The 72,089-nt window shown below is 41.2% G+C and overlaps 2 pseudogenes; both read right to left on the bottom strand.

The window, feature by feature from the left end:
* Positions 1–21,254: 21,254 nt before the first annotated feature.
* On the bottom strand, positions 21,255–49,288 carry LOC142433799 (uncharacterized; annotated as a pseudogene).
* Positions 49,289–54,855: 5,567 nt separating this feature from the next.
* Positions 54,856–55,532, bottom strand: LOC142433113 (microtubule-associated protein 1 light chain 3 beta-like; annotated as a pseudogene).
* Positions 55,533–72,089: the final 16,557 nt, after the last annotated feature.

Raw genomic sequence — 72,089 nt, 5'->3', positions numbered from 1 at the left:
TATATGAAGGTAGGATACGATTGGACGTAAGTACCATTGAACCACTACCCATGTTTCCGTGATGTTAAAATAGCATTTGGTTTAAGAAGCACCATTCGTTGAAAAATAGATTTTGGGAAAGAATAGAAATCTCATGGCTTTGTAAAATGATACGACAATGTAATGGTGAGGAGTGTGGACTTTCTTGACCTCTGTCATTTAATTGTGAGTGTGTGTGTGTGTGTACTTTGGCAAAATTGGTTAACCTTTCTCTGCTTCACAATATTCAATTATACAAGGGGGACTAATAATAGTATCTAACTCATAAGGTTGTAAATGAGTTAGTACAAATAGAGAGCTCGCATTAGGAGCTGGAATATATTAAGTTGTCCATGTGTTAGATATTATTATTATTATTATTATTATTATATGCTCTGATATCAGAAGCCCTGGTGGCATGGTGGCTACAAATTGGGCTGCCAACTACCAGGTCAGCAGTTCCAAACCCCCAGCTTCTCCATGGGAGAAAGACAGGGCTTTCTACTCCTGTAAAGAGTTACAGTCTTGGATACTCGTAAGGCAGTTTTACTCTGTCCTTTAAGGTTTCTATGGGTTGGTAGTGACCCTATGGCAGTGAGTGAGTGATCAGAAATGATAAAATGTGAAATAATAATCTCCTTAAAATGAATACCATTACTCATCTATCTGTTTGTCATACTGTGATGGCTTGCTTGTTGTTATGATACTGGAAGTTATTCCACTGGTATTTCCAACCCCAGCAGGATTACCTGTGGCAAACATTTCAGTGGAGCTTTCTTTCAGACTAAGACAGATGAGAGAGAAGGCCCTCTTACTCTTCATCTAGAATAATTAGCCAGTGACAATCTTATGAATAGCAACACTGTATTGTCTGTATAGTACAATGAAGATGAACTTCTTTTTATATAAATCATTTTATTGGGGGCTCTTATCACTATCCATTCATCCATCCATTGTGCCAAGCACATTTGTACATATGTTGCCATCTTCATTTTCAAAACATTTTCATTCTACTTGAGCCCTTGATATCAGCCCCTCATTTCCACCCTCCCCCACCCTCCCTCTCTCATAAACCCTTGATAATTTATAAAAAGATTTTTTTCATGTCTAACATGAACCGCTGTCTCCCTTCACCCACTTTTCTCTTGTCCATCCCCCTGAGAAGGAGTGATATGTAGATCATTGTGATCAGTTCCCCCTTTCTCTCCCCATATTTACCTTACCCACCTTGTATTCTTATTATTATTCCAGAGGGGGTTATCTGTCCTGGATTCCCTGTGGTTCCAGCTCTTATCTGTACCCGGGTACATGCTCTGGTCTAGCCAGATTTGTAAGGTAGAGTTGAGATCATGATAGTGGGGGCCGGGGGCAGGGAAGCATTAAAGAACTAGAGGAAAGTTGTATGTTTCCTTGATGCTATACTGCACTCTGACTGACTCCTCTCTTCCTTGTGACCCTTCTGTAAGGGGATATTCAATTGTCTACAGATGAGCTTTGGGTCTCCACTCTGCACTCCCCTTCATTCACATTTATAGGATTTTTTGTTCTAAGTCTTCGGTGCCTGATACCCGATCCCATGAACACCTGATGATCACACAGGCTGGTGTGTTTCTTCCATATGGGCTTTGTTGCTTCTCAGTTAGATGGCCGCTTGTTTATCTTCAAGCCTTTAAGACCCCAGACACTATTTTTTTTTTATAGCTGGGCACCATCAGCTTTCTTCACCACATTTGCTTATGCACCCATTTTGGAAGATGAAGTGATAAGGATGGGAAACAAAACATCTCTAATTGATTGATCCTGACCTTATAGAACAGAGTGGAACTGCTTCCTCGGGGTTCTGAATCTTTACATTTTTTCTGGAGCATAAATAGCAAAGACTTCTGGTAAGATGAGAGGCTAGGCCGACACAGACCCTCTACAAAAAATACATGAGGGATCAAATGAAATAGATATGGATGATAATCCTGGAACCTTGAGCTTCGGACAGAAGGTTAAAGAAGTGAATCAAGTACTGACTTAGAGATAAACCTGGACAAAAGCAACTAGAGAGAAGAGAATGATGAATTGACAGGTGGTCTGACGCTGCACAGCCATCTTGAATGTTTGTAAGCAGTATTCATTCCAGACGGTGGCTACTGTTAGAGAAAGGAGATCCTTCCTTCTTCCCCACATCCTGTCAGCCACAGTGCGGCCAGACTCCAGCCTCACCTAAGGAGTAGTCAGTGACACCCCCCACCCCCACCCCATAGGCCCTGTTCTGTCTGAAATTGGAGCTTCGCCCTTGTGGATTGGGTTCCTGGTACACTATCCCCAAGTCGGGGGTTTCTGCAGGAATCACAGAGCCAGATGTGTAGCATGGTAGGTCTGCCCCCAGGAAGTTCCAACCTGTCATCGTAGGAGCTGAAGAAAAAGAACTTCTGGATTAGGTACACTGATCACAGAAACCATCCAGGCTGCCAGGCACTACACCTGGGACAGTGTATCCTTCTTCTTCACGTCCCCCCTTTCCCCAACCCATGAACTCTTGGATTGGCAGAGGGTGGAGGTCCATACCTGGTGCCTTGTCTCCCACATATTCGTCTTGATTTCTCAATTAGTTTGTTTAACTTTTCTTTTCCTTCCTTCCTTGTTATTTATCCGTTCTTTCTCTTATTTCCTTTCCTTCTATTTCTCTTTTATTTGTCTCATTCCCTGCATTCTTTACTCCTTTTTCTCTTTTCTTCCTCCTTCATAGTGTTGTTTATTGAATTTTTATTTATTTTTCCTCTTTTCCTGTTTCTATTTTCCTTTCCTTTTTTTCTCTTTAGTTATTCAATTTCCTTTACTCCTATCATTTACCACGTATCCTACTTGATTTCTAAAAAAATATTTTATTTCATTTTGCTGTTGTTTTTGTTCTCTCTCTCTCCTTTTTATTCTTGTCTCATCTGATAGGAGGCTACAACTATGCCCACAACCCAGCCACACCAATTGTTCCTGAAGTTAGACTTACTGTGAACAAACCCATATTCTATATTATATTCAACAGGTGATAGTAAGTGACCAAGAACACACTAACATACAATCATCAATTAAGTACAAATATAACCACACCAAAAGACAATTTCAGTTCATACAAAGCAACGAAACAGAATGGCTCAAACAAGTGCTCAATATAGAGAGCCACAAGACCTTTCAGAGGAAGACATGGCATTGAAACTACCTGATAAGGAATTCAAAAGAATGATATTTAGGTCCTTTCACTTCTTCAGAATGAACAATTTAAGACCTATCTTGAAATACAACACTGTCAGCAATAGGACAATATACATATATCTACAAGGAAGATACCCACCACTTGTGTGTCAATTTGTCGTACTGTGGTGACTTGTATTTTGTTGTGATGCTGAAGGCTGTCTCACTGATATTTCAAATAACAGGAGGATCACTCAAAGTGAACAGGGTTCAGCAGAGCTTCCAGACTGAGAAGAGACTAAGAATAAAAATAGGCTGTCCACTTCAGAGGAATTAGCCTATGTAAACCATATGGTTAGCATTGCACCATTGTCAATGAAAACCTAATGAATAGAAATAGATCATTGTGAGAGACAGTGCCAGAAGATGAGTCTTTCTGATCAGAAAATACACAAAATATGGGAGAAGACAAGCTGCCTTCTCAAAGTAGAGTCTAACTTAATGACACAAATGGAGCAAAGCCTGGTAGAGTAAAGTCTTTGGGACTGTCATTTGCTGATTGGGCATGGCTCAAAATGAGAAGAAACAGTGGCAAACATCAATTAACAATCAGAACTTGGAATGTACACAGTATGAATCTAGGACAAATTGGAAGTGGTCAAAAATGAAATGGAACACTGCAAAAAAGATATTCTAGCTGTTAGTGAGCTGAAATGGATGGGTATTGGCCATTTTTATGTCAGGAAATCATATGGTTTACTATGCTGGAACTGACACAATCAAAAGGAATAGGACTGTATTCCTCATCAAAAAGGCCATCTCAAGCTCTTCTTGAAGAACAATGCTGTCTGTAGTAGGATTATATCTATCCACCTTCAAAGGAATCTAATGAATACAGCTATTATTCAAATGTATACACTAACCACAAAAGCTAGTGAGGTGTGTGTCCCGTTTCATTCTTCTGCAGATGGAAGTCCAATTTTTCCAGCACCATTGGCTGAAGAAAAAAATCTCTTCCCCAATTAATGCATTTGGACCATTTTTTGAAGATTAGTTTTGTGTAGCTGGATGGATTTATTTCTGGGTTCTCTATTCTGTTCTATTTGTATATATATATCATTGTACCAGATAATTGTAGCAGAGCCAGACACCTTTGATTAGTGTGGTTGTGCAAGTGCAATAGGTTTTGATGTTGGGAAGTGTGGTAGTCATCTAATCTGGTGTCAATTTAAGGATTAAGACTGTTGGAGTGGGGTGGAGTCTAGGATTTAAGGATTAAGACTGGGGTGGAGTCTAGGCTGTCAATCTGGAGATAGTCAATTGGACTTCTCTGTGGGCATGGCCTTCTCCTGAGAATTCTGGGAAATCTGGTACTACCTCCTTGGAGGTGGAAGACACCTCTCTCTCTCTGCTACTCCCTGGGAGACATTGCAGAAGACAAGCCACATGGACACAACCAGACCTCAGAAGCCAGAGAAACCACAGATAGACCCCTGCCAGCACTGGGATGCTTACAACGCCACTGGACCCGAAGACTTTCTAATCACTGGCTTGTGATCATCCTGCATTTGGCTTCATTGCATGTGTTTCGCAAGTCTGAAGAGGACTTTATAGATTGGTATAGGACATATGGGCTAATATCAGACTTCTGGCTTAGGACTGGACTGGGTTGGGATGTTTTCTCAATGTTCAATTCCTCTTGTATATAAATCTCTTTCTTATACACATGTGTGTGTCCATGGATTTATTTCTCCAGTCTACTCAGACTAGCACAGGAAGCGAGAGGACTCAAATTTTGTTTTTCTTAAATAGTACTTTGTTTATCCTGGGTCCCTTTTCTTTCTGTATACAGTTGGTAATTTGGTTTTCCATTTATTTAATGAATGAAATTTATATCTGAATTGGAATTGCATGACATTTATAGGTTGTTTTAGGTGGTATTGACAATAATAAGTCTTCCTGTTCATTAACATGAAACATTTTTCCATTTTTATAGGTTTCTTGGTTTCTTATAGTGACATTTTAAAAATAATTTTATTGGGGTAGTTTTTGCTGCACAAGTCTTTTGTTTGGTTTATTCCTCAGTATTTAATCTTTTTTGTTTTCTTTTCAGAGTTATCTTCCTTAGCATGCAAGAATCCCACAGGTTTTTGTATGATGATCTTGTACCCCACTACTCTGCTGAATCTCTCAATTATTTCCAATAGTTTTTTTTGGTGAAATCTTTGGAATTTTCCATGTATAGAATTATACCATCCACCAATTTGAATGTCTTTAATTTCTTTATGTTGTAGATCTCTGGCTAGGTCTCCAAGCACAGGGGTAAGGCTTTCAGTTACTTCTCACCGAGTCTGACATTGGCCATTGGTTTTTCATATTATTATGTTGAGAAATTTCCCTTCTATTTCTGTTTTCCTGAGTGTCTTTTTAAAATCAGGAATGGGCATTAGATTTTGTCAAATGCCTTTTCTGTATCAGTTGATATGATCGTATAATTCCTATTATTTATTTTACTTATATTATGGATTGCATCAATTGCTTTTCTCATGTTGATTCATCCTTATATAACTGGTATGAATCCCATTTGCTCATGATGGGGTTAAATATATTTTTGTGGGACTCTATTGACTAGAATTCTCTTGTGAACTTTTGTATCTGTGTTCATAAGAGATAGTGGTCAATAGTTTTCAACTCTGCTAATATCTTTAACTAGTTTTAGTATCAGAATTAGGGTCGTGTGATAGTTACATAATTTTATGTCAACCTGAAGATATGTGAAAGTGTATGGGTGGTATTCAACCTGTCAATCAGGTCACAGCCCTCCTTGTGGGCACAGCTTTCTCATAAGGAGGGCCTAAGGGAACATCCCTCTCTCTCTCTGCTTTCACCTACCTGCTTGCTGGACACCCTGAGAGCTTCCGGATCCCGGCCATGTTTCCACAGATATTGGATCCAGCCTGTGATCTTCCAATTATCGGACTTACAGACTTGAGTTGGACAGGGCTGAGATGTTTTCTTGATATATAATTACTTCTTGTTAAAAAGTTCTCTCTTACACATATGGGTGTCACTGGATTTGTTTCTCTAGTCAACCTGGCCTCACACAGCTCACTTCCTAAAATGAGTTTGGGCGTTTGCGTTCCTTTTGTCTAGTCTGGAATCTCTATGACAATGACTTAATTTCAACTCAGATGACCTTGTAAGCTAAGGTAGAACTGCACCTATGAGTTTCCAAAACTAACTCTTTACCAAACTAGAAAGTCTCATCTTTCTCCCACAGTGAAGTTGGCGGTTTGGAACTTACGGTTGGCAGTCCAATTCATAACCCACTACACCACCAAAGCTCATTATATTCTGCAATAGTTTCTGTAGACTTGGTGTCAGCTTTCCTCCAAATGCTTGTTAGAATTCCCTGGTGAAGCCATTTAGTTATGGAATTTTTTTTTGGCTGGGAGTTTTTTAATGACCGGATCAATTTCTTCTTCTTCATCAGTCGGTGTTACTTTAGGTAGGCAGTATGTTTCTAGAAAAATACCCTTTCTTCTAGGTTTTCAAATCCATTGGAGTGCAGTCCATCATGCTGCTGTTGTTAGGTGTCTTTGGGTCAGTTCTGCTTCGTAATGACCCCAATTCAGCAGAGCGCAAGGCCAGTCGGCCCTGTGCCATCCTCACGATTATTCTTATTGTTGCAGCACTGTTAGTTCATCTTGTTGAAGGTCTTCCCCATTTTTTGCTGTCCCACAACTTTACCAAGGATGACGTGCTACTCCAGAGACTGGTCTCTCTTGACAACATGGACAAAGTACGATAGACCAAGTCTCACCATTTCCCTCCAAGGATCATTCTGTCTGTATTCTTCCAAGATAGATTTGCTTGTTCTTTTGGCAGTCCGTGATATCAATATTCTTTGCCAAAAGCACAATTCAAATGCATAGATTCTAGTTGCTAAGCTTTCCGCTAACCTGATGCCACATTCTTCTTCATATAATCCAGACTCTCTGATTATTCTCAGCATACAGTTTGAATAAATGTGGTGAAAGGATACAGGCCTGACACTGACTGTACCTGATTTTGAAACATGCAATATGACATTGGTTTTTTTTACACAGCTGCATCTTCATCCATGGAAACATGAGCACAGTGTGGGGTTCTGGCATTCCCATTCTTCTTACGGCTATCCATAGTGTGTTATGGTGCACACAGCTGAATGCCTCAGCGTAGTGAATACAACACAAGCAAGCATTTTTCTAGTATTCTCTATCTTGAGCTACAACTCATTTAATGTTAACAATGGCATATCTTGTACCACGTCCCTTCTGAATCCAGCCTGAACCAGTCTGTCAATGGACTACTCCAAGCGTTGTTGGAAGATTTTCCGCAAAATTTTACTTGTATGTAATGTTAATGATATAATTCTATATTTTGAACATTCTTTGGGGGGACCTTTCTTTGGAATGGGCACAAATATGGATCTCTTCCGTCAGTCGGTGAAGTCGTTGTTATCCAAATCTCCTGGCATAAATGGATGAGTGCTTCGATTGCTTCTTCAACTTATTAAACATTTTGATTGCTTTCTTTTTCAATTGCTGGAGCCATGCTTTGGGCTAATGCTTTCAGTGTTGCTTGGTTGTCTTCCTGCAGTACCATTGGCTCCTGTTCATGTGCTCCCTCCTGCAATGGTAGAAGGTCGGCTAGTTCTTTGGGTACATTCTTTTCATCTTCTTTTATTGCTTCCTGCAATTTTCAATATTTCATCCATAGACTTTCAATATTGCCACTCAAGGCTTGAATCTTTTTCTCAAGTTCATTCCATTTCAGATATGCTGAACATGTTCTCCCACCCCCCCAAGCCCCCCCTTCACCATTTTATTGGGACTTATTAAGAGATCCTATCATTCCATAGTTCAATCACATCAAGCAGTATTGTACAATTGCTACCACAATCAATTTCCACACATTCTCTTCCTTCTTGAACTCCTTGATAACAGTTCCCCTTTACCCCTCTCCCCCACCCCACCCCACCCGTAACCTCCAGGAACCCTTATTCTACTTGCACTTGCTGTCTTTAGAGGTTCATCAATCATGGGTTGCATGTACCAAACAATAGAAAAACGTATAGCCAAAATTCAAGAGGGTTACCCCCAGTGACAAAATACATCTGCGAAAAACCCCAATATGAAAAACAAAACAACTCCACAGAAAATATTGAAACTTACTTTGGATCAGGTCCAACGGCATCAGAGGGGAAATCAACTGATAAGGTTTTAACCATTCAGGTCAGGTTTATAATTTTCATCTCTCCAATGCACTCTGTTTGGTAACCAGTTTCTTCCCATTCCTCTATGATGGATAGAGGGAGATCACCAGAGGCTTAATTCCTATGGAGATCCCACAAATGTATCTAGGGCCACCACTGTCATGCGTAGCCTTCCGCAAACCAGAATCTCACAATTAAGGCTCTGCTACTATTCTCTCCTTCATCTTTGTCAGCTTCAGATTGTACTCTTTATAATCCTTCGGTCACTGATGTTGGTGTTCTTCAATGTGGACTTAGTTGACATTTAGATGGCTGCTTGTTTGGAAACAAGCCTTGAAGAATTCAGATGCCATTTTGTCTGTTAGCTGGGCACCATCTAATTACTTCACCACACTTTGCCACCCATATCTTTTGTGTTCCCTTCCTGAGGGTGAGTATTGAGCAGGGCCATGATATAAGAACTGATTGTTCTTAAATTGGAGCTAGGATTTAGTGTGACCCCCAGCCCCCTTTCTGGATCTACGTTGTTGTTGTTTTATTTGCCTTTGGATCCCTTTAGAGAACTCCTTGTTATTTTATGGTAAAGAATCTTATCAATCATTTCCCAGAAGCATAAAGTTCTTCCATTGATATTTCCATTGATTAGCCCCTGGTACTAATTTTTTTAATTAAAAGATAATTTCATTGGGGACTCTTAAAGGTCTTATAAAAGCCCATACATCAATGGCATCAAACATATTTGTACATATGTCGCCAACATTCTTTTCTAAATACTTACTTTCTACTTGAACCCTTGGTATCATTTTCTCTTTTTTGCTTCCCTTCCTCCTACCCTTGCGACCCCTTGATAAAGTATAAATTATTATTATTTTCATATCTTACATTGACCACTGTCTCCTTTCCCCCACGGTTGCTGTTGTTCATCCCCTTGGAGTAGTGGTGGTGGTAGTTCTGTGTTGATCATTGCGATTGGTTTCCCCTTGCTCCCCTCCTCTCCTCACCTTCCCCTACCCGTCTGGTATCGCTACTCCAATTCCTGTTCCTAGATTCTGTGTGTTGTGAGCTCTTATCTCTTATCTGTACCTGTGTACAAGCATCGGTCTAGCCCACAGTTAAAGGCAGGGCTGGGGGTCATGATAGTGGTGTGTGTGTGTGTGTAAACCTCAAGGAACCAGAGGAATATTTTGCGTTTCATCTGTGCTATACTGCGCCCTGGTTGACTCATCCCTTCCTTGTGACCCTGCTGTGAGGGGATGGCTATTGTCTACAGATGGGTTTGGGATCTCCGCTCCAACCCCCCTCGTTCTCAGCAATATGTGTTTTTTGTTTGTTTGTTTGGGGTCTTCTGATGCCTGTTACTTGATTCCCTCGATGCCTCTTGATTGCACAGGCTGGTGTGCTTCTTCCATGTGGGCTTATTGCTTCTCTGCTAGAGGCCACTTGTTTAACTTCAAGCCTATAAGACTCCAGATGCTGTATCTTTAATAGCGGGCATGATCAGCTTTCTTCACCACATTTGGTTATGAACCTACGTTGTCCTCTGTGATAGTGCAGGGAGGGTGAGCATCACAGAATGCCCGGTTGTTAGAACAAAGTGTTCTTGCATTGAGGGAGTGCTTGAGCAGGGGCTTGAGCAGGGGTCCACTAGCTCAGTGCATTTCCATGTCCATAGACTAATACCTCTATTTTTATGAATTAATGTAATTACATATGTACACACCTATGTTTATAACTCTATCCATAGCTTTGCTTCCTAGATCTCCCCTCTGTTTCCTTTCACCTTCCTCCTGCCCCTTTGGTACTCATTTTTAAAAACACTGTTGAGAGAGGAATATTGGGCCAATGTCAGAGTGCATTCTTCTCTTTTGGTTTTCTAACTCTAAATCCTGTGCACATTTCATTGTAATATTTTACTTTGTCTTCTCAAGCTGACCTTTGACATTGTCTGCTCTCCTCGTTGACGTCATCATTTCTTCCAGTTGCTGCAGCTACTCTGTGATTAAGGGCAAGTTTCAGTCTCATCTGACACCCACTTTGATTTTTTCTTTACTTCCTGCCTTTTGATGACCCATTACTTTCTTCACACATGATGTTCTTGATGTCATGCCACAGCTCTTCAGGCTGTCTGTCTTTAGCGTTGGATACATCACATCTGTTCGTGAGATGTTTTTGAAATTTAGGTAGGATAGACTCAAGTTTGTATTTTTGCTCTGGTGGACTTGTTTTAATTTTCTTCAGCTTCAACCTGAATGTACATATGAACAATTGATGGTCTTTTTCATGGTCAGTCTCTGTGTTTTAGCTACTGTTATTGATCTTCTACATTTCCTCTCCCCACAGATGTAGTCCGTTTGACTTCTGTGTATTTCATCTGAAGAAGATGTTTTGTATTACTGAAAAATAACTATTTGCTATGAGCAAGTTATTCGTTTTTTCAAAATTCTATTATGGGATCTCCAGTTTCGTTTCTATTACCAAAGCTATATTTTCCCCAACTACAGTTTCTTTCTCTTTATTTCTAACTTCTGCATCCCAATTGCCAGTAAATATCAATGTATCTTTCTTGCATGCTTAATCAGTTTCAGACAGAAGATGTTGGTTAAAGATGTAGCTTCAGTTTGGTATATAAATTTGAATAATAGTCGTATTGATTGGATTTCCTTAAATAAGGATTAATATAATCCTATTACAGACAGCATCGTACTTCAAATTAGATCTTGCAATGTCCTTTTTGCTGATGAATTCAAAGCCATTTCTCTTGATTTATTCCCAGGAGAGTAAACCATATAATTTTCTGATTCAAAAGGGAAACTACCAGTCCATTTCAGTTCACTGATACCTAGAATGTTGGCTTTTTATGCCTTCCATTTCTTGTTTTACAGCTTCCAATTTTCCTAGATTCATACTTTGTGCATTACAAGTTCTGATTATTAATTCATGTTTGCAGTTGTTCCTTCTCATTTTGAGTCATGCCCATCAGCAAATGAAGACCGTGAAGTCTTTACTAACACAGGCTTTCCTGCATGCCATTATGATGGATTTTACCTTGAGAAAGCAGCTCTTCCTCAGTCTGGTTTTGAGTGCCTTCTGACATGAAGGGCGTTTTCTGTCACTGTCTCTGTCAATGTTCTGCTTCCTTCCATGAAGTTCTCAGTATCTAATAATGCTTTGATTTTGTCAATAAGTTTTTCTGTAGCTCATTTCTCAGAAGGGGGCAGCTTATTCCTTCTTCATATACGGTTCTTCATCTAAGCGCTCTGCTCAAATCTATTCACGTTGGGTGATGCTGTTGGCATTTGAAATATCAATGACAGCTTCCAGTATTACAGATGTACACAAGCCAGGCTAGTACAGCAGCCTATCAGATAAGTGGTGGCAGTCTATCCCACTAAACCAAAACCCAAACTCATTGCCAGGGTGTGGATTCTGACTCCTAGTGACCCTATAGGACAGAATGGAACTGCCTCCGTGGGTTTCTAAGACCGTCACTCTGTACTGGAGCTGAAGGTCACATTTTTCTCCGGGGGATAGCTGGTAGGTTCAAACTTCTGTCTTTGAGGTGAGCTGCCCAACAGGTAAGCACCATGTCACCAGGGCTTCCACAGCCCAGTATAGCGTTCTGCTATTATCTTTGTTATGTCAGTTAGTTCTGTTGTGATGTTGCCCTTTGGGCTGCTTAGTCTTGATATTTGCATCTTCTCCCTTTTTTCTTTTATGAAGTTTGCCAGTGGTTTGCCAATTTGGGTAATTCTTTCAAAGAATTGATTTTTTTCTATTTTCTGATTCATATATTTCTACTCTAGTCTTTATTATTTCTTTTCTACTGGTGACTGCAGATCTAATTTGTTGCTCTTGTTCTTATTGTTGGAATGTTGTGTTAAGATGGTGATCTGGCTCTTCATTTTTTAATGTGAGCATTTACTCTTGCAAACTGCACTCTGAGTATGGCTTTCGCTGTGTCTCAAAGGTTTTTGAATTTTGTATTTTTGTTTTCATTTGTTTCCAGAACTTTCTCAATTTCATTTCTAATGTCTTTAATTATCTAACAATTATTAAACATATTGTTGTTCAGTTACATTGTATTTAATTTTCTGCCCTTTATTTTCCTATTTTTATTTATTTTTTTGTAAACCAAATGTTTTTCAATAAATCAATGTTAAAATTTATTAAAATATCCTTTGCGGCTTAACATATGACTTCTCATAGAGAATGTTTCCTGTGCATTGGAACAGAAGGTACATTGTGCTGGTGTTGGGTAAAGTGTTCTGTATATTTCTGGATGTCTAGTTTATTAATCCACCACTGATCTGTCAGTTTGTTGACTGTGGTGGCTTGTGTGTTGCTGTGATGCTGGAAGCTATGTCACTGGTATTTCAAATACCAGCAGGGTCACCCAGAGTGAACACGTTTCAGCAGAGCTCCAGACCCAAAACAGACAATGAAGAAGTACCCAGTTCCCCCTTTCAGAGGAAAGATTTGATGTAAATCTTATGCATAACATAGAAACATGGTCAGATACTGAAGGTCTAATAAATGGAAACAGAACATTGTTGGAGATAGTGCTGGATGATGGGTTCCTCAGGTCAGAAGGTTCTCAAAATGTGACTGTGAGAATTAACAGAGATGATGAGGGGGCGGGCCCAAGCTGGGCTATGTTGACTCCCTCCCCAGCAAAAGGCAATATAGAGTTCAGCACTGAAGATATAGCCCCGGGATAGAGGCTGGTCAGTTCAGACCACATGGAGCGAACAAAGAGGGGATTGAGGGGGGGGGGGGAGAGAGAGAGAACCTCATCATGGCCGACCAATTCCAGGGGATGACATTCTTGCTTGGAGCAGCCAATGCACAGAGAGGACCATAGGGCCGGTCCCAACACGAGACACGATGTTCCCTCACTGATGCGGGACAGCACTGGGAGACACTGTGTGGAAAGTTTGCCCGGTCTGCCCCATGCATGGGGTGAAACCCAAAGGGAGTGCAACAGGGCAGCAAGGGGAGCAAAGTAACCAAGTCCCCAAGGAATCGTGAAAATAGACTTTTGACTCAGGGGACAGGGCTTGGCACCTCATCAGACTGGATCAGAAAAAATACATAAGGGTCAACAGACAGACCTGGAACTATCTATTGTTATTTTCCTTGTTTTGTTTTGTTTGTTTTTTACTTTGTTTTTCTTTCACCCTATGCCTATCTGTATAAGGTAGGCAGGATGAACAATCCCAAGGAGAAAACAACGGGACTGGCGGTTCTGGGGGGACATGGGAGAGAAGGGGACTGGAAAGGAAAGTGGGGAGCCAACAAACTCAGAAATAAGGGAACAACAAGAGATGTAAAATTGATGGCTAAGAGGGTGTATAATGCCTGGTGGGATTTAATCAAGGGCAGTGTATCTGAGAGGAATTACTGAGAGCTGAATGGAGGGTGAGCATGATAGTGGGATAGGAGGAAGGTGAAAGGAAATAGAGGAATGAAATAGGAGGCTAAAGTTATTTATAAGAGGTATAGCTATCGGTATGTGTATATGCAAATATATTAATTTATAATGAAAGGAACAGCGGCCAATGTACATATATTTATATGTTAACTATTAAGATAGCAGGTGAACCTTGCATCTCTACTCCTCCCTTAACCCAAGAATATTTTGTCTAATAATCTGGCACCCACCTTCCAGACATGATCACTGAAGACAAAATGGGTGCATAAGCAAATGTGGTGAAGAGAGTGGATGATGCCCAGGTATCTAAAAAATATAGCATCTGTGGTTTTAGAGGCTTGAGGCTAAACAAGCAGCCATCTGGCAGGGAAGCAAATGATACCATATGGAAGAAGCATAGCAGCCTGTGTGATCATGAGGTGTTGACGGGATCAGGCATCAGGTCTCAAAATATCCAAAACAACCAACTATGAGAATGAGGGGGGTTGGAGTAGGGATCGAAAGCCCATCTACAGATATCCTCCCACAGAAAGGTTATAAGGAAGTGATGATGCAACCAAAGTGCAGTATAGCATCGATTAATCACATATCATTTCTTTAGTTCCTGAATGCTCATTCCTCCCCACTACCATGACCCAGCTCTACCTTACAAATCTGGCTAGACCAGAGAATACACATTGGTACAGAGAAGGGCTCCCAACACATGGAATTCAGGACAGATAAACCCCTTGGGAACAATAGTGGGATGAGCAGGGAGGGAAGGGGGAAGGGGAAACCCATCACAAGGTTGGATATACAGCCACTCCCAACCAAAGGCGATGAACAGCAGAAGTGTGGTTGAAGGGAGTCAATGGACAGTGTAAGATATGAAATCATAATAATATATAATTAATCAAGGATTCACGAAGGTGGGAGGGTGGGGGGTGGAAAGGAAAAAAAAAGAGAAGCTTATAATAAGGGCTCAAGTAGAACATGTTTTGGAAAGGATTGTGGCAACAAATGTACAAATATGCTTGATAGAATTTATGTATGGAATGTTATGAGAGCTGTAAGCACTCCCCAATAAAATGATTTTTAAAAATGTGACTGCAGAGCTGATTTCTTAAAGTGGAATTGACCAAGGTGACGAGTTAGGTAAAGCTTGTGAGAGTGGAATTTTCCTGAATCCCAACACCAAAGGATTTACTATACAGTCTTGGGAACCCACAGGGGTCACTGTGAGTCAGCAATGACTCCATGGCAGTGAGTTTGTTTGTTTGTTTGTTGGTTGGTTGGTTGGTTGGTTGGTTGGTTGGTTGGTTTGGCTGTGTACCAGAATGGACTCAATAGAACCTAACAAGTCCCTGATAGCCAAGAGCTTCTACTGAAGTGTCTGGAGAGTAGGCATGGTAATCGGACTCTGGAGGGAATGGTGCATTTAGTTGGGGCAGCAGAAGTTCAGTAGGATGCTGGCCATCTGCCATGTAGGCAGAGGGTGAAAGAAGAGGAACCTGAAAACACAGTGTCAAAAAGGAAAATCTTCACAATATTAAATTCAGGTAATGTGAATCATGTCAAATCTACTCTGGAAATCAGACTAGAATCCTGAAGAGCATTTGCAAGGCCAAAGGATTTTTGTAAGCACAGAAATATGGAAACAAGTAATCTATATTGCTTAAATCTTGGAATGGCTGATGAGAATTTTTGAAGTAGGTAAAATTAATCCTAATTGATTAGTCTCAGTCTCCATTTTGGGGAGAGTCCATTGGTGGATTTGAGATCAGGCTCCTCAGAAGGTCAGACATTTACAGGAACTGGAAACTAGGTAGGCGCCCTGGTGACATAGTGGTTTAGCATTGGACTGTGAACCGAATGCAGCTCTATGGCACAAAGACTGAACTTTCTACCCCTGCGAACAGTTAATCTCTGAAACTCAGAGGCGGGTCACTCGGAGTGAGCATTGAGTAGAAACCAGCTAGGTTTCTTTTGCTGACATTGGCGTAGCATATGTGACTTCATCTTGGGCTTAGTGTAGTCAGTTAACAGTGGAGGCCGAGGCTTCCCATGAGTTTTCTGTCCAGAACTAAGTGGGAGAATGTGTGAGTGTACCGATGTATATATGGGTCGGTTCACAAGTGCAGGTTGGGCAGCAGGCGTGTGTGTAACTTAGAGCCAAATCTCAACCCAAAGGTAGGGTGTGCAGGTAGACCACAGAGGTCAAGGGGCAAGGGATGATCAGACTAAGCTGGCAGCACGGGCATGCCTACTCTTTCCTGCCTCCTATGTGTTGCATCTTAGTATCAGGGAAACAAAATCATTCTGTTTACAGATGCCTCTGTTGAGATCAGTTGATATAAACAGAGAAAGTAAGCTTAGAAAGATGAAAAAGGAGAAAGTATCTAATAAAGACAGTTTTCTAGATTTTCTTCTTCAAACATGTATCTGTACAGAGATAGACAGACTTTAATCCTGAATTTATGAAGGTTTTAAATCAGTAATTCCAAACTTCTCAGCTGACACCTGAAAAATTCTCAATAAATGCAAAGAGATACTGGTAACTTTGAATGCTTGGTTTATTGTTTTGAAGTTAGCTGGAGCTATTACATTCAGGCCAATGGACTAGAAAAACTAAACAAAACCCTTTGCAATGGAGTCAATTCCAACTCATGAGTATAGAGTAGAACAGTTCCAGAGGTTTTCTTGGTGGGAATCTTGTGTGTGTGTGTGTGTGTGTGTGTGTGTACAAAAGTAACATCATTGTAACAATTCAGTAACATATCAATTACAATTTTTGGCTGCTAATTAAATAATTTAATGTTAAACAAAAACAAAGTAATGGATTTTTACAAACAATACCTTATTCCTTCCGTGAAGGTTCACCTAACAGTTTAGGTTCCCAGTCAACAATTGTGACAGGTTGCTCAGTGAGTGACATTGGTGATATTCTTCACAATGTGTGACTATTCTCATTATTTCCATTCTGGTTGTTTCACTTTCATTAATTTAGTATTCCTGCCCACTTACATTCACATCTTTGTTTCTAAAGTAAGCGTTGATCATTTGGTCTCATATTGGTGAGTTTTTTAAAAGGAACACAGTACTAACTGTGAGTCAATTGTTATCTTGTGAGCCAATTTGTTACTTAGCTGCATGATGAACTCAGGAGCTAGTTTTAGTTCAAGGTTTGAAGAGAATCTTGGGACAAGAGTCTCAGAGGGTCCTTTAGTCTCAACTGGCCCTGTAGGTGTTTTTTTTTTTCTTTTTGCATGTCTTCTTTTGCATGTGAGTTTTGAGGTCTGCTCCACATCTTTCTCCCATTCTATGATAGTTCATCTATGGTGGCCAAATTAATGAATTTTCAATCTATCCTTTAAATTTATATATATATATATATATATATATATATATATATATATATATATATATATATATATATATACACATACTTACAGACAACATAATTCAGTGGTTTATATTAAAAAGAGTTGCACAATCATCAGAATCAATCTTGGAACTATATATTTTTCTTTATTTTTTAAAAAATTCTTTATATTGTTTTATTAGGAGCTCATACAACTCTTAATACAATCCATACATACATCAATTGTAGAAAGCACATTTGTACATTCATTGCTCTCATCATTCACAAAACATTTGCTCTCCACCTAAGCCCCTGGCATCAGCTCCTCATTTTCCCCTCCCTCCCCACTCCCCACTCCCTCATGAACCATTGATAATTTAGAAATTATTATTTTTGTCATATCTTTCCATGTCCAACATCTATCTTCACCCACTTTTCTGTTGTCCATCCCCGAGGAAGTAGGCCACATGTAGATCCTTGTAATCAGTTCCCCCTTTCCAACCCACCCTGCCTCCACCCTCCCTGTATCGCCATTGACACCACTGGTCCTGAGGAGGTCATCTGCCCTGGATTCCCTGTGTTTTCAGTTTCAATCTGTACCAGTGTATATCCTCTGGTCTAGCCATATTTGTAAGGTAGAATTGGGATCATGATAAAGGGGGCGTAGGAAGCATTTAGGAACTGGAATGTTGTATATTTCATCATTTCTACATTACACCCTGGCTGGCTTGTCTCCTCCCCGAGACCCTTCTGTAAGGGGATGTCCAGTGGCCTACAAATGGGCTTTGGGTCTCCACTCCGCACTCCCCCCATCATTCACAGTGATATGAGTTTTCGTTCTTTGATGCCTGATAACTGATCCCTTCGGCACCTCGTGATCACCCAGGCTGGTGTGCTTCTTGCATGTGGGCTTTGTTGCTTCTGAGCTAGATGGCCGCTTATTTACCTTCAAGCTTTGAAGACCCCAGATGCTATATCTTTTGATAGCTGGGTAACATCAGCTTTCTTCACCACATTTGCTTATTCACCCGCTTTGTCTTCAGCGATTGTGTCAGGAAGGTGAGCATCATAGAATGGCCATTTAATAAAAGAAAGTATTCTTACATTAAGGAAGTTCTTGAGTGGACGCTCAATGTCCCTCTGCTACCTTAGTACTAAACCTATAAATAGATGCACATAGATCTATTTCCCCATCCTCATATATAAATATATTTGCATATACACATGTCTTTATCTAGACCTCTATAAATGCCCTTTGCCTCCCAGCTCTTTCTTCTGTTTCCCTTGACTTTCCTCTTGTCCCACTATCATGCTCAGTCTTCATTTGGGTTTCATTAATTCCTCTTTGTTACATTACCCTTGATCACACCCTACCAGGCCTCCTACACCCTCCTCACCATTGATTTGGATCACTTGTGTTTTGCCCTTGTCCCTGGGTTTGTTAACACCACTACCTTTCCCCCCACCTCTCACTCTCCCATGTTCCCCCAGCACTGTCAGTCCCCTTGTTTTCTCCTCCAGAGTGTTCATCCACTCTATCTTATTTAGACAGACCTGTGGAGATGATAATATGCACAAAAACAAGACAGAGCAACCAAGCAACAATATACAACAAAACAACAGCAACAACAACAAAAACAAAACACCACAAAAGAGAAAAGCTTGTAGCTACTTCAAGGATAGTTTGTTGGCCTTTAGGAGTGTTTTCCAGTCTAGTCTGTTGGGGCACTACACCCTGGCCCCAAAGTCCACCTTCAGCATTCCCTGGGGATGTCGCCGCTCCGTTCACTTGCTGTTCTGTTGCACGCCCTTAGTGTTTTCCCTCGGGGTGGTGGAATCAGATCGGGCGCAAATCCACGCACTGTTTCTCGGGTGTTGTCCCCTGTAGAGCTAAGGGTCAGTGAGGGACGTTATGTCTCATAGTGGGGCCGACCATGTGGTCCTCTCTGTGGACTGGCTGCTCTAATCAGGAACATCATTCTCAAGGCCTCCTCCCCCTTCATCTGCTCCCATGTCCTCTGATCAGTTATGTCCCTCTCCCGGAGCTGCATATTCAGTGCTGTCCTTTGAAACAAATTCTTCTGGGGGGAGGGGCATGTGTCCATGTAGTTGTTGGGGTTGGGACCGGCCACTCAGAACTCTCCACTGGTTGAAACTATATCTTTTTTAATCACTGAGTCTATGTGAAAGCAGATATCTAGGCCCTTTCTTACAATGTATCTTTGGGTAGATTCAAACTGCCAATCTTTTGGCTTGTTGTTCTTGTGAACCATAGATTTTATTTGCCTCATGGTGACCCTCTAAGACAGATTTGGACTGCTCCATCAGGTTTCTTAAGGTCTTTTTCTTGTGGTGGTGAGTTTGAACCACTGACCTTTCTTTCAGTTTGCAGCCGAGCTCTTAACTAGTGCACTATTCTTTCTGCCCCACAGTGGGACACTCCAATGCAGTACACAAACACTGCCATTGAATTGACGCTGGCTCATAGCGACCCTATCAGACAGGGCAGAATGATCTCTGTGGGTTTCTGAGACTCTATTTACGGAAGTAGGAAGCTCCATATTTCTTTCAAGGAGCAGCTGGTGGGTTTGAACTGCTGACCTTTCAGATCGCAGCCCAACACATAATTGCTATGCCACCAGGGCTCTGAATGCAGCACAGTCCCTCTGTAGTTGTGACTGGGGCAACCTGCTTCATGAGGAGGCAGGACTTAACACCCTTTCAAAATGACTTTTTTAAATGAGATGCTTTTCCTTTACTTATTCTACAAGTATTCCACGTTCACTATAGAAACAAATGACAATAAGCCGAGAAGCACAATGAGTTCAAAATATCCATAGTAGCTCCACACCCCAAAGGAGCCATTGGCCATCCCATGCTGGATGGTAATTGTAGCCTTTTTCCTATACTCACACATGCTCCTGTTGAACACCCTGCCAGTGGAAGGCTTGAAAGAGCCCCGTGTCTGTGAGCCCGGGGACACTCTGCCAAAGAGAAGTCCAAGTTGAAACAATCCTGCCACCTGCTGCCTGGCATGCTCTTCTCAACAGCTCTTTGGAACTTGACTTTTGGTTTTCTTTTTAAAATCCGTATTTTGTTCATTACAGATCCAAGTTCCAAACCCAGTTGTACCAAATGAGTACAGTAGTTCATCTCACTTGGTCTCATTTTCTCCACATGCCACCCAAGATGATGCATTACTGACCTTTGAAAATGGTGGGAATTTGATGTGATAATAATAGATTGAGCTTTTTGATATTCTCAGTTCTGTAGATAAAAAACAGTCAAATATCAGCAATTTATGGCTCAATTTTATATGTAATGCATTGTGCACTTAATACAAATGAAAACCTGAACCCACAGACATTGAGTCTAGGAGGGGGTATCCTGACCAAAACCAGCCAAACAAACAAACTGAAGCTCCACTGGGCAGAGCTTTCTTAGTTCGAATTTCTCCTGCTAGGCGAGCAACTCACTCAGTTAGTGCACTCAGTGTTGATGTCTGGGAAGTTTCTCTCCGGTCACAGTGAATTTTTTCATTAAAAAGTTTTGCTCAAACTTCGTTTTTCTGTGATGGTTGATTTAGGAGAACAGTGTGCGGCTGTGAAATTTTGTTTCCCACTCAGGAAAAATGCCGCAGAAACTGTTGTGATGTTGAACACAGCTTACAAGGACAGTGCTATAGGAAAAACTCAAGTGTCAAATGGTTTTCTCATTTCAAAAAAGGTGAAGTGTCGATGACAAACCTCCTTCGGGATGTCTGTCAACTTCCTGAATGGACGAAACTGTTGACAAAATTCATGTACTTGAGCTCAAAGACAACGGACCATGGAAGAGATGGGGAAGTTATCTGGACCATCTTGGAGCTCACTCAGTTCAGGGAATTTTAACATAAGATTTGGGAATGGGAAGAATCGCTGTGAAATTTTTGCTTTGGGTTCTGACTGACCGGCAAAAAGAGCGTTGAATTGAAACATGCCTTGCTTTGAAAGAACAGCACTGACGTAACACATACATTTTTTCCAAGGTCATTACTGGTGAGGAGACATGGCGCTATTCTTCTGATCTAAAAAGCAAACATCAATCAAACCAGTGGAAAACGCCATTGTCACCTCGCCCCTAAAAAGCTCATCAAGTGAAATCAAAGATCGGGATGATGCTTGTTTGTTTTTTGATGTGAGGGGAATAGGGCATTTGGAGTTCATTCCACCAGGTCACACTGTTAATCCAACTTTCTATTTAGAGCTTCAGAATAGATTGCATAATAGTGTGCGACCAAAAAGGCCTGATTTGTGGCAGACCGGGGACTGGTTTTGCCACCACAGCCATGCACTTGCTCAAGGAGCAATCTCAGTGAGCCAGTTTTTGGCAAAAACAAAACAACCCCCCCCCCAAAAAAAGCATGCCTTTCTTGCTCCACACTCCTGACTCACTTGACCTTGCTCCATGCGACTTCTTTTTGTTTCTGTGAATGAAGAAGGATATGAAAGCACAGTAGTTTGATGACATGGAAGAGGTGAAGGGAAAAAAAACGGAGGCACTCTCAGCCATCCAAAGAGATGCATTTGAAAAATGGTTCCAAGAATGGAATAACAGGTTTGACAAGTGTATTAAGTGCTCTGGAGAGTACTTTGAAAGTGATAAGGTTGTTTTGTAAAAAAAAAAAATTAAATACATAGCTTTGAAAAAAGTCCTCTTTCTGGTATCCCCTTGTATTCTTATACATATTAATCCTATATAAGGTTTCAAAGGCTGGAAACCTTTATGGGAGCAGAAGACCTCACCTTTCTCTAGCAAAGAAGATGGTTTTGAACCTCCAATCTTGGAGATGAACAATTCCATTTTAAAGATGAAGACGTCAATCAAACCCAATAACCTGTTTTGTGATTTTATATAATTTGTGCCCTCCTAAATTTGCTTCCCTAGGTGTCCTGGTGCCAAGGTGGTTATGTATTGGGCTGCTAACCACAAGGTCAGCAGTTCAAAACCACTCCTCAGGGGAAAGACAAGGTTGTCTGTGCCCATAAAGAGGTACAGTCTTGGAAACTCACAGGGGCAGTTCTACCCTGTCCTATAAGGTGGCTATGTGTCGGCATCAACCCAACAACAGTAAATGCATGAGGGAGAGATTGAATGTGGCTTTGCATTCTAGAGAGTCATCTATACATTTAGGAGATTGAATCTACTTGGAAGACCTTGTAGGCTCTTTTATTCTTTCACTTTCTTTATTTTCACTGCGGAACTTTATTTCTGCCCCTCCACTAAAGAAAATAAAACAAAACAAAAATCGGGGAATGGATAAGTTCCTGGAAAGTAAGTATCTTTGTCTAGTTCACCGCTCTTTTCCTTCATGCCTGGAAGAGTACCTGGCATTGTAGGAGCGGTAGAATTAAGCCGCCATGAATGGATAAGTTAATGGATGCAGGCAACGTCAAGGCTCCACAACCAGACCAAACTCACTGATATCATCGAGGCCATTCTGATTCATACTGACCTTATAGGGCAGGGTCAAATTTCCCAGGGGACTACCAAGACTGTAACTGTTACTGGAAGTAGAAAGTGCCATCTTTTTCTCAAGGAGCGGTGAGTTTCAAACCGCTGATCTTGTGGTTAGCAGCCCAACCCATAACCACAGCTCCTCCAGGGCTCCCCAAAGTCAGGCCTACATGGGGAAAATTAGTCCTTATAAGAATCTCTGGGTGGCACGAATGGTTAAGTAGCTAAGTGCATGACTAATAACCCAAAGGTTGGCAGTTTGAATCCGTTCTGCATATAGCTGTGAAAACCCCATGAGCAGTTCTCCTCGGCACACATGGCTCACCAAGAGCCAGATTGGATTTGATGGCAACTAGTTACTTACAAGGAAAGTCCTGATAATTCTGATATCCTTTGCCTTCCCTTTCCCCAAGGCTGCTGAGAATAAGATGAAGAGGTAGTACTGATCAAACATATGAACAATCACACCTTCTCCACTTCATCTTGCTTAAGGTGAGAGCAGAAATGGCTATTTGCACAAACAAAAGGAAAAACAAATTCACTGCCATAGAGTTGATGCCAACCCATAGCTACCTTATGGGACAGGGTGAAACTGCCCCTGTAAGTTTCCTATAACTCTTCAGAGGCATGGAAAACCCCGTATTTCTCCTGAGGAACATTTGGTACTTTGGACTGCGGACTTCGCAGTTAGCAGCCCAACATGTAACCATTCCTCCCATCAGTTAATTATCTCCTGCCCCCAAGTTGAACAGGTATTTAAAGGGAAAAGAGGAAATGGCTGAAATGAAAAAGGCCTGCCGTAAATCTTTAGGGAAAATCTGTCAGAATAAAAGAACGTTTTCTATAAAGAGAGAAAACAAAGTCTGTGTGGGGAGACAAGATAGTGCTGCTACCAAGAATCTGAGTGACGTTTTAAATACACTTTATATTGCAGTGCGATTTTTAAAAGATTATACATATTTTGATAGGCATTCAGTGTTTACATTTTCTTAGAGTAAGAGTCTGATAGTAAAATATTGAATTCAAAATAATAAATGGGAATTCTTGGCATCGAATTTATCTCTAAACCATCATCTGTGGTGGTTTTAGCCACTAACTGGCTTTTCTATTCAATCTCATAGTGCTTTTAAAGAGATTATGATGGCTGTTGATTTTTAAAAGTGTAATACATTTTTGTTTCTAAATGTGATGGATTTGAGATTAAGTAGGGAGCCCCTGGATAGTGTAAATACCATTTACATGCTCTACGACTAACTGAAAGGTTGGAGGTTCAAATACACCAGATGTGCCTCAAAAGAAAGGCCTGGTGATCTACTTCTGAAAGGTCACAGCCTTGAAAACCCTCAGAAGTGCATGTCTACTCTGAAATACATGGTGTTAACCGTGAGTTGGAATCAACTTGACATCAACTGGCTTGCTTGTTTGGCAAACAATGGTGGTTCACTAGTAGAATCCCAGCTTTCCACACTGGAGATCTCGGCTGGATTCTGAGCCAATGCACCGCATGTGCACCCAGATACACCGAGGCTTAAATAGAGCATGGAAGGAAAAAAGGACACTGTTACAGAAGCAAAATCGGCAGAAGATCAATACATCACAGTTGTAGAAATGGGAATGGAACCATGATTGGGATGTGCACATTATGCTAGACAGTAAAGCTTATTATGCTAGACAGAAGATTGATCCAAGACTTCTGGCCAAGGAACTACATGCATGACTCATGAATATGTGACCACAGTATGGCAGTGTCTATCAAGGACACACCCAGGCAAGAGAGACTGTCACTCCCTGACCTGGTTTCGTGAGAGTGGCACTTCATTTTCTAATATAATATGCCTGAGGGCAAGACTGTTCACATTCCTGGTTAATAGTCAGAAGAAATTCCCTGAAGGCTTAATTTACAAGGGGAATTTCCAAATGGATTTTTAGCTTCATTTTATTATTCAGTCTTCTGCAAACCTAGTACTCCGAACTTAATCTCTGAGGCAGTCCTTCACGTGCTTGAGCCCATTGTTGCAACCACTCTGTTAACTAGTTCCCTGAGGGTCATATTCCTTTTCAAGCACTCTCCACATTTGCAAGGCTGGTGCTCTCCTCCAGGGATCAATTCCTCCTGAAAACGTGTCCACAGTCAATGAGTTGAAGTTTCACCATTATTGCTAAGGAGCATTCTGACTGTACTTCTTCCAAGTTTGTTCTGGCAATCAATAGTACATTCAATATTTTTCTCCAGTACTGTAAGTATCAATTCTGCTGCGGTCTTCCTTATTTATAGTCCAACTTTCACATGTCCACGTCCCCATACCTTGCCCTTCAGATGGGGACGATACATCAGAACAACCTGTCTTGAAGCAGGGCCTTCTTCTCAGAGCATTCTCTTTGGATTTTCTCTGTTCTTGTTACATCAGGTCATGGATAATTGAACTGTTTGTGTTCTTGGGGCTGATTCATTGTTGACTAGAGTTGTTGGAAGAAATAAGCTAGGACACCAATTATCTTGAGAAAAGCAACAGTTTTTTACATTTATTTTTAAAAATCATTTTATTGGGGGCTCGTACAACTCTTCTCACAATCCATCTATCCACCCATTGTGTCCAGCACATTTGTACATTTGTTGCCATCATTATTCTCAAAACATTTGCTTTCTACTTGAGCCCTTGGTATTGGCTCCTCATTTCCCCCCTCCCTCCCTGACCCCCTCCCTCACAAACCCTTGATCATTTATAAATTATTATTATTTTTCATGTTCTACACTGTCTGACATCTCCCTTCACCCACTTTTCTGGAGGAGATTATATGTAGATGCCTGTAATCGGTTCCCCCTCTGTACCCCACCGTCCCTCTACCCTCCTGGTATCACCACCCTCACCACTGCGCCTGAAGGGATCATCTGTCCTGGATTCCCTGTGTTTCCAGTTCCTATCTGGACTTGTGTACATGCTCTGGTCATGATAGTGTAGGGGAGGAAACATTAAAGAACTAGAGGAAAGTTGTGTGTTTCATTGTTACTACACTGAACACTGACTGGCTCTGACTGGCTCGTCTCTTCTGAAGTAGCAGTATTAAATAAGTTTAAGCAATAACAAGATGTTGGAGTGTTGTAAAGTAACATATGTTGGTTTGGTGGCGGTTTTCTTCAAGCGTTAACTTAACCTGAGAATCCAGCTTCAATCCTGCTCTGACTCCCTCTCTCTTGAAAGATTTCATACTCTTAATAACTTCTGCCACCACTCGTTTGCCAGTTTGTTGTTCTGTGGTGGCTTGTGTGTTGCTGTGATACTGGAAGCTATGTCACTGATATTTCAAATACCAGCAGGGTCACCCAAAGTGAACAGGTTTCAGCTGAGCTTCCATGCTAAGAACAGACAACGAAGAAGGAATCAGTTCCCCACTTGGGAGGACGGAAACTCTGAAAATCTTATGCATAGCATAGAAACATGGTCAGATACCAAAGGTATAATAAATGGAACAGAATATTGTTGGAGATAGTGCCCAAGGATGGACTCCTCTGGTCAGAGGGCACTCAAAATGTGAGTGCAGTCAGCCACGGTGATGTGAGTAGGGAGTGGAGCCTTCTGGATCTACATTTGCTGGTGGAGCATGAAAAAGCCCCCAATGATTGGAACTTGGAATGTGCGAAGTATGAATACAGGAAAACTGCAAGTCATCATAAATGAAAGGGAAAACATACAGGTCAATATGCTAGGCATTAGTGAGCTGACATGGACAGTTATTGGCCTTTTTTAATCTGAACACCATATGATTAACTACACAGGGACTTAATAGCATCACGAGGAATGGCATGGAATTTATTGTTCAAGATGACATTTGCAAAATCAATCCCGGAGTACAATGCTGTCTGTGATAGGATTATAGCTATCCACCTTTAAGGAAATCCAATCAATACAAATATGATTTAAATTTAGGCACCAACCACAAAAGCTAGTGATGTAGAAATTGAAGAATTCTACAAGCATTCAGTCAGAAATGGATCAAACATGCAATCCAAATGCATAGGCAGATATTGGCGACAGACATGCAAAAGTTGGAAACAAAGAGGAGAGAACAGTAGTGTGAAAATATGGCCTTGGTGACAGAAATGAAACTGGAAAGCACATGATAAAACCAATGACCTGTTCATAGCAAATACTTATTTTCAACAACAAAAAGGGCAGCTATGCACATGGGCTGTCCCATATGGAATACACAGAAATCAAATGGACTACATCTGTGGGAAGAGAACCAGGAGAGCTCAATATCAGCAGCCACAACCAGACCAGGGGCTAACTGTGGAACAGACCATCAATTGCTCACATGTAAGTTCAGGATTAGACCGAAGAAAATTAAAACAAGTCTACCAGAGCCAAAATATCACATGAGTCTACCCAACCTGAATTTCGAGAACATCACAAGAACAGATTTGATATATTCGACATTAATGGCAGCATTCCTGAAGAGCTGGGGAGGACAGCACGACTATCATTCATGAAGAAACCAGAAGGTCATTAAAAATACAGGAAAGAAAGAAAAGATAAAAATGGATGTCAGAAGAGACTCTGAAATTGTAGAGCAGCTAACACAAATGGAAGAAATGAGGGCATCAAAGAGCTGAATAGATGTCCAAGGTCAGTTCGATAAGAAAAGCAAAATATTATAATGAAATGTGCAAAGACAGAATTAGAAAATCCAAAGGGAGGAACATGCTCAGCATATCTTAAACTGAGGGAACTCAAGAAAAAAATTCAAGCCTGGACTTGCAATATTGAAAATTTTCATGGCAAAGTATTTAATAATGCAGGAAGCATAAAAAAACAATGGAAAGAAAACATAGAGCACTGTCAAATGGCAGTCTCTATCAAGGACATAGAAGAACTACTCGACTTTCATCCATTTCAAGAGGTGGTGTCTGAGCAAGAACCAATGATACTGAAGGAAGAAGTTCCAGGCGCATTGCAAGCATTAGCCCAAAACAATGGGCATGGCTTAACAACCTGATAAACCACTGAAAGCACTCTCTCCTATGTGCCAGTTACTTGGCCACCTGACTGGAAGAGATCCACATTTGTACTCACTCCAAAGAAGTGCCCCCAACAGAATGCTCAAATTATAGAACAAGATCATTGACACCTCAAATACAACTTTGCCAAAGATCATCCAACAACGTTTGCAGCAGTACATTGGCAGGGAGCTGCCAGAGGTTCAAGCTGGGTTCAGAGGACATGGAACAAGGGGGATCATTGCTGATGCCAGATGCATCTTGGCTGAAAGCAGAGAACACTAGAAAGCTGTTTACTTAGTTTTAGGTACTAACTGGGAACATCTCAAGAGACCCAGAATGGGCCTACTGGTCCGACTCTTTCTTATTCATTAATTCCTTATTCACCAGTGGCACGGAAAGGGTGTTCCTTAACAAAGCATTATGTATAACACCTCTGCCAAATGAAACATAAACATTTTTGTTTGGAAATTAAAAGCAGCAAGTCCCCACACCTTTCCTCCTTTTACACAGCAAGTAACGTTCACTAGCCTGGGTATAGCCTCTATCTGCCAACCTTTGGCCAGTGAGGAAGATTCAGAGAAAAGAATATAATCACCCATCAGAAATAATGAAGCCGTAGCCTCAATTGTGCATTCCCCTGCAAGGTGCCCTGATTCGCCACAGCAACAGCAGTAGATTCCCCTAGTATTGCTGCAGTTGATGACTACAGGACCAGTTTCACAACACTGTAACTCTTCAATTTGGTCTTGTCTTTTTTAATGTGTCCAAGTTTTCCACAAGAATGACGCTTCTGCTCATCAGCGTGGTCACTGTCAAGAGCCAGATGGCCTGGTTTACCACAGTTGTAACAACATTGTAACACCACTGCTCTCTCTCTCTCTCTCTCTCTCTCTCTCTCTCTCTCTCTCTCTCTCTCTCTCTCTCTCTCTCGCTCGCTCTCGCTCTCGCTCTCGCTCTCGCTCTCGCTCTCTCTCTCCTTGTAGTCCATGGCAATAAGACCACCTCTACTGCACTTATAGCAGTCTTCAAATATCCTTCTGCAGATCACAAGAAGACCAGACTCACGACAATAATAAGAGATGTCTGGGAGAGACAAGGAAACAAACTGGAAACCTCTATCCGAGGTAAAACCACCTCTGCCACAGTTTCTCATTGCAGGACCACAGCCTTCTGGGCATTCCAGACCCAGGGCCCAATCGCCCACACTTGAAGCATGGTTTCCTTTGGCTTCTGAGTGTGTCCACAGCAGCAGAAACTCAGAGGCAGCCCGGGTAAAAGCAGCTCTCAAGGTAGAGGCTGTGTATTATCAGGATCTTTGCCTGCACCACGCGAGTCTGCACATGGCCTAATTTTTTTAAATAAGGAATTCTTAACCCATTTCTTAAGTATTTTCCTATATATCTGGTTAACTTTTTATCTATAAATCATTTTAATAATAATTGCATTAATTCCTACTTCTTAAGGGAAAACAAAAGAACAAACAAATCTGTCTTGAAAGAAGTAGAGCCAGAATGCTCCTTAAAAGCAAGTGTCTTAAAGGCTGGAAAATAGATAAGCTGCCATTTAGCAGAGAAGCAACAAAGCCCACATGGAAGAAACACACCATCCTGTGTGATTATCAGGTGTTGATGGGAGCAGATATCAGGCATCAAAGACCCAGAACAAAAAGAATCATATCGATGTGAATAAGAGGGGAGTGGGGAGTGGGGAGTGGAGACCCAAGGCCCATCTGTAGACAATTGAACATCCCCTTACAGAAGGGTCGCAAGGAAGAGATGAGCCAGTCTGGGTGCAGTATAGCACTGATGAAACATACAACTATCCTCTAGTTCTTCAATGCGTCACCCCAACCCCCACTACCATGACCAGAATTCTACCTTACAAATCTGGCTAGATAAGAGCATGTACAGTGGTACAGATAAGAGCTGGAAACACAGGGAATCCATGACAGATAAACCCCTCAAGACCAATAATGAGAGTAGTGATACCAGGAGGGGAAGGTAGGGGAAGAAAGGGGGAACCCATCACAATGATCGACATAAAACTCTCTGCCCCCTAGGGAGATGGACAACAGAAAAGTGGGCAAAAGGAGACAGTGATCAGTGTAAGACATGACAAAAATGATAATTTATAAATTATCAAGGGTTCACAAAGGAGGGAAGGTGGGGGAAGGGGAAATGAGCTGATACCAAGTGCTCAAGTAGAAAGAGAATATTTTGAGAATGACGATGGAACCATTATGTACAAATGTGCTTGACATAATGGATGTATGTATGGATTGTGATAAGAGCTGTAAGAGCCCCCAATAAAATGATTTAATATAAATACATATAATACCATAAAAAAGAAGCAAACATGTCAAGACTTTATCTCACATACTTTGGGCATATCAGGAGAGACCAGACCCTGGAGAAGGACATCGTGTGTGAGGGTAAAGTAAGAGGAGCAGTGAAAAAGAACAAGGCCCTCAACAAGATGGATTGACACAGTGGCTGAAACAATAGGTTCCAAAATAACACAATTGTGCAGGACCTGGCAGTGTTTCATTTTGTTGTATGTAGTATTGCTATGAGTCAGAACCGACTAACGGCACCCAACAACCACAAGGAACACCAGGAAAGGCAAATCCATCAATTGCAGGCTAAACTATAGAGGACAGCCAAAAGCATGAGGTTCTAGCTGTTTACTAAGGCCTGATGCAACTTCCACACATTATTCCTCAAAGTGGCATCCTTGCTCTTCAACACTTTAAAGAAGTCTTGGGTAACAAATTTGCTCAATCCAATTCATTGTTGGATTTCTTTTTTAAAAAATAGTTTCTAAAACATCTTAATGGTTTGGATTTTCACTTAACTCCTAAGAGTGAAACTGGGTTTTGTTACCGTTTTCTTTCGACATTTTTAAAATTGTAAATTAGGCGGGATTTTACAGTAGAAATGGTCAATTTTGCATTTAACAACTTACACATCTTATTGAACCACCCCAAAGCTTGGCCTCTTGACCACTATTTGTTTCTCTCTTTTATGTTTTGTAGGCTGTTATTTTCTCCTTCATTCAAATGAACACCAATCTATACTATCCTATTTCTTCCCCTTCCCTCCTTTCTCTGTCCACCCTTGATAACCATCAAATCTGTATTTTTTTGGTATGCAAGGTTTTATGTTGATTTTTTCTTTCAAAGATTAACCTTATACAATATCTATCCTTTTGTGTTTGTCTAACTTCACCCAGTATCATGTCCTCTAAATCCATCCATGCCATGAAGTGTTTCACAGTTCAATGATTATTCCTTAAGGATGTGTAGTATTCCATTGTGTGTATGCACCAAAACGTACTTATCCATTCTTATACTCGTTGGCATTTAGATGGTTTCCATCTTCTAACATACACCTTTCCTTTATTATTTATTTATGTTTTAAATACTTTCATTGGGTGCTCTTACATCTCTTATCACCATCCATACATTCATCCAGTGTGTCAAGCACATTTGCACATGTGTTGCCATCATTATTTTCAGAGTGTTCTCTTCCCATTTGAGCCCCTGATATCAGTTCACCATTTCTTCCCCCTCCCTCCTTTTCTCTCCCTCCCTTATGGACCCTTGATATGTTATAGATTATTATTTCCATACCTTACATCATCCTCCGTTGCCCCTCACCCATTTTTCCATTATTTTTCCATGGGAGGGGGGTTATAGGTTGATCCATGTAATCGACTACCCCTTTCTCCCCCCACCTGCCCCTAATCCTCCTGGTATCTCTACTCTCCTTGTTGGCCCTGAGGTGTTTATCTATCCTGGATTCCCTGTGTTGGGGGCTCTTATCTGTAGCAGTGTGCATGCTCTGGTCTAATCCAATTTGTAAGGTGGAATTGAGGTCATGATAGTGGGGTGAAGGAAGTACCAAAGAACTAGAGGAAAGTTGTGTGTTTCATCGGTGCTATACTGCTCCCTGACTGGCTCATCTCTTCCCTGTGACCCCTCTGTAAGGGGATGTCCAATTGCCTACAGATGGGCATAGAATCTCTACTTCACGCCTCCCACCATTCACCTTGGGTATGGTTTTATTCTGGGTCTTAGATGCCTGATACCTGCTACCATCGAGACCACATTATCACACAGGCTGGTGTGCTTCTTCCATGTGGGCTTTTTTTTGCTTCTCAGCTAGATGGCCGCTTGTTTATCTTCAAGCCTTTAAGACTCCAGATGCTTTATCTTTTTATAGCCGGGCACCATCCTCTTTCTTCACCACATTTGCTTATGAACCCATTTTGTCTTCAGCGATCTTGTCAGGAAGGTGAGCATTACAGAATGCAGGATTGTTAGAATAAAGTGTTCTTGGTTAAGGGAGTACTTTAGTTGAGGGCCAATGTCCATCTGCAACTTTAATTCTTAACATATAGATATGAGTAAATAGCTCTATTCCCTACTTGTTTTATAGACCTCTATAAATGTCCTTTGCCTCTTGGTTCTTTCTTCTATTTCCGTTTACTTCCCTCTTGTCCCACCATCATGTTTGGCCTTCATTGGGGTTTAGTAATTTCTCGCTGCTACATTGCCCTTGATTGAACCACACTAGGCATCCTACAACCTTCCTTTCATTGATTTTAATTCACTGGCTGTTCCCTTGTCCCTGGGTTGGTCCCCCCCCCCCCACCTGCCTTTCTCCCACCTCCCCTTCTCCCACATCACCCTGGAACCATTGGTCCCGTTCTTTTCATCTCCCAATTATTTATCCCACCTATCTTATCTAGATAGATGTGCAGATACATTAATAAGGGCAAAAATCAGGCAAAGTCAAATAGAACAACAAAGGAAGTTAAAACCACCAAAACAATAACCAAAAACAAAATAACAGCAATAAAAAGAAATCCACGGACATAAATGGAAAAGCCTATAAATAGTTCAAGGTCTGTTTGTTGGCCTTTATGAATGTTTTTCAGTCAAGTCTGTTGGGGTCCCACACTCTGTCTCCAAAGACTATTTTTGGTATTTCCCGGGGGTTTCATCACTCTGTTCACCCTTTTGCTCTGCTGCACGCCCTCAGTGCCTTTCCCCAGCGTGCTGTGGCCAGACCTTGCACTATTCCTGCATTGTGTCTCCAGTCCTGTCCCCTGCAGCGCCATGGTTCATTGAAGGATGCCGTGTCCTGTAGTGGGGGGCAGCCCTAGGATCCTCCCCGTGTGTTGTCTGCTCTGAGTAGGACATTGTCCTTGAGTCTTGGTGGGCCAGGATGTCCTCTCCTCTCTCCATCCCTTTTTGTTTCTCCCGTGTGCTCTAATCCAATGAGCCCCTCTACCCAAGCTGTAGCCCCAGTGCTGTCCTCTGAAGTGAATTCTTCTGAGGGAGAGCTGGCAGGGTGGGGGGTGTCCACATAGTTGGGATTGGGGCTGGCCCACAGACTTTTCTATTGGTTCCCTTGTACATGCCAGTATGTTGTATTCATGTCTTGGCATGTCGGGTTGAAGTCTGGTCTTTCCCTCTCCTGTGGAGATATAAACAATACCCTCCTCTTGGGTGAGTTAGTCTCCTGCTCTCCGCCAACCCATGTCTTTTTTTTCTTTTTTTCCCCCTCTTATTTAGTTGGCTGCAGTATGTATCCCTGGGTTGGGTTTTTTTTTTTTGCTCAAAACATCATTTATTAAATAACTTCTTATGAGGCAATGGAATTTTCTCACTTTCCCGTATCAACTCTGTTACTTCCATCTCATAAACATACTTTAGAGAAAACAATATATGCATTAGTATTTCTTTTTTTTAAATTTAATAAATCATTTTATTGGGGCTCATACAACTCTTATCACAAACCATACATAATCAATTGAGTAAAGCACCCTTATGTATTCGTTGCCCTCGTCATTCCCAAAATTCGCCTTCCACTTGGGTTACTGGAATCAGCTCGTTTTCCTTTTTTTCCCTCCCCCTCCCTCCCCGCTCCCCCCTCCCCCATGAACCCTTAATAGTTTATAAATTATTATTTTATCTTACACTGCCCGGCGTCTCCCCTCACCCAGCTTCCCTCTTCCCATCCCCCAGAGAGGAGGTTACATGTAGATCCCTGAGATCGGTTCTCCCTTTCCATACCCCTTCCCTCCTGGTGTTGCCACTCTCCCCGCTGGTCCTGAGGGATGCATTAGTGTTTCTTTTTTCTTTTTTTTTTTTGCAGTGTGTTCTTTTTTTTTTAATTAAAAAACATTTTATTAGGGGCTCATACAACTCTTATCACAATCCATACATATACATACACCAATTGTATAAAACACATCTGTACATTCTTTGCCCTAATCATTTTCTTTTTTTTTTAATTTTTTTTAAATTTTAACAATTTATTAGGGGCTCATACAATTCTTATCACAGTTCATACATATACATACATCAATTGTATAAAGCACATCTGTACAGTCCCTGCCCTAATCATTTTTTTCTCCTCTTTTCTTTTTTTACATTTTATTAGGGACCCATACAACTCTTATCACCACCATACATATACATACATCAATTGTATAAAGCACATCCATACATTCCCTGCCCCAATCATTCTCAAAGCATTTGTTCTCCACTTAAGCCCCTTGCATCAGGTCCTCTTTTTTTTCCCCTCCCTCCCCTTTCCCCCCTCCCTCATGTGCCCTTGGCAATTTATACCTCATTATTTTGTCATATCTTGCCCTATCCGGAGTCTGCCTTCCCCCCTTCTCTGCTGTCCCTCTCCCAGGGAAGAGGTCACATGTGGATCCTTGTAATCAGTTCCCCCCTTCCAACCCACTCACCCTCCACTCTCCCAGCATCGCCCCTCACACCCTTGGTCCTGAAGGTATCATCCACCCTGGATTCCCTGTACCTCCAGCCCTCATATGTACCAGTGTACAGCCTCTGCCCTATCCAGTCCTGCAAGGTAGAATTCGGATCATGGTAGTTGGGGGGAGGAAGCATCCAGGATCTTGGGGAAAGCTGTGTTCTTCATCGGTACTACCTCGCACCCTAATTAACCCATCTCCTCTCCTAAACCCCTCTATAAGGGGATCTCCATTGGCCGACACTTGGGCCTTGGGTCTCCACTCTGCGCTTCCCCCTTCATTTAATATGGTACATATATACATATACATATACACATATATACACACACTTATATCGTTGTTTTTTTTGCATGATGCCTTATACCTGGTCCCTTGGCACCTCGTGATCGCACTGGCCGGTGTGCTTCTTCCATGTGGGCTTTTTTGCTTCTGAGCTAGATGGCCGCTTGTTCACCTTCAAGCCTTTAAGACCCCAGACACTATCTCTTTTGATAGCCGGGCACCATCAGCTTTCTTCACCACATTTGCTTATGCACCCATTTGTCTTCAGCGATCCTATCATGGAGGTGTGCAGTCAATGATATGATTTTTTGTTCTTTGATGCCTGGTAACTGATCCCTTTGGGACCACTCGATCACACAGGCTGGTATGTTCTTCCATGTGGACTTTGTTGCTTCTGCGCTAGATGGCCGTTTGTTTATCTTCAAGCCTTTAAGACCCCAGTCACTATCTCTTTTGATAGCCGGGCACCATCAGCTTTCTTCACCACATTTACTTGTTCACCCATTTTGGCTCCAGCCGTTGTGTCGGGAGAGTGAGCATCATAGAGTTCCAATTTAATAAAAGAAGTTATTCATGCATTGAGGGAGTGTTTGAGTAGAGGCCCAAGGTCCTTCCGCCACCTTAATACTTGACTTATAAATATAGACACAGATCTATTTCCTCATCTTCCTATATATATTTGCATGTACATGTCTTTTTCTAGACCTCCATGAATGCCCTTTGACTCCTAGCTCTTTCCTCCATCTCCCTTGACTTTCCTCCTGCCCTACTACCATGCTTCATTGCCACCTGGGCTAGAGTATACCTCTTCTCTAAGCACCCTTACCCTTGATCATTTCCCACCAGGCCAACCACTCCCCCTTCTCTACCATTTGGGGTCCCATGTTTTTCCCTTGTCCCTGGGTTTGTTAACACCACTTCCTTACCCCCCCCTACCCCCCACCCCAAGTCCCCCCGGAACTGTCGGTCCCGTTGTTTTTCCTCCAGATAGTTCATCCAGCCTGTCCTATTCAGACAGACCTGTGGAGTCACTAACATGCACGAAAACAAGACAGAGGAAAACAAAGCAACAGTATACAACCAGACAACAAAACAATAAAAACAAACCACTGACAAAGAACAGAACAAAACAGTTCACAAGAGAAAAGCTTGTAGTTAATTCAGGGATCGTTTGCTGGCCCTTAGGAGCGTTTTCCAGTCCAGTCTGTTGGGGCACCACGCCCTGGCCCCAAAGTCCACTTTCAGCATTCCCTGGGGACCTTGCCACTCCATTCCCTTGCTGTTCCGCTGCACTCCCCCAGTGATTTGCCTCAGTGTGGTGGGATCAGGTCAGGTGCAATTCCCACACTGTGTCTCCGGTGCTGTCCCCTGTATCGCCCTTAGTCACTGAGGGGCATCATGTCTCATAGTAGGGCCAGCCATGTTGTTCTCTCTGTGGACTGGCTGCTCTACTCAGGAACATCATCATCACGGCCTGGTGGACCAGGCTGTGCTCCACTCTCTCCTCCTGCCCCTTCATCTGCTCCCGTGTGCTCTGATCAGATATGTCCATCTCCCGGAGCTGCAGAGTCAATGTCGTCCTTTGGAACACATTCTTTTCGGGGAAGGGCAGGAATCCACTTAATTTATGGTGCTGGGGCCAGCCTCCCAGACCTCTCCACTGGTTCCCTCCTCCACGCCGGGATATTGCATTCACACCTTGCGACACTGGGTTGAAGTCTGGTCCCACTTTTCCTGTGGAGATATAAACAATACCCTCCCATTTGGTGGATTAATGCCCCATGACCCCACTACCCTTTTCCTGGGTTGGGTTTTGCCCCTGCCGTAGTCGCTAGACCTCAGCCCAGAGATGTATGTATGTGGTAGCTTTGCCTCTGTTCCCCGTTTTTTTTTTTTTTAAGCTTACCTCTGTGCACTCATGTTGTACTTGTCCTTTTATGCTTGACTTGCTTCACTTAGCATAATTTCCTCCAGTTCTTCCCATGTGGCAACGTGCTTCATGCATTTGTTGCTGCTTTTAAGGGATGCGTAGTATGCCAATGTCTGTATGTACCACAGTTTTTTGATCCATTCATCTGTTGATGGAAATTTGGTTGTTTCCAACTCCTTGCAATTGTAGACTGCTTTGATGAACATTGGAGCACAGATGTCTGGTCACGGTTTGTTTCTTGCCTCTTCTGGGTATATGCCCAGTAGGGGGATTGCTGGGTCGAATGCTAGCTCAATTTCCATCTGTTTTAGATATCGCCAAAGCAATTTCCATAATGGCTATACGTACCTACAGGTCCACCAGCAGTGCACGAGAGTTCCTATCTTCCCAAAGCTCCTCCAACACTTGTTTCTTTCTGATTCTTTGAATTGGGCTATCTTTGAGTGTGCTAAGTGGTATCTCATAGTTGTTTCAATTTGCATTTCTCTAATAGATAATGAATATTTTCTCATGTTTATTGACCATTCAGATTTCTGCCACTGTGAAACTTCTGTTCAGGCCCTTTTCCTACCTCCTCAGTGGGCAGTTCATTTTTCTCTTATTGTAAGCGTGCAAAGTATTATAGACTTTAGTAATAAGGTCTTTGTCTGATGTGTCATTGCTAAATATGTTTTCCCAGTCGGTGGGCTCTCTTATTACTCTCTTGGTGAATTCTTTTGATGTACACAGGTGATTTATCTTCAGTATATCCCACTTGTCAATTTGTGGCTCCTCTCTATTTCTGTACTTCTCTATTTCCTTTCTGCTAACCCTGTGCCAAGGTTCTCAGGTTTGTCCCAATGCCCTCATTAATGACCCTAGTAGTTTGGGTTTTACCTAAAGGTCTGTGATCCACCTTGAGTTTATTCTTGTGTATGGAGTGATGTAAGGGTCTTTCTTCATTTTTCTACAGGTAGATAGCCATTTTTTTCCAGCACCACTTATTGAAGAAGGCATCCGCTTCTCATTTGATATTTTTGGGTCCTATTAAAAATCAGTTGTCTGTACGCTGATGTTTTTATTTCTGTGTTTTCAGCTCTTTCCCATTGATCTGAATATCCTTCATTATACCAGTCTCACACTGCTTTGACCATTGTGGCCATATAGTATGTGCTAAAGTCAGGTAGAGCAAGCCCTCCCACTGTGTTCTTCTTCTTGAGGTTTTCTCTGCTAATTCTGGGCTTCTTCCCTCTCCATATGATGTTGGTAATCAGTTTTTCCAATTATTTGAACAATGATAGTACTCACATCGGGATAACATTAAACATATAGTGCCTTGGGCAGAACTGACATGTTTACTATATTGAGTTTTCCAATCCACGAGCATGGGATATTCTTCCATTTGTTGAGGTCACGCTTGGTTTCTTGTAATAGTGTTCTTTAGTTTTCTGCGTACAAATCTTTTGTTTTTTTTAAAGTCAGGTATATCCCTAGATATTTCAATTTGTGTGTGGCTATTGTAAAGGGTACTACTTTCTTTTTAACATTTTATTAGTGACTCATACAACTCATCACAATCCATACATGTACATACATCAATGTATAAGACACATCTGTACATTTTTTGCCCTAATCATTTTCTTTTTTTTACATTTTATTAGGGGCTCATATAACTCTTATCACAATCCATACATATACATACATCAATTGTATAAAGCACATCCATACATTCTTTGCCCTAGTCATTTTCAATGCATTTGCTCTCCACTTAAGCCCTTTGCATCAGGTCCTCTTTTTTTTCCCTCCCTCCCTTCCCGCCCCCCCCCCTTCATGAGCCCTTGATAATTTATAGATTTTTGGGTGGTCATATCTTGCCCTATCCGGAGTCTCCCTTCCCCCCCTTCTCTGCCGTCCATCTCCCAGGGAGGAAGTCACATGTGGATCCTTGTAGTCGATTAAGGGTACTACTTTTTTCATTGTCTCTTCTGGGATCTTGAATGATGTGTAGAGCAGTCCAATAGACTTCTGTTTGTTGATCTTGTGTCCTGCCACTCTGCCATATTCCTCTATTGCTTCCAACACTCCACTTGTGGAGTTTAAGGGAACTTCGAAGTATACAATCATATCGTTTGTGAATAATGATAGGTTTGCCTCTTCCTTCCCCAGACGAATACCTTTGATGTCTTTTCTTTGTCTTATGATGTTAGCTAGGGGCCCCTGTACATTGTTCAATAGGAGAGGGGACAAGAGGGGAATCCTTGTCAATGTCATTGTTGTCTCAGTCACCAAGAACAGCTTACTTTTTGCCAGATTTCTTAATTCCACCTGTGGTCAGGGGAGCGTTCATCAAGACTTTCTCTTTTAGCTCCTCGAGTTTCTTCTTATCTTTCTTTTTTATGTTTCTGTGTGAAGGCCGTGTCTCTTCATCCATTTTCTTGGTCTGCTTCTTCGATTCTTTCAGGGGCCCTTCCCCAGACCTGTCACCAAAAACCTAGAATCTTTCAATATTGCAATTCAAGGTTTTTTAAAAAATTTATTTAAATTCTTTAAGTTTAAGATATTCTGAGCATGTGCTTCCTTTTTAGTTTTGTAACTGTAGGTCTTTGCACATCATTTTATTATATCACACAATATTATAATGATTTCATTCTAATATTTGTCTTTTAGAGCTGTACTTTGAAATTTTCTCCCCATTGTCTTAGCGCTACTCTATGAATATGACCAAGTTTTAGTCTTTTCTGACATCCACCTTGATCATTTCTTTCTTTTTAATGACTTTGGTTTCTTCATGAATGATGTTCTTGATGTCCTCCCACAGCTCATCAAGTCTTCTGTCATTAATGTTCATATGTGTTAAATGCTTTTTTGCGATATTCTTGAAATTCAGGTGGGATAGACCCAAGGTAGTATTTTGGCTCTGGTGGACTTGTTTTAATATTCTTCATCTTCAACCAGAACTTACATTTGAACAATTGATGGCCTGTTCTACAGTCAGCCCCTGGTCTGGTTTTAGCTGTTGATGTCAAGCTTCTCCATGGTCTCTTCCCACAGATGTAATCCATTTAATTTCTGTGTATTCCATCTGGAGAAATCCACTTGTATAAGTCACCTCTTGTGTTCTTTTAGAAAGGTATTTGTTATGAACAAGTCGTTGGTATTGCAAAATTCTATCATGCAATCTCCATCCAGCTTAATTTCTATCACCAAGATTATATTTTCTAACTCGTTTCAAATTTTTGCATTCCAATGACCAATAATTATCAATGTCTCTTGATTGTATGTTTGATCAGTTTCAGACTGAAGTCGATGGTATAACTCTTCAATTCCCTCATCACTCTCTTTGGTGGCTCTGCTGAGACCTTTTCACTTTGGGGTCCCTTGCTGGTATTTGAAGTACTGGTTGACATAGCTTCCATCATCACAACAACACACAAGCCATGACAGTACAACAAACTGACACAAGATGGACATCTTACTATTGTGCTATTACCTTTTGAATATCAATTGATTCTATTGTGATGTCACCCTTTTCATTTCTTATTCATGATATTTTCATCTTCTTTGTTAAGTTTGCCAGTGGTTTGTCAGTTTTGTCAATCAGCTTCTTGTTTCGTTGTATTGCTTCTCTGTTTCCCAATGCTGTATTTTTTGCTGTAATCTTTATTGTCTCTTTTTTTGGTGGCTGCACAATTATTTTACTACTTTCATTTTAATTGCTGAAGTTGTTGGATTAAGTGATGATTTTGTTTTTTTCTTATTATTATGCGTTTGTTTATTGGTATAAAAGTTCCTCCAAGTACTGCTTGTGCTGTGTTCCACAGGTTTGAGAATGTTGTACTTTTGTTCCCATTTGTTTTTTATCTGATTGCCATCAGCTTTTTTGTATATGTGGGTGTGTGCACATGTATGCATTACCATTCTTTGATTTTTGGTCCATTTTTGTCTTAATATCTAAGGTGTGTCTCGTTTAAGTGCCATATTGATTGGTCATGCTTTCTTATCCATTCAGTTACTCTGTCTCTTGAGTGTTGCACTCAAGCCATTTACATTCAGTGTTGTTATTGATAGGTATATATTTATCGCTGTCATTTTTCTATGTGTTTTTACATCATTGGTTAATTTTTTTCTTTGTAATTTTTTTTGCTGAGTTAAATTTTTTGTGGATTTCCTTTTCTGTTTTCTTTTGTGTTATTTTATTGTTTATATGAGATTTATCCACTTTCATTGAGGTTACCTTATTATTTATTATTTTCTTCCCAAATTTAAGGTGATAAATTCTTTCTTAGGAACTACTTGACTTCCATTCCATTAGAACTTTTTGTACATTGTCTCTATTATTTTATAATTGTCTTCATTGAAGAATTATATCTCTGGCTCCCTGTTTTCAGTATTGTAAATTTTACTTTGAAATTATTGGCAATTTTTTGGTAGTATGTTTCCTATATGTTAATTTTCAAGCTTTTGACTGCTGTCATTGTTCATTCTCTGCCCAAGGAATTCTCCTTAGTGTTTCTTGTATGTTTGGTCTTGTTTTCACACATTCCTTTAATTTATCTTTATCTGGAAATGCTTTTATCCCCCCTCCATATTTAAGGGATAATTCTGCTTGATATAAGATTCTTTAAAGAATTAGTTTTATTGGCACTTCATCCACATATCATACAATTCAATCGTTTAATCAAATAAAGAAGAGTTGTACAATAATTACCACAATCGATTTTAGAACATTTTCTTCTTCCTTGTACTCATTGTTATACATGCAATTATTTTTTAATTGTAGCATAAATATATGCAACAAAATATTCTCCAATTCAACAACTCCTACATGCATAATTTAGTGCCGTTGATTATACTCTTCATGTTATACAACCATTATTAATATTATTTTTCAAATTATTACACTGCCATTAATGTAAACGCAATGCCCCCTAAGCAAAACTTCCTCCTTCTCCCATGGTAATCATTGGTCAACATTGCTTTCTTCTTCTTTTTAATAGGTTTCTTATATAATATTCATGTATAATACACTTCCATAGTAAAGTTGCTTTTAAAAAGAGTTCTATATACATCATCAGTATAAGTTCTAATGGTCTCTCCCTTCTCCTACATTCATTGTTTGCTCCCCAATTCCACTCACCCTCCCCACCCCTCATACCCTATAAATCAGTGCATCAGTTATTGTGTGTATGCCTCCACACCTTTTGTGCTTCATAAACTGGGAACCTAACAGAAACAAGAAAAAAAGGACACAAAAAGAAGAAATATATTTAAATATTAATAATAATTATATAAATATAAAAATAAAACTAAAGAGTAAGAAATCAAAGACCACCAGCAATATTTTGAAAACCCAGAGAGTTGCCCTGCTGACATAGTGGTTACACAACTGGGTTTGGGATACTAACAAGCCAGAGAAGGAATTTCTGTCATGGAAAAAGCAAGAAATATTTAAGCCTAGAGCAAATTCAGGTTGGGCCAAGAGGATCTACTGACCCAGTATCATATCATGGTTTCACCCACCATAATCAAGTTTACAATAATCTCTTTCTGAGAGTAAAACTGTTTGAGTTCATCTCCTTGGCTAGAGAGGATCTGACAGAGGCTTAACCTGACTAGATACTCTGCAGATGGATTTTGGGCTTCCACTGTCCCTGATAGCCTTCTACAAATTGAGTGTTTACAATTTAAGCTCTAATATGTTTCCTGTCATCATATTAGTTTTTTTTTCATCATCATCTTTGGATCACACAGGCTGGTGTGCTTCTACAATATGGACTTATTTGACTCCTCTCTTAGATGATTGATTATTTGGATACAAGCCTTTATGACCCCAGACATTATTCCAATTGATAGTCGGGCACCATCTGCTTTCTTCACCACATTTTGCTGTAGCACCCTGAGTTTCAGTGATATCTTCATAAAGGGGAATATAAATTAGAGCTATGCTATAAGAACTAATTGTTCTTGGACTTGGGGCTAGAATTCAATGGGAGCTCAGAATTCAATTGCTTGTCCATGGATCATGAAAGATTTTGGTTTACTCTGGTGGTCATATTATGATTTAAAAAAACCAACTAGGAGAAGAACAACAACAAAACAAAAGTAGACAGACAAAAAAAACCAAAAAAGGAAAAAGTCCTCTTTAAACAGAAAACAAAACAAACATAAAAGATAAAGTTGTTGATCATCCCCCTAGCTCAGGCATCCTCAAACTACGGCCTCACAGGCCACATATGGCCCGCTGAGGACATTTATCAGGCCTGCCGGGTGTTTTTGCCCCGTTTTGGTTTTTTACTTCAAAATAAGATATGTGCAGTGAGCATAGGAATTTGTTCATAGTTCTTTTTAAACTTTAGTCCACCCCTCCAACAGGTATGAGGGACAGTTAACTGGTCCCCTGTTTGAGGGACCCCTGCCCTAGGGTATAAGGCAATTGCATTGATAACATCAAGGATTTTTCCAATGGCATAAAATTTTAGGTACTGTTGCTATGAAGAGTTTATGTAAGTATAATCCAACAGTGAGCCGCAATCCACGAGTTGTTGGTTTGTATCAATAGATTTCTTATTTAACTGCACTTTGTTTACATTGAGCATGCAGGTTCGTGCTAGGCGAATTGATGTAAGATTCTTGTTTGGCTTTTTTTTCCTTTCCTTGCAGAGCAGAGTTTTATGTATGGCATTCTATTGCCTTCTTGCCTGCATCATTTCTGCTGAAAAATCCGACCTTATTATTTTTTCTTTTTTTAATCGTTTTATTAGGAGCTCATACAACTCTTATCACAATCCATACATACATCAATTGTGTAAAGCACATTTGTACATTCATTGCCCTCATCCTTCTCAAAACATTTGCTCTCCACTTAAGCCCCTGGTATCAGCTCCTCATTTTCCCCTCCCTCCCTGCTCCCCACTTCCTCATGAAACCTAGATAATTTATAAATTATAATTTTGTCATATCTTGCCCTGTCCGACGTCTCCCTTCACCCACTTTTCTGTTGTCCCTCCCCCAGGGAGGAAGTCACATGTAGGTCCTTGTAATTGGTTCCCCCCTTCCAACCCACTCTCTCTCTCCCCTCCCAGTATCGCCACTCACACCACTGGTCCTGAAGGGATCATCCGTCCTGGATTCCCTGTGTTTCCAGTTCCTATCTGTATCAGTAAACATCCTCTAGTCTAGCCAGAATTGCAAGGTAGTATTGGGATCATAGTTAGTGGGTGTGTGTGTGTGTGTGAAGCATTTAGGAACTAGAGAAAAGTTGTATTTTTCGTCGTTGCTACATTGCACCCTGACTGGTTCATCTCTTCCCCGAGCCCCTTCTATAAGGGGATGTCCAGTAGCCTAAAAATGGGCTTTGGGTCTCCACTCCGCACTCCCCCCTCATTCACTATGGTAAGATTTTTGGTCTGATGATGCCTGATGCCTGATCCTTTTGACACCTCATGATCACACAGCCTGGTTTGTTTCTTCCATGTGGGCTTTGTTGCTTCTGAGCTAGATGGCCGCTTGCTTACCTTCAAGCCTTTAAGACCCCAGAAGCTATATCTGTTGATAACCGGGCACCATCAGTTTTCTTCACCACATTTGCTTATTCACCCGCTTTGTCTTCAGTGGTTGTGTCGGGAAGGTGAGTATCTTAGAATGCCAATTTAATAGAAGAAAGTATCCTTGCATTGAGGGAGTACTTGAGTGGAGGCCCAATGTCCTTCTGCTGCCTTAATACTAAACCTATAAATATATGCGCATAGTCTATTTCCCCATCCTCATATATAAATATATTTGCATATGGACATGTCTTTATCTAGACCTTTATAAAAGCCCTTTGCCTCCCATTGTTGGTAACTTTTCTTGTTATCTGACAGGATCTCAAGATTCTTTGTTTTTCCTTAATATTAGAAAATTTCACTGTGATATGTAATGATTATTTTATTTTGGGATTTTTCCTACTTAAGAGCTATTTGGCTTCTTGGATACTTATTTTCTCTTCTTTCCTTTTGCTAGGAATGTGTCCTTCCAGCTGTTCTTGACTTATTTTGTCTGTAATTTTTAAAATTTATTTTTGTCCTAGACCACATATCATGTACATGTTACTCCTCTTGACAATGTCCAATATATTTGTTTGACATACTTCAGATTTTTAATTCATTTTATTGATTATTATTCTCACAGACAGGCATCAACATATTTGTCTTTAAGCTCACTAAATTGTCCCCTCATTGCTTCCATTCAACTGTTTTCCAAACCTATGTACATCTTTTCCATGTCTATTGAAAGTACCTGAAAATTAATCTTCTGAATGTTTTTTCTGGTGGCTCCAATGCCATTTCACCCCTCAGGAATGTTCCTAAACTCTGTGCACTTGTCAGTTGTTTGTGCCATTCTCCCTTACATTTTTGCAAGAACTGAAATTACCTGTGGTCTCTAAGACATTGTGCTGTTTTTATATTTGTTTCTATTTGTTGATCAGATGTTAATAGAGTAGGTGGTGACTCTTGGCCACTATTTGTTAACTGTTGAAGCTGCATTGTGTGCCTGGGTCATGTGGGTACAGTTAACTCCATTGGGTGAACCAAGAAAGGAATAACAAGCAATATAAAACAAAAACACATAGAAAAAAACAAGGTCAAGTAAGGTATCACACACAACAAACAAACCAAAACTACCCAAGCCAGGACCACCAGCTGCTTTCCCTTTTCAGTCACTTGTGCGTGCTTGTGAAGGACCTGCCCAGGATACACATAGTAGGAATGCAGTTTTGTGACATGCAAGGATGGGAGTTGGTGACATCTCTGGTCTACATAGGGGTGTGGAGGCTTAAAAATAGCTCTACCCCTTTTATCTTGTGTCTCTCCACTTATGGTTTATCCAAACAACAAAACAATCTAGGGGGGTGGGGTGGGGGCAGGTGAGAAAGACAACCAAAGAAATCCAAAACCAGAACTGGCCTTTGCTTTTTATGTGGTCCCACATCCTGAGGATGACCTCTGAGGTTGCCAAGGGGTATGGGTACCAAGGATGATTCCACTCGTCTGTGCCTGTGTTATTTATCAAAACAAAAACAAGAAAGGGGGTAGAGAAGAAGAAACATAAAATACCCAGCTTGTTCTCCCACTGCAGAAGGTGATTTAACCCCAGGCCACTGCTCAAAGCCTGAGCCTTCGCTGAAACTGAGCACCTGGAACAAGGTTGAGGCCAAGTGGTATATTGTAGCCACTACTGTCACCAAAAAATAAATAAATCTGTAGACCCGTGTCCCCTCTGAATCCCAGGGTACCATGGAGGACCTCATATGACTCATCCTTTCATTAGCCTCCCATGTTGAGTGGTGGTCTTTCATAATGCAATTGACATGTCCAGGATGTGGAGGGAGAAGTTCAACCATCTTTGGAGTGGACCAGATTGGGCTCTAGGTATTCCTCCATTCACCAGGTGAATGGTGGGATACAAAGGAGTAGCCCATCTCTGTATTAGTTGGGTGGTCCAGAGATTGTTCTGCACTGTGGGAGGATTTGCTCAAATTGTGGTTAGGTAGCTAGGTACAAATTAGTTGTTCATCTTGAACTTTTTATATGGGTTCCACCTTTCAATTTTCTGTTGGTGTTCAACTCGCTTATTTATCATTCATTTTTTCCTCCATTTTATTTTACCATGTCTTTGTTGAAGAGGGTCAGTATATTGTGTTTGTCTACGTTGCGATCTTTACTGGAAATCCACTGTTTGATTTCGTAACTACTGTTTCCATGAGCATTGATTGTGAATGCATGTAAAATGAAATCCTCAATAAGTTCAATATTTTTTTCTTTTTATAATGACGTCTGACAAATTTGAGGATTTTTCTTTTCTTTCCTTTAAATAATAGTCTATAAATAGGCTGCAATCTTTGGTATTTATCAGTAAGTGCATCAGGTCCTTTTCACTTTCAGCAAGCAAGCCTGTGTCAGTAGCATACCATATATTATTAATGAGTCTTCATCCAATCTCATGACCCATTTTTCTTATTATGCAGCTTCAGTGGACAATGCATTTGTTGATTAGGTGTATCTATATTTTTCAGATATGCTTTGTTTAGTTTGGTTCCTTAGCTATGGATAGAGTCCTCTCCTTTCTTTGATAAAAACGTGATCTAGAGCAACCTGCTCATTTGTTGGTAGAGAAATGGACAGAAGTTGTTGGGTGCCAGCATGGTGGCCTTCACACCTTCATTTTTTCCTTGCTAACAGAACATTGATTTGTCCTCATTTCAAGTAAAGAACCCTTGATTGCAAGTAATGTGCTCCTAACCACCAGCATCACTGCCAAACATGGTAACCTCGTTCTTCTTGCCACATTTGTGTGTAGCCACATGGACTACACTCTGACAGTGTGGGTGAATGTGAGAAAGGCCAGTCCACGTCACGCCTTCTAGAAAAGGTTTCCCCCCTGATTGAAGAGAAAGAGGAAGTCTCTTCTCTCCACCTACTTCTTGAGCCTGGAAGTTGTCAGCTGCGATGCTTAGAACTGTTCAGTCCTGCGGCAACCACAAGGGATACATTACTGACTCTCTGAAGATGAAGGAGTGGAAAAAGAGAATTAGGGTCCTGTGGAAATTATTGAGCCGTGGCACTTTCTCTGAAACTATTGACTTTCAAACTTGTTTTTTGTCCGGAAATGAGATGTATTGTATAAACTGGTACTAGTTGCACTGCTACTAGTAGTCAAAAGCAACTCAACCAATGTAAGATGAAAATAAACTAAGTGGCATGTCCTGAGTCCCTTGAAGAATTGGTGTCTGTGCAAGGGCTAGATCTAAAATAACCACGCTCGTGGGAAAGTTATTTCTTCTCTTTGTTCCTCAGCACTCTCCTCTGTGAAACAGGGATAAAATGAGCATCTGCCTCAAGACGTTGTTGTGTGAATTATAGGAGATCATGTGTGTGACTGACAGTCACTGCTTCTTTCCTGACTCTTCATCTTTTTCTTATTTCTGAAATACAATTATTTTCCAGGAAGTTAGATTTTAAAACTTTAATGCATTTTTTCATAAAGCAGTAAAACTTTTTAAATTGATATATATTTTTTACAAAATACACATTAAAGGGTGCAACCTTTAACTATTTTATTTTAAAAAATAACTATATTAGCAATTGAGTTTCAATCATGCAGTAACACTTTGTATATAATTTCAGAATATGTGGAACATTTATTTTAACTCATTGTAAACACTTTTATATATCAAATGCCTCTCTTCTGAAAGTCTCCCAAATAGTACTGAATAGTTTATTGTGCCAACCTGACTGATAAACACATGTGGGCTAATTGAAAGGTGGAGGGATAAATGGCTCAGTGAGCCTTGCCTTTCTAGTTCTCAGGTCTCTTGCTTTGTGATGGTCGGAGCAGGGTGCAGCTGTCTTAGCAGTTCCCTTCTTCAGCTTGCAAGGCTGACTTCCTGCAAGACATTGTTAAGGAGAAGTCACATGGGTCTACCCCAGTGCAGCCCTGGATGCTGGAGCAGCCTTGTGGAGACCCCTGGCGGCACTGAGATGCTTACACATTCACTGATTTGGCTTTCCTCCTGCAGTCGTCATCATTGTGTCTGTTTTGTGAAATGGAGGACTTTGTTGATTGGTGTTGGACAAATGTTGGACTTGGGCAGCACTGGGTTGGGATGTTTTGTTGATGTGCACTTAATCTTTATATAAGACTATCTCTTATACATGATTTTCAGTGGATTTGTTTCTCTAAAGTACCCAGACTAACACAAGTACCTTACTTAGTCTATTCCTTTCTGGAAGAGTTGCTGCTGGAAAGCCATAACTCTCTTGCTTTGAAAAAGAATAAAGCTCCATCCTGCAATTGATGCGCCATCTTGAAAATCTTTACTTGGTACCTGAAAGTAATCTTTAAGTCTCTGTTTTTGCTCCTATATTTAGACACCTATGAGAAAAGCAGCTGAAGATAAAGAGTGGCTCAGTTTTTCCTTCCTGTGGATATTGGAAAGATGCCCCAATAACAGTAAAGTATAAAGTGACCACACTGCTATTATAGTACTGCTTTATATACTACCATCCAGTCGATTATGACTCATATAGATACCGTAGGACAGAGTAAAACTACCCCTAGGTGTTTCTGAGGTCATAAGCTTTGTGGTTCTCCCTCGGAGTGACTGGTGGACTTGAAGCACTGACCTTGAGGTTAGTAGGTCAATGTGTAACTCATGTCACATGTAAGTAAATATTGCTATGTGCTCGACACTGTTAAGTTCTTTCTGGTAATGAATGATCTCATTTAGTTGGACCAATAACCTTATGCGAGTGGTGGGATTCAAATAATTTAACCACCGGTTTGCTACCCTAATGACACTTGTAAGTATATATATATATAACAAGGTAGTTTACTTTTTTCATACAGTTAATATGTAAATAAGAACAATAAAAGGGATAAACAAAAAAGAGTGTTATAAGAGCTTTTAAATATTAGTAAAATATTAAATAATACCTGACAAAACAATAAAGTGGTTAATTATTTCCATACTGCTTTTTGGTGTTCTCACTTGCAGTATTCTTCACTTTTATCTGAGCACCATCGCTGTATGCTTTATCCTTAACCATCTTTTCATTGGAGGAGTAGGGTCCCATTTCTTTAAAGATAGGTCAATTAGACAATAGCCATTGTGTTTGAGATATAAGAAATAGATGACATCTCTTCTCTGAACGTATGTTTATCTTTGAAAAAACATTTCTGCTTTTACTGAACTCACAGCAATTGTTCAGACAATATTTTTAGCGCTCTGAACATAATTCGCTCATAATGTCTCAGGTGAGTTTGGGGTGGAACAAAAAATTTAAATGAGTGGTGGCGCGGCACCCTCAGGTGTTTGGCAATTTTTTATCTTTATGATGTATGTTTGTTTACTGAAGCAATACATGCAAAGGAATAGAAATGTAGGATTGTCTCAAAAGTATAATGAGTTTTATGAAATTAATAAATAAACATTATGGACATAATTCTGTCTAATTGTTTATACCTGTGGGTAGAACAAACATTGCTACTGGCGCTTAGGATAGGCTCTTGTGCAGATGAATGTTACAAAAGAGTTATGAATGTGAATCTCTGATTTCCACATTGGGCAGCTGCCTAGCCGCCCACCTTAGAGAAATTTCTGATTACAAGTGTTATTTTTACAATCGGCTCCCTGAACTCAACAAAAAATTAGATATCGGTTCTGCTGAACTGGTATGAATTGACTGAATCACCACATTGTCTTATGTGGTAGATTCTATTATTATTTCCATTTGACAAGTGGGAAGACTGAATCTCATGGAGTTTAGTAATCCAAGGCTACACAGCTAAAGCGATAGAGCTAGGATTCAACCCCAGTTCTGTTGGACTAGTTTATGAAGGGTTGAGATTAATTTAAATAATGTTCTTAACTGCTACATTGTACTTCTACTAAGAGGTCGGCTTCCTTCCAGTGAGTCACTACACAGTCTTGAACAACTGGACTTAAACATTTACCAATGATTCATCATAACAGTGTTGTTGTGGTTGCTGTCACGTTGGCATGTGTTACAAGAGTAGAACTGCTTCATAGGATTGTCTTGGTTTTAAACCAAATCAAACTCACTGCAATCGAACACCACTACCAAATCAATGGTGGTGTAGTGGGTTTAGCAGTGGACTGTTTACTGCAAGGTCAGTAGTTTGAAACCACCAGCCACTCCAAAGGCGAAACATAAACCTTCCTACTCCTGTAAAGACTTACAGCTTCAGTAACCCTCAGCACCCCACAGAAGCCGTTGTGAGTTGCTGTAAATCTTTATGAGAGTTGTTGTTAGGTGTCATCAAGTCAGTTCCCTCTCCCAGCGACTGCTGTGCCATGCTGCCAATGGTTCTTATGTTTGAGTCCATTGTCGCAGCCACTGTGTCCATCCATCTCGTCGAGGACCTTCACTTTCACTGCTTCTCCACTTTACCAAGCATGATGTCCTTCTCCAGGGACTGGTTTCTCCCAACAACATGTCCAAAGATGTGAGATTCAGTCTTGACATCCTTGCCTCCAATGAGCATTCGGGCCATACTACTTCCTAGACAGACCTGTGGGGTTTGGGGGTTGTTGGTTTGTTGTTGTTGTTGGCAGTCCAGGGTACTTTCAATCTTCTTCACCAACACTTTAGTTCGAATGCATTAATTATAGGAGTAGAGAACCCATTTTTCATCCTGTCCAGCAGCTGGTAGGTTTGAACTCTTGACGGATAGGTGAGCAGTTCAATGTTTACTCAACAGAGCCACCAGGACTTATTGCAGTAATTAACATTTATTGGATATCTACTATATGTCATGTGAATTATATTGTTTAATTACCTAAAAGGTAGGTATTACTATTATTATTATATTAAGAAGTTTGATTGGGACACAATCCACATACCATATGATTCAATATTTCAATCATATCAAGAAGAATTGTACAATCATCACCACAATTAATTTCCAGCACTGATGATTTCATTAGTTTGCGAAAGCATTTAGGATACAAGTGTTGACATGTAAGCTGGTCACATAATTTTTAAAAGGCCAAAATGTAACAGTAGTTTTGTAAGATGAAAATCAAAAAGGATAGATATCTGATTTTACATTAGATTGTCACACCAAAGTCAAGAACTGAATATGAATTAAAATAGTTTGAAGCACTAGAAATGTAAGCATTCACACTCATAATAACTCTCCAGGAGATAGATAACTAAAAGTTATTGATCCCTTGTATATTTGTGAATGCAAGGTGACAGAATGAGTGGGTGTGGGAGTTGTTTTGCATTGCATGAGGAATATAACGCTCATGGTTTTAAAAGTGCATGATAAATTTCATCTGTCCAATGAAGGTTGGGCCAAATAATCTCTCAAGACTTTTCATGCCCAATTCCTTCAGAAAACTCATTTGACAGAAATATTTGAACCCAAAGTACTTAGAGACAATAAAGGAGCTTCAAAATGTTTGTGGGGAAAGTTCCATTGTCTTTTAATTCCACTTTACATAAACTTTTTTAAACCCCTTCAAACCCAAGGCCCTCAAGTGAATTCCAACTCATAGTGACAACAGAACCAAGGAAAACTTGGTTTCAATCTTAGGAGAAGCAGATTGCCAGGTCTTTTCTTCCTCCGTAGGGCTCAAACATACCAAACCAAACTCACTGCAATTGAACGCCACTACCAAATCAATGGTGGGTTCCCAGGCTGTACATCGTTGCTCAAGCAGCCTGTCACATCTCCCGCAGAGCTGCTGGTGGGTTCCAAATGCAGACTTTGGGGATTGCTGCTGAACTCTTAACCACGGCATTAGCAGGGCTCCTTGGATACTAAAAGGCTCTTTATATTTGGAGCAGAGGTCATGCTACATGTGTATATTAGTAAGGATTCTTGTTGCTGCTTGTGATAGGTTTATCATGCCAACCTGGCCAGTGAACACATGTGGAATTAATTGAAGGGCAGAGAGATCAATAGCTCAGAGAGCCTTGCTTTTCTTGTCTCTTGCTCTCTGATGGTCGGACCAGTGTGTGCCTGCCTTAGCTAGTTCTCTGCCTCAGCTGGCAAAGCTCACTTCCTGCAAAACATCTCTGAGGAGAAGCCACATGGACCTATCCTGATGAAGCCCTGGGTGGAGAAGCTGCATAGAGACCCCTGCCAGCGCTAAGATGCTTACACTTTCACTGATTCGGTTTTCCTCCTGCAGTTGGCATTATTTGCATGCGTTTTATAAATTTTAGGAGAACTTTGTAGATTAGTGTTGGACATATGGGCTACTGTCCGTTTTATGGGCTTGGACTGGACTAGGTTGGGATGCTTTCTTTGTTTTGTTTTGTTTTTAAATCATTTTATTAGGGGCTCATACAACTCTTATCACAATCCATACATACATCAGTTGTGTAAAGCACATTTGTACATGCATTGCCCTCATCATTGTCAAAGCATTTTCTCTCCACTTAAGCCCCTGGCATCAGCTCCTCATTTTTATCTCTTCCCTCCCTGCTCCCCGCTCCCTCATGAACCCTTGATAATTTAGAAATTATTATTTTGTCATATCTTACACTGTAGGACGTTTTCTTGATATGCACTTATCCTTAACATCAAACTCTCTTTTATACAGATATGAGTTTCTGGGGATTTGTTTTCTCTAGTCTACCCAGATTAACTCACTGCTAGTGACGGAAAGCCAGCTAGAATTTTTCTCAGGCAAAACCAAACAAAAATTAAAAATAAAAATGGGGTGGTGTGTGGGGATGGGAAGGCAGAAACTTACTGGGTCATGTAACCAAACCTTGAGAAGGACAAAGACACCTGGAGCAAAATCGTGAGTAACTGACAAGATTCTCTCCCCCTCTCTCTCCCTTTTCTCCTCTCTCTCTTCACGTCTTCCATCTTTGCTTCTCTGAGTGGCAGTTTCATCATCTCAAACGTTCTTCCACCCAGCCAGACACATGGTAATGAATCAGCTCCGTACTCAGACCTCTGAGTGTGGCTGCCAGCCAGGAATTTCTACTTACTCTTTCTAATCCCTATGATCAAAATTCCAGGAAATGGTTCCAATTGAATCAGCATGGATTTAGTGCCCATGCCTATACAAATCATTAGCTTCAGTCAATAGACGTCTATATGCGCACGGCAGTCACTTTTCAAACTCATGATTGGAACATTTCTAGAAAGGGAATTCAGCACGGGGTAGACAAAATACACTCCTGCCACTGCCCCTCAACTCAAAATCCATTGTCAGTGCGTCAGTGTCAAGTCCTAGTCACCCTAGAAACTAAACCCATTGTTATTGAATCTCTTCTTACTCATAGCAGCACTGTAGGACATAGAAGTTTCCTGGAGGGTGTCCAAGGCGGACAAACTTCATGGAAGGAGATGGCCACATTTTTATCTTTAGAAGTGGCTGGTGGATTAGAACCACTGGCTTTTTGGTTCGTGCTTAACTTTTGCACTACCTGGGCTCCTGGATTACCACTACAGGGGGTTTATTGTCTTTGATGGAAAATTGGTCAGCACAACCCATAACTACATGCAAAGTTTTATAGCATTTTTGTAATTGGAAGAATTTTGGAAAAGCAGATACACTGCTTTATTGAACCTGAAGGACTGAGGGGGTGAATGTGTTTTACTAGTCTCTTTTTGGCAATGGAGATATGCCCTGCGGTTTGGTAAGAGACACTCATTTTCTGTAATGTAGCTCAGGGGGTAAGCAACAGAAACTTCATCCAGTTTTTATATTCATAACAATACTTGATACTTACATACTATGGCATTTTCATCAAAGGATCTCAGAACACACAGTTAGCAAGTATTAGTCAGTTTTCAGATGGGAAGTCAGAGGCGCTGAGAAGGCAAAGGCAGCCATAGTGAGTCTGCCCGGGATGATAAACTTCTGGAAAGTACCTTTTCTAACCCTGGTCTAGATAATAGGAATATGAAGGTGACATGCCCTCCAGACCAGAAAGCCACTTCCATCCAGAAGTAAGACAAATGTCAGGCTTTTAAGGACTCAGAAACTCAGATTTGGAAGAGGCCTGGGGGAGTAGATGCCGCCCAATCTTTCATCTAGTGAATATCCTCTTTCTTGATGATTATCTAGGGTGAGTGGTCACATGGTGGTTAGTGACTGGATACTATTTTGCTCTCTAAGCAACACATTTTATCATTGCAATTAGATTGTCCTCTAATCTGCCTCCCCCAGGGCAATCATTTCCTGGTATCTCCTTTAGGTCATCCCGGAGGACCTGCTCTAACTGATCCCTATCAGCTAAAAATCCGAGGTGAGTAAGACCTGGGTCCTATCCTCCAGGATCTCAGAGCCCAATGGAGGAAATAGATGTCTCTGTTTATGGTACGTGTTAAGTAGTGGTGTGATCATGGAATCCCAGAAGTGAAAGTGCTGACTTCTTTCCAGAGCGGTCAAAGAAGTCTTCCTGAAGGGCTAACCCTGGGAATTACGTTTGAAGGAGAAATAAGAATGTGCCAGTTGAGGGGCCCTTAAAGGATGGAGTATGGCGATTAGTCTATAAACCAGCGAGTCGTAGCATTTCTAATATGGATATGGGCGGCTGAAAGTCTGATGAAAATTTAGGAGCCCTCTTTCCTAATGCACACAGAGACACCACAGCATTCCTTCCCCCCCTTTTTTTTAGGGTAACTCCAATGTTTATTTTATTGGCAACTTAAAATGCAAAGCACTTTATTTGTAAACCTAACATCTGGGTTAAATAAGAATAGTCTGCTGAAGCTGAGGGCGCGCACTGTGCGAGGGAAACACGCTACAACTCCCAGTGGGCGGGACACCGCAGCGGTGAGGGCCTGTGCTTAGAGGGGCTGACCGATCGACCCGCGCTAACATCCCTTTCCTTCCCCGCCCCTTAGTAAGGGGTGACAATCCTGGAGATGGTTTGGTCGGTCTTAGGCAGCCGGCTTCATGCCAAACGTCTCTTGGGAGGCGTAGACCATGTACAGGAAGCCGTCTTCATCCCGCTCGCTCTCGTACACTCAGAAATGGGCGTGGACACGCTCCCCATGCGGTGGCCGCGAACCAGCAGGAAGAAGGCCTGGTTGGCGTTCAGCTGCAGGCGCCTTCGTATGATTTTGATGAGCTCGCTCATGTTGACGTGATCGGGGACGAGGAACTTGGTTTTATCCAGCACAGGAAGCTGCTTCTCACCCTTGTATCTTTCTATTATCACCGGGGTTTTAGTAGGATGTTGTTCTCGGATAAGTCGGACATCTTCCACTCTTTGTTCGAACGAGCGGCGCTGCTTGAAGGTCTTCTCAGACGGCATAGCGCGGGACGGTGGCGGCGGCGTCAGACGGTAGCTCGGACTACCATTCCTTCCCTTTTCACAGACGTTTGCAAGCCCTTCCATAAACTCATTCACTCAATAGTCATCTAGGGGAGGAGAGGCCAGGAGTCAGGCACTGTGCTATGTGGTGGAGACAGAGCAATGAGCAAGAAAAACCTAAATAGTGTCCTAACAAAGCACACACGACAGTGAGGAAGCCAGATGATGGGCTCGGTTTCCTTTTGTCTTTGAATGTATACTGCATGGCAGTATAATAAAACCAAACCTAAACAACACTGGAATCTGCAACAAAGCTGTGACCATGGAAAGGGACAAGTAGAAACAATAGCATTTCATTATGGAGCAGATGAGAATTGATGCAAAGAAGAGAAGTCTAGGATGATTCCTGCGTTTCTTTCTTGAGCAGGAAGATGAAAACTACCGAAGCATAAACTTCAGTAGGAAGCACAGGTTTCAGTGTTGAGGGAAATGATAAATTCCAATTTGGACATGGTGTAAAGCCAGTGGGCCTCCAGGTGTAGTTATCCTGCAGATAGTTGGCACTATCTTTGGAGGATCTCTCTTTTTGGCTGAATTATCAATTTATTTCTTTTGATTGAATAGCCGCCATCAACATACAAACATAATCTAATAATTCCTATTTTAACAAATGTTGCAATGGTGTATACATTTTCTCATTTTTTCATTTATTCTTCAGTCTTCTCAAATTGTTTTTTTAATAATCATTTTATTGGGGCTCATACAACTCTTATCACAATCCATACATACTTCCATTATGTAAAGCACATCTGTACATTCGTTGCCCTCATCCTTCTCAAAACATTTGCTCTCCACTTAAGGCCTTGGCATCAGCTCCTTATTTCCCCCTCCCTCCCTGCTTCCCCCTCCCTCATGACCCCTTGATAATTTAGAAATTATTATTTTGTCATATCTTGCTCTGTCCCACGTCTCCCTTCAACCATTTTCTGGTGTCCATCCCCCAGGGAGGAGGTTATATGTAGATCCTTATAACTCCATCGCTCCACTGAAATTCATTAGTCAAACTCACCGATGATCTCCACACTGCTAAATAGACTGGCTATTTCTCCATTTTCATATTATTCAATCTCTAAAAGACTCAACACAATTGACCACTCCTTTCTTGAAATAATTTCTCCTCTTACTTTCAATGATGTTGAATTTTCTTACCAAACACATTACTTCTTCTAAGTTTCTTTGCTGGTTTCTGTACTTTAATCCCATTTGTGAATATTAGAATGTTTTAGAGTTGGATCTTATATTCTCTCATGTGCCCACTTTCTCGAAATGATTTCATCCAATCCCTTTATAATATCATCTACATATGCTCATGACTCCAAAGATTTTATCTCTAACTCTGCCCTTTTCACCAAGATCCACATTCAAACAATCTACTTCTCTATTCAGATGTGTAGAGCTTTTCATTTGAATGCTTAATTTGCTTATCAATTTACCATAGCCAAAGTAGAACACCTTACTCCATACCTTTTACTTCATCCCCACAAACATTCTCCTCCCACTTTCTTCTCCATCTCAATAAAGACATCATAGTTCAATTGTTGCTCAAGAAAAAAATCTGGTAGCCATCCTTAAGTTCTCATTTTCCTTCCTCTTCCACACCCAAGCCCTTAAAATTCCAATTGGCTATATCTAAAATATATATCCCAAATGTACTACCTTTGACTATGTCTACCATTGCTTCCCTAGCGTAGCAACTTGTTCATTTAAGACTGGTCATTTCTTGCTTACAGCCAAAATAACCCCATTGAACCATTCTCACTCAAAGTGATCCTACATAGGGTTTCTGAGGTTTTGCAAATTTTTGTGGGGGAAAATAGTCTCCTCCTTCTTTCTGAGAGCAGCTGGGAGCTTTGAACAGCAGACCTTACAGTTAGCAGTTCAATGCCGCAACCACCAGCGCCACCAGAGTTCCTTTATCTTTTGCTTAGCTTACTGTAATTACATCGTCACCGCTCTCCCTGCTTCTGCTCTTGGCTCCATTCCTTTCCTTTCTCCACCTCACAGCCAGAGTAATTTTTCTGAAATGTAAATCGGATCGTATTTTTCTAAAATCCCCTTTAAAACTTCTGATGCCTTGATAGCCATCCAATTGGAATTGTATTCTAATCTCTTTAATTGGCATAAAATCCAAAGTCCCCTCCATACCTAAAAGTTTCCATTGAGCTGTCCTGGGTCATTCTTTCTGATGTCATCTCCTAGGACTTGTGTCCTGTCTTGCAGCTACTACAGCCACACTCACTTCCTCGTTCACAAATGCTGCGAGCATGCCCCTCCCCCACTACATGTCTCAAAGCCTTTTTCCTTGGAGCTTCCTCCCTCCAGATATTTATATAACTGGCTTCCCATGTTATCATCTCACGGCAAATGATTACGCTCTTTAAATTTGTCTCATGAGTTTGCTTATGAAAGCAATTTATTACAATAAAAATGGTTTATAAAATTGTATTATTGTTCTTATTAGTCTGTTAGAAAGATTCTTATCTAAACTCTTGATTACTCTATCTAAAGTTGCCTCACCATTTTGCTTATGATGGGTAGAAAAGTAATTTATTTTACTTTATTATTTTTAAAATTATTATAATAGTTTTATTGGCATGTCTTACACAATCCTATATATCTCTTCACATACAATTCTGTTTTTCAATTCCATCGAGTGGCGTTATACAATCATCAATGCTATTAGCTCCCCATGTCCCCCCTTACGTTATTATTTTAGAAAACTTTTTTAAAAGACAATTTTATTGGCATATAATTCACAAAATAGGCAATTTAACCATTCAATTATATTAAGAAGAGTCGTGCAATCAATACTACAGTTAATTACAGAACATTTCTTCTTGTACTAATTATTGTTAGCTCCTCACTTCTCCCCAACCTCCCCTGCCACATCACCATTGCTGTTAGGTGCCTTTGAGTTGGTTCTGACCCATAGTGACTCTATGCACAACAGAGCAAAACACTGCACATTCCTGCACCTTCTGACCCATAGTGACTATGCAAAACAGAGCAAAACACTGCGCATTCCTGCACCAGCCTCACAGTTGTTCCTATGCCTGAGTTCATTGTCACAGCCACTGTGTCCATCCATCTCCTTGAACCTTCCTCTTCATTGCTGCCCCTCCACTTTACAGAGCACGCGGTCCTACAGAAACTGGTCTCCACAGACAATACGTAAGATGAAGTCTTGCCATCTTGCCTCTAAAGAGTACTCTGGCTTTACTTCTTCCATGACAGATTGGTTTGTCCATGGTAAATTCAATATTCTCTTCCAGCACCACAATTCAAAAGCATTGGTTCTTTGATCTTCCTTATTCAATGTCCAACTTTCATATGCATATGAGGCAATGGAAAAAAAGCCCCAAACATGGCATGGGTCAGATGTACCTTAGTCATTCTTCTTTTTCAATACTCTCAAGAGGTCTTGAGTAGCAGATTTACTTAATGCAATATGTCTTGATCTCTTAACTGCTGCCTCCATGAGCATTGATTGTGGATCCAAGCAAGACAAAATCCTCAACAACTTCAACTTTTTACATTTATCATGATGGTCTCATTGATACTGTTTTATTATTTGAGCAGTCTTTCGGTCACCTTTCTTTGGAATGGACACAAATATGGATCTCTTCCAGTCCATTGGCTAAGTCTTTCACATCTTCTGGTAGAGCGGAGTGAGTGTTTCCAGTGCTTCATCAGCTTGTTGAAACATTTCAATTGGTGTTCCATTCATTCCTGGATTCTTCATTTTGTTTAATGCTTTTAGTGCAGCTAGAACTTTTTCCTTCAATATCATTAGTTCTTGCCCATATACTACCTCCTAAAATGGTGGAATGTCAACTAATTATTTTTGGTTCAGCGACTCGGTTTATTCTTTCCATCTTTTCTTGATACTTCCTGCATCATTCATTATTTTGCCCATAAAATCTTTCGTGATTTCCACTCAAGGTTTGAATTCTTCTTGAGTCTGTTCAGTTTAAGATATGCTAATCACGGTCTTCCATTTTGTTTTTCTAATTCTCAGAGTTTGCATGTTTCATTATAATATTGGCTTCTCTTCTCGAGCTTTGAAAATTTATATTCAGCACCATGATTCCATCCTTCCTTCCCTTTGCTTAAGATACTCTACCATTAAGAGCAAGAGTTAGAGTCTCTTCTGACATCTACTTTGACCTTGGCATTTTTCCTGTCTTTTTAATGACCTTTGGCTTTCTTCAACTTGGATATTCCTGATGTCCTCCTACAGTTCATCAGGTCTTCTGTCATTAGTGTGCACTGCAGCAAATCTCTTCTTGAGATGTTCAGCTTTATCCTGAACTGACAAATGAGCAACTGAAAATCCGTTCCCTTGTCAGCCCCTGGCCTGGTTTGAGCTGCTGGTATTGAGCTTTGCCATTGTTCCTGCCCACAGATGCAGTCACTTTGATTTCCGTGTATTCAGCTGTGGAAGTCCATGTGTACAACTGCCTTTTTTGTCATTGAAAAACCTATTTGCTATAAACAAGCCATTGTTTGTTTGTTTTTTTCCCCAAAACTCTATCTTGTGATCACCAGCTTTGTTGCTATCTCCAAGGCCATATTTTCCAACTATGGTTCCTTCATTTTTGTATTTCAATCACCAATAATTATCAATGCATCTTGCTAGCATGCTTGATCAACTTCTGACTGAAGACTTCAATTTCTTCATCACTAGCTTTTGTGGTTTGTGCATAAATTTGAAAAACATTTGTATTGATTGGATTTCCTTGAAGGTGCATAGATAGAATGCTATCACAGACATCAGTGTACACCATGATGAATTTTGCAACGTCCTTTTTCACAATGAATGCCATGCCATTCCTCTTGATTGTTGTTTTCCCGGTACAGTACATCGTATGGTTTTCTGATTTGCTCTATTACGACTCACCTACCTTCCTGAGCTAACCATTCCCCCATGTACACTAGCTACATGTAGTGCTGTCAACGTGACCAGCTCTCATCATTGTGGCCACTCCAAGGAAAACCAAAATCTTAAAAAAACAAAAACATAAACTTTTTAAAAGTATGCAGTCCACCTCCTTATTTCAGGACAGTAGCAATACTGGCCAGGAAATAAAGAATATTTTGATTAATGCAATAAGGAGCACCAATACAAAGGTGAATTTTGTGTCCCATCAAGATAAAAGTAAACAAGAGCATCAGCATCCTGAACTTTTAAAGGAGAAGTACACTGATGTGTGTATGTGTGACATTCGCCAGCCATTTAGCCCAAATCAGCAAATCAGAGAACAACAAGTGTTGGAGGGGCTGTGGTGAAGTAGAAACCCTCCTCCACTGCTGGTGGTCGTGCAGATTTGTACAGCCACTGTGGAAAGAAATCTGGCGATTCTTAAAGAAAATGCAAATTGATCTACCTTATGACTCAGCCATCCCTCTACTGGGCATATACCCAGTGGAAGCAGCAAATAAAACACGACCAGTCATATGCGCTCCAGTGTTTATTGCGACACAATTCACAATCACAAAGACTTGGAAACAGCCTAAGTTTCCATTGATAAATGAGCGGATTAGTAAACTTTGTCATATACACACAGTGGAGTACTATGCAGCACTGAAAAGCATGGACGATCACATGAGACACGTTGTTTTGTGGGAAGAGCTGGAAGGAATTATGTTAAGCGAGGTAAGCCAAACTCAAAAGGACAGGTATAACATGAGTCCCCTGAGGTAAGTGCAATCAACATGCCAGGAATAGAAGAATAAGCATCTATCTCCCTATAAACGGGTGGAAGCATAGATAGTTGGAGGGAGGGCAGGCCACACCTAGGGAGGTACATGAGAGCCCAGCATAAAGAAGGGGAAGTGGGCCAGGTGGAGGGAGAATCGGGGTGGGGAGAAACCGAGTGGATGGCATGGGGGAACAGGGCACTAACGCACCCAGGGGGAGAGTATTGGCTGTGTCCCCACAGAACTGGAACATGCATACGGACCCCACCATGACACACCAAACCAGGAGGGCAATGTAAAGCATGGAGGAATCCACAAAGAGACTGGACCATACGCCGGCCCCAACCAGAATTAGCCCGACCCCCACCATTGAAGGGACTACCACAAAAAATGAAATTAGATAGTCTGGTGTGGGAAGGGAACTAACCTACCACACCACACCGAGAAGGAAATTGAAGCAAAGGAAGGAGGAAGAATGGAGCGGAGCACACCTGGGCCCACCAAGCTCAGAGGACGATAGCCCGGCTCAAAGGGCCCAATGTACAGAGAGGACCATATAGCCGGCCCCACGGCGAGATGCAACATCCTGCACTGACCCATGGCCCTACATGGAACAGCACCTGAGACACAGTGTGGGATATGCGACTGAGCTGACCCCACCACACTGAGGCAAAACACTGGGGGCGTGCAATGGAGCGGCCGGGGAAGCAGAGCAAGAAGGTCCCAAGGGAGTATAAAAGATGGACTTTGGGGCCAGGACATGGCACCCCATCAAACTCATCCGGAAAATACTCCTAGGGGTCAACAAACAGATCTTGAACTACTAACAGGCTTTTTTCCTCTTTTTTTGCTGTCTTTTTGTTTTGTTTTCTTTTCTTTTTGTATACAAAATTTTGTATATCCGTGGCTTTTTTGTTTGTTAGCTTGTCGGTGTTGCTGCCATCGATGCCATGTTCTTATGTGCCACTTTGGTGCTGTGTAAGCCATCCACATTTGTATGCACATATTACTATATCTGCAGGTCCACCTAGATAAGATAGGCTGGACAAACAATGTGAGAAGAAAATAACCAATGGTCCTGGAGGGACATGAGAGTGTGGGAGGGAGGGGAAGGGAGGAGGTGTTGGCCAACCCAGGGACAAGAGAACAAAGAGCGGTTCAAAACCAGTGGAGGGAGGGGTTGGGAGGACTGGTAGGGAGTGACGAAGGGCAAGGTAACTGAGAGGAATTACTGAAACCAGAATGAAGGCTGAACATGGTAGTGGGACAGGAGGAAAGCATAAGGAAATAGAGGAAAGGAATAGGAGGCAAAGGGCATACATAGACGCCTAAATACAGACATGTACATATGTGATTATATTTATGATTATGGGGAAATAGACCTATGTGCATATATTTATAGGTTTAGTAGTAGGGTAGCAGGTAGACATTGGGCCTCCTCGAGCATGCTCCCTCAACACAATAGCACCTTGCTCAACTAAACGGGGTCATTCCATGAAACCCACCTTCCCTACATGATCTGAAGACAGACATGTGCATAAGCAAACGTGGTGAAGAAAGCTGTTGGTACCCTGCTATCAAAAAGATATAGCATCTGGGGTCTTAAAGGCTTGAAGGCAACAAAGCCCACAGAGAAGAAGCACACAAGCCTAAGTGAACACGAGGTATTGAAGGGATCAGGTAGCGGACACCAAAGAACAAAAACCATCATTGTATGATCACCTTCTCCACATAAACGGTGAAGACGAAGTAAGTGTGGTGGAGAAGTAAGTGTGGTGAAGAAGGCTGATGGTGCCTGGCTATTGAGAAATGTAGCGTCTGGGGACTTAAAGGCTTGAAAGTAAACAAGAGGCCATCTATCCCAGAAGCAACAAAGCCCACATGGAAGCAGCACACCAACATGTGTGATCATGAAGGGCCAAGGGGACCAGGTTTCAAGCAACAAAGGTGGGGGGTAAATCATAACATCGTGAGTGAGGGGAGTGTATGATGGGGACCCAATGCCCATCTGTAGACAACTGGACATCCCTTACAGAGGGGAAGTGGGAAGGAGATGAGTCACTCAGGGTTCAGTGTAGCAATAATGAAACTCACAACCTTTCTCTTGTTCTTAAACGCTTCCCACCCCCACCCCCCTCCAACTACCATGATCCCAATTCTACCTTGCAAACCTGGTTAGACCAGAGGATGCACAGCGGTACAGTTGGGATCTGGAAATACAGGGAATCTAGGACAGATGAATCCCTCAGGATCATCGGTGAGAGTGGCGATACCGGGAGGGAAGGGAGGATAGAAAGGAGGAACGGATCTCGAAGATCTACATCTAACCTCCTCTCTGGGGGATGGGCAACAGGAAAGTGGGTGAAGGGAGATGTCGTGCAGTGTAAGATAAGATAAAATAATAAATTATAAATTATTCAGGGGTCATGAGGGAGGGGGTAGGGGATGGAGGGGGAGGGGGAGGGGAAATAAAAGGAAAATTAGCTGATTCCAGGAACCCAAGTAGAAGGCGAACTTTGAGACTGATGAGGGCAACAAATGTATAAGGGTGCTTTACTCAATTGATGTATGTATGGATTGTGATAAGAGTTGTATGAGCCCCAACTAAAAAAAGAACACACTTCTTTGCTTTGGAAATCAGCTTGCTATTATTTCAAATATTGCCCCTTTAATTGTACTGGATTAAGAATATAAACATTGGTATAAAACCCATTTGTGTTCAAGTCTCATCACTGACACAGGTCTTGAGAAAGTGAGGTCTTGGTATTGTCTTTCTTAAGCCTCATTTCCTCATCCAAAAGGTGGCATGAGTCACAATCACACCTACACCAGAGGATTGGTAGGAAGAACCCTGAGCTATAAAAGGCTTAGCATGACACCTCCTGGCATATACTAAAAGCTTATTATTTGGTAGTGAGTTTAGCAGCAACAGCAGCAGTAATAGTGGTAACATTTATTATTTCACCTCCCACCTTTAGTGATGGCCAAAGCCTAGAGCCTGTCGTTTTAGCTTTCACTCATTTGTTTGAAATCTCAGTGAGGTTGGTCCTTTCTGTCTGCTCCCTCTTAAAAAGGTTTTGAGAAAATCTTCATGTTTCAAGTGACCTATTACTTACATGGGGTCTACATTGTGGTTTTGACCACGTTTCACTGTGATATTTAGGTTCATCCAAAGGTGGAGTTCAAAGTGAGATTTACAGGGGAAAGGCCCTTGGATTGCCACTGCAAGTGAAAAAGATTTCTACACAATTGGAACTGCTGAGTTTTGCACAAATCTTTGGGTACCTTGCCTTCTTCGGTCCAGATAACTCTGTCTACATAAGCCCAGAGAAGAAAACTGACTGTGTGAAGACACCCCTGCCACCATCCAGTGGTTACCCTGGATGTGAAGAAGTGGTTGTATGAAAGGTAAAAGTGGGAGCCTGGCTATCAGCTCCGTATCTATTGAATGTATCAAGTAATCTGTTTCACTGGTTTCTTCTCGTCAGAGACACGTGTGACAGAAGCTCTATGTGGAGAAAAGAGCCCCAGTGGCGCAGTGGTGAAATGCATGGGTGTATTTAACCAAGCATTTAATAGGCTTGCATGTGGAACCCACCTGCTGCTCTGTGGGAGAAAGGTAAGGAAGTCTGTTTCCATAAAGCCTTGGAAGCCCTATGGGGCACTTCTATTAGGCTCGATAGGATTTCTGTGTAGTAAAATCACCTTGGCAACAATTCTTTTAAATGTCATGTTCCTGGACAGTGCAAATGGCAAAGCATGTGGCGGATAACCAAATAGTTGACAGTTTAAATTCAACCATTCTTGGAGTCCTAGTGGCACAGTAGCTACATGTTGGGCTGCAATGCACAAGGCCAGCAGTTCAAAACCACCGGCTGCTCTGAAGAAGAAAGATGGAGTTTTCTATTCCCATAGGCAGTCACAGTCTCACAAACTCTCGGATGTAGTTCTACCCTGTCCTATAGGGTTGTTGTGAGTCAACATCAACTTGATGGCAATGAGTTTGAGTTTTTCTCAGAAGAAAGGCTTGGTGAACTACTTCTGAAAGATGATAGCTATTGAGAACATTGAGGTTAGAAGAACTGGACGGTGTCTGGCCACTGCCAAGGACAGATTTGATTGCATTCACAACACACAATTCATGTGAAAATGGGGGAAATGGAGAAAAAGACTCAAATTCTTCCAGAACAAAAGAAAAAACCAAACTCACTGGACCACCTGAGACCAGAAGACTCCCCATTTAAATCTTGAACCCAAACTATCCCCTGAGATCCCCTGCTCCCAGGAAATTAGAGTGACGCATGAGATCAAGGTTATTGTCTATTAGATCAGTGCTCTATGAAAAACCTGACAGAGGATATTTGCCCATGGGCATTTATCTTTGCTGCAAATATACCTACGAATGTGGTGGAGCATACAGGGTTGGGGAACAGTTATGAAAAAACTTAGATATAACAAAACACTGTGAGAGAGTGAATTTCTGGGCCTTGGGGAGCAAGACCATAGTTTCAGTTGACACCACTTTCAAATGACATAGCAGAGTGCATCTAGACAAAGTTCTGCACCCTACTTTGGTGAGTAGTAACTGAGGACTTAAAAGAATTGCAAGTGAGGGAATAAGAGAGGTGAAATTCAAAGACATGTGAAAACAATTAGTCCCAGCTTTCATGTCAGTTTTCACGATCCTGAGACCAGAAGATCTGGATGATGCTAGCCCATCATTACCAATTGCTCTGACACAGGTAATGTTAGAAGGTCCGGAAAAGAGTTCTGGTGTCACAGTGGGCTATGCATTGAGCTGCTAATCATGAGGTCAGCAGTTCCAACCCACCAGTTGCTCACACAAAAGAAAGATGAGGCTCTCCCCACCCATAAAATGTTAACGTGTTGGACATCTTAAGGGGACATTTCTGCTCTGTCCTATAAAGTGACTATGAATCAGAATTGGCTCATTGATAGTGTGTAGTGGGTAGAGGTCCTGAAGAGAGTGAGAGAAAAATGTGGAACAAAACTCAAAATCATTAAAAAAAAAAAAAAAAAAGATGAGACCTTGGTGGGGCTTGATCAAGGGCAATGTAGCTGAGAGGAACTACTGAAACTCAAATGTAGGCCAAACTTGATACAGGGACAAGAGGAAAATAAAAGGAAATAGAGGAAAGAACTAGGAGACAAAGGGCATTTATAGAGGTCTAAATACAGGCATGTACATATGCAAATATATTTATACAGGATGGTGGGGAAATATATCTGTGTACATATATTTATATGTTAAGTATTAAGGTAGCATATGGAGATTGGACCTCAACTCAAGTTCCCCCTCAACACAAGAACACTTTGTTCTAATAACGCGGCATTACGTGATGCTCACCTTCCACATAAGATCACTGAAGACAAAATGGGGGCATAAGCAAATGTGGTGAAGAAAGCAGATGGTGCCCAGCTATCAAAAGATATAGCATCTGGGATCTTAAAGACTTGAAGGTAAACAAGCGGGCATCTAACCGAGAAGCAACAAAGCCCACATGGAATAATCACTCCAGCCTGTGTGATCATGAGGTGTTGATGGGAGTAGGTATCAGGCATCAAAGACCCAGAACAAAAAATATTATCAATGTGAATGAGGGGGAGGGCAGAGTGGAGACCCAAAGACCATCTGTAGACAATTGGACATCCCTCATAGAAGGGTCACAAGGTAGAGATGAGCCAGTCAGGGTGCAGTATAGCACTGATGAAACATGCAGCTTTTCTCTAGTTCTTTAATGCTTCCTCTCCCCCACTCTCATGACCCCAATTCTACCTTACAAATCTGGCTAGACCAGAGCATGTACACTGGTACAGATAAGAGCTGGAACCACAGGGAATCCAGGAGAGATAAACCCCTCAGGACCAATAATGAGAGAGCAGTGATACTAGGAGAGTAAGGGGAAGGTGGGGGGAGAAAGGGGGAACTGACCTCAGTGATCTACATATAACCCCCTCCCAGGGGGATGGCCAACAGAAAAGTGGTTGAAGGGAGACAGCAGTCAGTATAAGACATGAAAAAAATGTATAAACTCTCAAGGGCTCATGGTGGAGGGGGGAAATAAGCTGATACCAAGGGCTCAAACTGTAAGAAAATGTTTTGAAAATGATGATGGCAACATATGTACAAATGTGCTTGACAAAATGGAGGTATGAGACCCTAATAAAATTATTTTTTAAAAAGATAAGGCTTACTGGTCAGATAAACTGGTACCCCCTTGAGACTATGGCCCTTAGTCACCCTTAGTCACCTCATCTCCTACATATCATGCTGTTAACTACAAGACTGGCAGTTTGAAACACAAGACGCTTCTCAGGAGAAAGAAGGGGCTTTCTACTCCCATATAAAGTTATAGCCTCAGAAACCCACAGGGGCAGTTCTACTATGTCGTATAGGATCATGATGAGTAGGCACTGAGTTTGGTTGGGATTTGTTCCTATGACACAATATTCAGCCAAATAATAGACCTATCATAAGGGGAACACTAACACTAAGTAGATACTCACACCTTGGAATAAGCAACCATTTGAGATCAGAAGGGCAGCATTTACCCAAGGACAAAGTTTAGAAAGGTTAGGAAAAGAAGGAGGAATGGAAACAGTAAACACGGAAACAGTCGGATAAGTGATGTTACCTTAGGAGTATTGTAGTCAATAACATGAAACAAGAAGTGTATGAATTGCTGGATGGAAAACTGATCTGCTCTGTAAACGTTCTCCCAAGTCACAATGAATGTTTGGGTTTTTTTAAATAAATAAATAGCCCTATCTGTATGAGTCTGAAAGGTCACCATTATGGCTAACTAATCAGCATGCCCACACTGTATTCAAATCACTCATGACTAAGACCATATATTTGCCAAGGTGGTACTTTCCTAAGTGTCTTCTAGGCACAGTAGCTGAGATACGCACAATTTAAATTTGGTGCTAAATAATTTAAGCCAGGAGTAAATGAGAAATAAATCCCCGGGCGAATGGAAGGTCATGGAACATCTGCCCAAGGTGGAAAAACTGAGTGCACTGGTCAAACGATCCTGTGAACATTGCATTGATTTTTTTTCTACCTTGGAACTGAGGTTTAATTCTCCATTCTCTTTCAGAATTTATAAATACTTGCCTGCTATGATAATTTAAAGGAAAGAAGGAAAGGGAAAAAAAAGAAAGAAGACAGAGAGGAATAAAGGCCACTCAAATGTGTCTCCCTTATTCCAGCTAAAGCATGCTCCCCCCAGTGTCTTTTCAAAGAAGCCTTCTCTGACCTTCCCTTGAGCTCCGTTACATTTGGATCTTGGTGAGATTTCACTGTCCCCTGTTCTTATCCCTCAGAATACACATCCCACTTAAAATGAGCTGCCATTAGGAGGGTGTGAGAGGCCTGGTAGGGATTTAGCAAGGGCAATGTAACCTAGAGAAATTACTGAAACCCAAATGAAGGCTGAGCATGATGGTGGGACAAGAGGAAAGTAAAAGGAAATAGAGGAAAGAACTAGATGACAAAGGGTATTTATAGAGGTCTAAAGAATGGAATGTACATATGTAAATATATTTATATAAGAGTGTGGGGAAACAGATCTATGTGCATATATTTATAGGTTTATTATTAGACAGCAGATGGACATTGGGTCTCCACTCAAGCACTTACTCAAGGCAAGAACATGTTGTTCTATTAAATTGTCATTCCAGGATGCACACCTGCCTGACACGATTGCTGAAGAAAAATGTGTGCATAATCAAATGTGGTGAAGAAAGCTGATGGTGACCGGCTATTAAAAGATATAGTTACTGGAGTCTTAAAGGCTTGAAGATAAACAAGCCGCCATCGAGCTGAGAAGCATCAAAGCCCACATGGAAGAAGCACACCAGCCTGTCTGACCATGAGGTGTAGAAGGGACCAGTTATCAGACATCAAAGAACTAAAAATCATGTTAGTGGATGCACACCTCCCTGATACGATCACTGAAGACAAATGTGTGCATAAACAATTGTGGTGAAGATCAGGTATCAAGCATCAATCATATCATATCATTGTAAATCATATCATATCATTGTAAATGTGGGTGAGTGCAGAGTGGAGACTCAAAGCCCATCAGTGGGCAACTGGACACCCCCTTACTGAAGGGTTATGGGGAGGAGATGAGCCAGTCAGGGTGCAGGGTAACAATGATGAAACATATAACTTTCCTCTAGTTTTAAATGCTTCATCCTCCCTCCCCCACCACCACTATCATGATCCCAATTCTACCCTACAAATCTGGCTAGACCAGAAGATGTACATTGGCACAGATAGCAACTGAAAACAGAAGGCATCAAGGACAGATGACTCCTTCAGGACCAGTGGTGAGAGTGGTGATCCCTGCAGGGTGGAGGGAATGTGGGGTAGAAAGGGGGAACCAATTCCACGAATCTACGTATAGTCTCCTCCCAGGGGATGGACAGCAGAGAAGAGGGCAGGGGAAGACGTCGGACAGTGTAACATATGACAAAATAATAATTTATGAATTATGAAGGGTTCTTGAGGGAGGGGGCAGTGTGGAGGGAGGGGGAAAATGAGAAGCAGATATTAAGGGCTCCAGTAGAAGGCAAATGTTTTGAGAATGATGATGGCAACAAATGTACATATGTGCTTGACACAATGGATGTATGTATGGATTATGATAAGAATGGTACCAGCCACCAATAAAACGATTACAAAAATGAGTTGCCATCTAGTAAGTTCTGGTTCACAACAAGTGTACGTTATAAAAGAATGGATCCGTGCCCACCCCTGTGCCATCTTGACCATCACTGGAATGTTTGAATCCATTGTCACAGTTAACATGTCAATTCATCTCACTGAGGATTCCCCTTGTTTGGCTGACCCTCAACTGGTCACCAGAATCAACTTTCAACGGAAGATTCTTTCCCTTCTAGGTAAGAACTGCGAAGCAGGGAGTCAAGATGACTATGCAAGCAAAAAAATTTGCTAGAAAGGGAAGCACCTTACAAGGGGAAATATGAAAATGGTTTATTGAAAATAGAAGCATTTTACAAGAGGGGATTTAGAGGATTTAGGGCAACAGACGGCATCTCAGTCAAGGGTGGAAAAGAAGTTTTCTTTTAACAACAAGTTCTTGCATTAAGGGAGTTTAGGTAGGAAGGACATTATGTGTATTCATGAAAGGAGGTGGAGAATTCTCATAATTGAGCCTACATGAATAGGATTATGATAATTGGATGCACACACAACAGGTATTCAAATTGGGGATTAAAGCAAAGGCTTCTGGGCAGGGCATCACATTTATTATGGGATGATGTGCATGCACCTGGTAACCAGTTCCTCACAGTTGAGTCTTCTACCCAGATGTTCTTTGTTCTTAAGTTCAACTAGCAGTCACAGGTGTCTATTATTTTCGTCTGTGTCCCAGTCTGAGCTGGTCCAATGCTGAATGCCATATCTGAGTGGGATTGAAACCTATTATTCCTACAGGGGACAAAAAGAGCACAATATTTTTGTAGCGGGGAAGGAAATGGAGGATGAAGTAGACTATTGTAATATGCCACAAGTTTACCTGGATGCACGGTGTGATTGAGCTCATAGATGTGAGACAGGGGAAGTTCCTCAGAATCATCTGAACTTGAAATATGGAGCTGGAAGAATCCAGTCTCTTTCCTAACATGTCTCTTACTCAACCTGATGTCCTTTTCTAACTATTGGTCTTTCTTGGTGAGAGGTCCACTGTAAGGAAGCTGACGTGCTGAGCATTCTCACTTCATTTGGGTTGAATGAGGATAATAAAAAAATATTGCTAATAGGGTCCTAGTTCATATATGCACAAGTTTACACCAAACAAAATGTGTGTCAACCTGTTTCTGCGATCAGTGGATGGCTGCAGACAAATTCTCTCAGTAATACGTTAGCTTTTGTCTCCTTCCGGTGCCCTCAAACACAGGTGTAATCAAAGCCGTGGCTTCTGAGGGGCACCGGTTGCGCCAGTTCGAGTCAAGGCAAAGAAGTCCCCTTGGAAGGCTATGGTGACTGTTTTATGAGCTGCCAAGATAGAGATAGATATCCTCAAACGATGCAGGATAATAACGGGGAGCTTATTATGGAGGTGTTTTAAGGAAATCGAAAGATTACATTGTTAAGAAAAAGGCCACGAACGTTGCACCCCCTAGAAATCTTTTTCCATGTCGAGAATGTAACCTGCTCATTCTTCAAGGGTAGCGACCGGTGGCCTTCACTCACAAGAAATCCCTTGGGACACCTGACCCCATCCATTCCACAGCCCTGCGTTTGCCCCTTCAGACTTCCTTTCGTTCCCAAATCTCAAACAGCATCTCAAACGAGGGGGCTTTGGCTCCTTTGAGGATGCCATAACTGTCCTTTTTGACATGGAGTACAGGGAAGAGCGTGGAATTCTCTGAGGAGAAATGGAAACATTTCTGTTAGAAGTGTGGAGACCTAGATAGAGGATGTGTCAAGAAACAAGAGGTTTACATTTTGATTTTTTTAATGCAATAAAGGTTTCTATGCTTCTGTAGTGATACTTTTTTACTTACCTTAGTATTTTTTTGTAGGTTTCAGTATATTTGCTATTCTTTACCACTAGGAGAGTTCAAATACATCAAGTTCTTCTCTTTTAATTATCCAATTCTAATGATTACTTATCAGGGACTCCTACTTTAGAATCTAGCACGTAGAGGATCCTCAGTTAATATTTATGAGTTAATTTAATTTCCCCACCCATCTTTTATCGAGCCGAATGAGTTTCTCTTCCTTGCACACAAGAAACAACAGGAACACAAAGCAATAAATGAAAAATCAAAGTCTCTG

This window comes from Tenrec ecaudatus, chromosome X (genome assembly GCF_050624435.1).
Source record: "Tenrec ecaudatus isolate mTenEca1 chromosome X, mTenEca1.hap1, whole genome shotgun sequence".
NCBI classification, from domain to species: domain Eukaryota; kingdom Metazoa; phylum Chordata; class Mammalia; order Afrosoricida; family Tenrecidae; genus Tenrec; species Tenrec ecaudatus.
Note: the sequence above shows the minus strand (reverse complement) of the source record. Positions and strands in the feature narration are given on the sequence as shown.